This window comes from Lontra canadensis, unplaced genomic scaffold (genome assembly GCF_010015895.1).
Source record: "Lontra canadensis isolate GAN:19392208 unplaced genomic scaffold, GSC_riverotter_1.0 scaffold13, whole genome shotgun sequence".
Classification (NCBI taxonomy): Eukaryota; Metazoa; Chordata; class Mammalia; order Carnivora; family Mustelidae; genus Lontra; species Lontra canadensis.
In genome coordinates this window covers 15,602,652-15,672,538 of record NW_022631007.1, presented here as the reverse complement: position 1 = coordinate 15,672,538, position 69,887 = coordinate 15,602,652, and the positions used below count along the sequence as shown (strand labels likewise).

General features: G+C 54.2%; 3 protein-coding genes across 3 annotated transcripts; all 3 read right to left on the bottom strand.

Moving 5' to 3' along the window:
* Nucleotides 1-1,716: 1,716 nt before the first annotated feature.
* PRLH (prolactin releasing hormone) lies at nt 1,717-2,538 on the bottom strand. The gene is made up of 2 exons (XM_032857979.1): nt 2,439-2,538; nt 1,717-1,880 (listed from the first exon to the last, which is right to left on the bottom strand). The coding sequence occupies exons 1-2, from the start codon at nt 2,536-2,538 to the stop codon at nt 1,717-1,719; spliced, it is 264 nt and encodes an 87-aa protein (XP_032713870.1).
* An 11,578-nt stretch (nt 2,539-14,116) lies between these two features.
* MLPH (melanophilin) lies at nt 14,117-57,259 on the bottom strand. Its single transcript, XM_032857578.1, has 13 exons — nt 57,017-57,259; nt 50,530-50,659; nt 35,760-35,981; nt 35,506-35,618; nt 32,575-32,678; nt 31,255-31,371; nt 22,908-23,093; nt 22,461-22,616; nt 20,930-21,022; nt 20,237-20,308; nt 18,565-18,622; nt 16,415-16,515; nt 14,117-14,613 (listed from the first exon to the last, which is right to left on the bottom strand). Exons 2-13 carry the CDS (start codon nt 50,637-50,639, stop codon nt 14,587-14,589), a joined length of 1,359 nt encoding a protein of 452 aa, XP_032713469.1. The 5' UTR covers nt 50,640-50,659; nt 57,017-57,259; the 3' UTR covers nt 14,117-14,586.
* Nucleotides 44,555-44,954, bottom strand: LOC116867789 (peptidyl-prolyl cis-trans isomerase NIMA-interacting 4-like). The gene is given in 2 exon segments (XM_032857577.1): nt 44,555-44,912; nt 44,915-44,954. Coding segments are annotated over 2 exon segments (393 nt in total). The 3' UTR covers nt 44,555-44,559.
* Nucleotides 57,260-69,887: the final 12,628 nt, after the last annotated feature.

Here is a 69,887-nt window from a genome sequence, read left to right as displayed (position 1 = left end):
TGAAAATTTTCATGATAAGTTGTAGGAAACATACAACCTCCCGCCCCTTCCTCCCTCTGGGACACAGAAGAGGTGCCGGAGTCTGGAGCTGCCCAGCCTCATGCCCTTGTGTTGTCCTGTCTGAGCTTCACCCTGAACTGTGAACTCTTCTCTGAGAAAGTGTGCAATTCAGTGGTATTAGCCCATTGAAACTGTTCTGCAGCCACCACCTGAGTCCGGTTCCAAGGCATTTTCATCCCATTAAGCAGTCACCCTGACAACTGGCGATGACTCTTTTCTGTAAATTTTCATGTAGATCAGATCTTGCAGGATGTGGGTTTTTGTGTCTGGCTTTTTCCACCTAGCATCACGTTTTCAAGGACCCAAACTGGAGCATTCAGTCCAATTCCGTCCCTTTTTATGGCCCAATCATAATCCATGGTGGCTGGACCACGTTTTGTTTATCTGTTCATCCCTGGCTGGGTATTTGGTGTTTCTACCTTTCTGCCTCTTGTGAATTGTGCCGCTGTGAACATTTCTGTATAAACATTTGTTTGAACACCTGTTCTCACTTCTTCTGGGGACATACCTGGAAGCGCTGTGGGCCATATGGTGACTCGATGTGTAACCGTCTGAGGACGTGCCAGACTGTTCTCCTGGCTGCTCGCTCTTCCAGGCCTGGGCCAGCACCTGCCTGCCTTCGGCGCAGTCCTCGCCCCTCCCATCCCTGTGCTCACTGCACCCTGGGGAGGTGCCTACGTAGCAGGGGCTCATCCTCGGGAGAGCTGACCTCTGCCCTCCCTGGGGTCTCCCTGTGGCTGGGGAGGTGGGGCAGCTCTGCCTCCTCTCCATGTCTGGGGAGCCATGGACGCCCCCTTCCTTGAATGGGAGCAGGGACAGCTGGGGTCTGGGGTCCTGCAGGCTTGCCCTGGGGCCTCCTGAGTGAGGCCCGACAGAAGTCCTGTGGTCAGGGTGGGTTCCTGAGACACTGCGAGCAGGGTGAAAGCAGAGGCCCATGTGCTTTGGGTGTGGAAATAACTGGATAAGCCTGTCCCCACTGCTCTCCTTCCCTCATGCTGGGTTGGAGAGGGCCATGGGGAAGGGGTCTACATTGAACGTACACAGGATTGGCCAGCAAACATGTGCTATGCCTGCCTGAGCTGTCGAATGAGACGGGTGTTACTGCCCCAGGGTGTTTAGATGTGGAAACTGAGTCTCAGAGGGAAGGGCTGGCCTCCACTGCCCGGTCGGAGGCAGGACATAGGGACATCTTGGTTGAGTTTGAAACAAGCAGCTCATGCTTCTCTTTCTCCTTGGAGTACTCAGAAAGGAGGTAAAAGGGACTGGGCTCGGAGAGGGACAGGTCAGGCTGAGGGGCTGTGCTGCTCTCTCCCCGGGGCCTCCTGCATGGGGTGGTGCAGTGCACAGCCTAGGCAGTCACTCAGAGCAGCCCAGGTGGAGGGCACACATGCAATAGGTTGCAGGTGACCCCAGAAGACCCCAGCTCCCTTACTCAGTGTGGGGTGCCTTCAGGCAAGTCATGGCACATCTGGGCTGCGGGGCTCTGAGTGTCCTTTCAAGCAAACATGCCATGAGGACAAACAGCTCCCACATGGCTACCACAAAGACACGTCTAAGCAAGGCCAGCTGCTTTTATTAGGACTGGAGGGAAAGTAGCCTGTGGAGCGGGGAATGTGGGGGGATGGCTCCACAATTATTCCTCTGTGGGCTGGGCTGTCACCCATCCTGGGCGGGCTCGGCACCTCCTTGCAGGGGGAAGCAGGCGGGCTGTCGCCAGAGGCTGGGCTTCGCCACGTCCCTCAGGGCCGCTCTCCTCCGGCCGAAGCGTCCCACGGGCCTGATTCTGCGGCCCGTGTACCAGGCGGGGTCGATGTCCGGGGCTGGGAAGGAAAGGGTGAGGGCCGCACGTGGGTGCTGTGTCCACGGCACGCGTACGCCGTGCACTCCCGTGGGTGGCAGGGTCCAGTGCACACATGCAGTGCTCCCCCAGGGTCCCCAGCTCACGGCTGTCCACCTGCCCAGGCCATGCTGGGACCACCTGTGTAGCAGGGACATCCAGAGGGTGTGACGAGGCCAGTGCTGGACAGTGGGAAGCTTTGGGAAATGGGAATTCAAACTCACCAGCACCCCCTACTCCCCCACCCAGGTACTTGGGCCAGGGGTAGGAAAGGCCAACTCTGGCCCAGGCCACCCTCGGGGGCAGGAAGCGACCCCCTCCACCGTGTGCTGTGCAAGGACAGGGGTGCCAGAGAGCCGGTGACAGGGCCTCTCTGTGGAAAAGCCTGGTGAACAGCAGGCCACACCCCTTCCAGAGCTGAGGCACCTAGTGATGCTGGGACCCCTGGTTAGGAGGTGGCCAGGCCCCAGCCACGGTCCCTTGTCCGGGGAGTGGTGGTGGCAGGTGAGGGAGGCTAAATCTGGGTGTCCTAGGCACTCACTGCGGATCTCCATGGAATGCTGGTGGGCTTGGCCGGCAGCCCCTTTCAGAGCCAGGCACAGCAGCAGCAGGCACAGCAGCCAGGTCTGCAAAGCCTTCATCCCCCCTGCTCCTCACTCAGACACCGATGGAGGTGGGATCCCACACAGAAGGGCGCAACCTGGGGCGGAAGACCAGAGTGATGTTAGGCACACGTGCAGGTGGGTGCTCACCAAGGTAGCTGCCCTAGATAATGTGAGCACTGTGTGTGTCTGTGTGCACAAATGTGTGTACACACGTGAGTGCACGGCATCCAACTGTGCGTGAGTGTGCACATGTGAGTGCATGTGTGCACACACGAGGTGTTAGGAGTGCATTTGTGCTGGTGTGCATAGGAGTATGTGCACGAGTGAGTGCACATGGACCGGTGTGCATGGAGTTGTGTGTGCATGTAAGCCAGTGTGCATGGGAGTGTGTGCACATGTGAGTGCACGTGTGTGGGGCAACACTGCATTGCACACTCCGATCTGTGCTGGGGTGGTCCTGGGCACATACCTAGCAGACAAACCCAACTCTTTGTGAAATCTGTCACCCTCCCTGGGACCTCCTTGTCTCCTCTGTCCAGAGAGAGTTACCTGAGGCCATCATGTGTGTGTCAGGCTCTGACAGGCCTAGGTTTGCACCGACCCTCTGTTGTGGGAAGGATCCGGGAGGTGTATAAAAGTGGGTGCAGAGTGATGGGCTGTGTTGGACCTGCTTTGGTCTTTCTGTCCATCTGTGTTAGGGAACTGGAAGGATGGGAGGTCTCTGTACCGCTGTGCATGTCGTGCACCCAGGCAGGGAAGGGCAGAGGTGAGTAGGCTGTGGGGGGTATGGTCCCAAGGAGCTCAGGGTCACTGCAGAGGTGTGGGGGCAACTTGCCTACCTCAGACACGGCCAGGGGTGAGGTGTGTCGTGCCTCTGCCTCTCGTGGACTGGGACCCTGGTGCAGGCTTCTTTCCCTTGCTCAGCCCAGGACCTCCGGACACCCCCCAGAGGGCAGGCAGCAGCCAGGAGATGCAGGGGAGTCTGTCCTCTGTCCTTACCAAGTGCATTCACCCTCATCATAATCCCAGATGCCACCTGCTGTGTCTCCAGCAGGTGGGACCTGCTCTCATGCAGCAGGACCCCTACCACGCATGGGGCATGGCAGCACCAGAGGGCTGTGGGCACCAGAGGCATTCAGAAAGTCCTTGTTCACCCTGCCGGAGTGGAGGCGTTGACCTACCTAAGGGGCATCTGTCAGGCTGACCTGGTGCCCTGCCTGCAGGCACCTACATCCTTGGCACTTGGAAGACGCCTGGGAGCCCCCTTTGCTTGAGGGAGGACCCCCTCTGCTGACCTTGACTTTCCAGCCTATCCGAGCCCCATGGAGAGTGAGCCCCATGGTCTGAGCTATTTAAAATGACCACCTCTCTCCATTTCAGAGGCCCATTGGGGTGTCACACACTGGGCAGTGTTGGGGTCCCCAGTCCGGAGGAACTAGCGGTATCACCAGGAAGCAGAGGAACAAACCAGACCGGCTGGGCTGTTTCTTGTTCCTCTGGGCAGGACCCACGCCAAGTGATTGGCATTAGAGAGGTTGGCAGCACCCAGCTCCCGGTCCCCAAGGACCTGCTTCTCTGCCGGCTAGAGATTTTTGCTGCTGATCCTTTGGGCTTCCCGGTCTGTATTCCCAGAGGAGTTGCACGGGACAATTTGCCTTTTGTCTCCACTGCGGACCATGCTTGAGTGTGGGGGCCTCTGGGCAATCTGGTGGCCCACAGACACACCACCCCCTTACTCAGGGAGCAACCTCCAGCCTGCCAGGGAGGATAGTGAGCGGGAAGGAGCCCAGAGAAACAGCGCGAGAGCTACTCACCACAGGTCCCTATGAGGGTGGCGGCGAGGGTGCTGCGGCTCGGTGGTGACCCAGACAGAGCCAGCTCACCCCCTTTTATAACCCGAGGAGGAGGCAGCCCACCCCCCAGGTGCCCCCTGCACCTCCCCCTCCCTCCCAGGGCGGCATCAGGACAGAGTCTGCGCTTTTCCTTTTCTGTCTTCTATTTTTTTTATAAAAAAACTCATTAGCTACGTAATTTGTCCCTTCCTGTTATATAATTGCATTTGGGTCGAGTGGTTTTAAAACACATTAGCCTTCCTTCTTCACGCTGGCCCCTGGGCTGACGGCAGAGTCCCCGGCGCCCGTAGGGCCCGCTGTGAACGCAGCATGGTGGCTCGAGCCCCCCAGCCTAGCCCGTCCCCGCCCGGCACCTGCCCTCTGTCCCCGCCGGTGACACGCAGACCACCTTTGTCTTGTTTCCGTAATGCCCAAGATGCTTTCTCCTAGGCCTTGCATAGTCTTCACGATTGAGGTGTAGAACTAGCAAGTTTGTTACTGTTCTAAAACAGGTAAGTTAATTTTTATTGTACAATAATAAACAAATTTGTTTTTTTATTATAAAAGCAATTTATATACATTTTGGAAGAATTTAGCATGTGTCCGAAATGAGGGGAAACAAGCACCAGTCCCATGGAGGAAGTGAGTCCTTCAGCACACGATGTGTCTCCTGCCCATTGTCAGGGTACATTCCCTGGATGTCTGCATTTTGAATCTCGCTGCTTCCCTTCAACAGGCTCTCGAGTTGTGAAGAGAATAGCTTTAAAATAGCTGCGTGATACTCTACGATCTAACTGGGACTGAGGAAGCTAACTTCGTATTCGGAATCATTACAGAGGACGTAAAGGTCGTGCGCACTGTGGCAGGAGTGGCCAGGAGCCCCTTCTGGGGAAGAGGCCTTCTGGTGGCTCCCCTTGGGTGAGCGTGGGGGGGACAACCCCCCACTTCATGCCTCTGTCAGACTTCTAGCGAAAGCTTCAGGGTGCACATGACCCTCAGGGTGTCCGTCCCACGCACTTCTCCCTTGCCCCGAAGCTGCTATTCCTGGCAGTGAAGGTTCTCTGGCTCCCTGGAGATCGGGAGTATCGGGACACAGCAGGGGCAGGGCAGCGTAAGGAGCATGGAGGGGGAGGGTGGGCGGGGTCTTCTGCCCTGGGCTGCAGGGTAAGGACACCAAGACTGGATTCTACCAGAATTTCTGCGTCATCCGTGGTCAAAAGCTGCTGGTGCTTGTGGTGAAGAGTAGTGATAGTGACACAGGACACTCTCTCCTGTGGTGTGGTCCTGTCTGGGGGGGTCGTCTGGCCATCCCCACAGATATGTGCGCAGTCCCAGGGCCCCCAGTGCAAGAGAGGAGCCATGGGAGCATGTGTGTTTGCCCGTGTGCACACATGCATGTGCACATGTATGTGTCTAGGCGTGCACACGTGCACGTGTAGGCGCGTGTGTACACGTGTGTTTGTCCATGTGTACGCATGCATGTGTGCACATGCTTGTACTTAAACACACATGGTCAAGCGTACGTGTGTGCATGCACATGCTTGTGAGTGTGTCAGACAGTGAATCCTCCCCTTTCAGCTAAGTGGCTTTGTCCCAGTGTGGCACTGGCGCCTTGCCATTGTGGGGGCCCTCCAGCAGTTGACGGCCAGCAGCAGGGCTGGGAGGCGGCGCAGGCATTGCGGCTCGCTCCCACCTGCCCTCCCGTCCTTGAACTGCCTGGCACACAGAGTTCAAAGCCATCCACGGTCCTGGCCCTCGCCCACCTGGGCACTCTGTGTTCTGTCAGGGGTCAGCAGATCTTATCAGCTCTGTGGGCCGGCATCTCTGCTGCGGCCACAGGTGACCCGGCCATGACTGTGGGTAGCTGGGCTCCGGTAGGGACTCTAACAAAACTGGGCTGTGGGCTGGACTGGGCCCCTGGGCGGCGGTCAGCTGCCCCTGTATTTCCAGCAGGCAGATGACTCACTGCAGGTGTGGCACCTGATGAACTATAGAGAGGGGCCCTCAGACCCTGGTGGAGAGACCGCAGTCTGGTTTCCGTAGTCCAAATGCGGGAGGCTGTGGCGACCCATGTGTGGGATCAGTGTCCCGCTGCTGGTCGAGTGGGGGGCTTCTGCTCTCCATCCGGCAGCCCCACCCAAGGTTGGCCAGCACCTGGGAGGCTCACAGCCCTGTGCATGCTGTCTCTTTGGGTCTGCAACTATGAACTATGACCACTGCAGGGGACAGTCAGGACTGGGACTGCAGAGGCCGCTGGGGGTTCACGGTCACAAGGGACACCTCAGAGAGTCCACAAGGGCAGGGTTGCCCTGGAGCCTCCCCTGGCCCTGCCCTTCCTGAGGCTGGGTCTTGGGTCCCCACTGTCCTGCAGGAAAGTGCCACGAGTCCCACACACACTATCTCTCTCACTTGGGCCGGTTTGAGTGGGTTCTGCTCCTTGCGATGGAAGGAGCCCCACATTGAAGAGATCCTCCTGAGGGACTCACCCCTCCTTGTTCTTCATGTTGGCATGATCAAGGGGACCCCACTTTTTGGAGTGAACTGGCTTCTTTTGAGATCTTTGAATTTTTACCTCTAACAAGGTGGATGTCCAGGCACACGCAGCAGGAAATGTGATGATGGGTGGCTGTTTTGGGGCCTGGATTTGGGACCATAATGGTGCAATGGGTCAAATAGCGTCCCTTCAAAATTCATGTCCACCAGGGACCTCAGGATGCGATCTTATTTGGAAATAAGGTCTTTGCGGATGTAATCAAATTAAGACGATGTCATGCTGGAGTAAGGTGGGCCCTGAATGCAGTCACTGGGGTCCTTCTAAGAAGAGGACAGACACATGGAGACACACTTGGGGAAGGTGCCATGAGGACAGAGTTAGAGATGGGAGTGATGTGGCCACAAGCCCAGGTGGCAGCAGCCACCAGGAGCTGGGGCAGAGGATGACATGGCTTCTCCCTTGGAGCTTCCGGAAGGAACCAGCACTGTGAGCACCTTGAACTTGGACTTCCAGCCTCCCAAGCTGGGAGAGAGTTCATCTCAGCTGTCCTCAGCCACCTGGCTTGTAGTGCTGTGTGAAGCAGCTCCAGGAGACAGAAGCGGTGCTCCATTTTTAAGTGTCAAGAGTGACTGACGAAATACTTCTTCCTGGTGCTTATTTCTAGAAGCAGCTAGTCCTGTGGCTTTGGCCTGTGTGTCTTAAACATGGGGTCCTTCTGGAGGCCCAGAAAGACATGCACAGTCTGACGGGAAAGAGGTGGCCTCGGGGACAGGGAGTCACCGGAGTCTGAGCAGCAGGGTGGCTGTGGTGGTTGGTGGGGGGTGGGTTTTCTGTCAGCGACCAAGCTGCTTCTGATATAGAAGGCTTCTGAAAATCCAAACTCTTTTTTTGAAAAATTTTAAATTTAAAATCAATTTAATTCGCATGTAGTGTATTATTAGTTTCAGAGGTAGACATCAGGGATTCATCAGAAGCATATAACACCCAGTGCTCGTTCCATCACCTGTGCCCCTGCCTGCCCATCCCCCAGTGACCCCCTCCCCCCCCCCCCCCCCCCTTCAGCAACCCCCAGTTTGTTCTCAAGAGCTAAGAGTTTCTTATGGTTTATCTCCCTCTCTTGTTTCATCTTATTTTATTTTTCCTTCTCTTCTCCTATGTTCCTGTGTTTTGTTTCTTAAATTCCACATATGAATGAAACCATATGATAATTGTCTTTCTATGACTGGCTTATTTCACTCAGCATAATACCCTCTAGTTCCATCCACATCATTGCAAATGGTAAGAGTTCATTCTTTTTGATGGCTGAGTAATATTCCATTGTATATATATACCATATCTTCTTTATCTATTCATCCAACGATGGACATCTAGGCTCTTTCCATAGTTTGGTTATTGTGGACATGGCTGCTATAAACATTTGGGTGCATGTGCCCCTTCAGATCACTACATTTGTATCTTTAGGGTAAATAACCAGTAGTGCAATTGCTAGTCTGTAGGGTAGCTCTATTTTCAACTTTTTAAGGAACCTCCATGCTGTTTTCCAGAGTGGCCGCACCACCTTGCATTCCCACCAATATTATAAGAGGGTTCCCCTTTCTCTGCATCCTCACCACCATATATTTTTTCCTGACTTCTTAAATTTAGTCATTCTGACTGGTATGAGGTGCTATCTCATTGCGATTTTGATTTGTATTTCTCTGATGCCAAGTGATGTTAAGCATTTTTTCCTGTGTCTGTCGGCCATGTGTATGTCTTCTTTGGAGAAATGTCTGTTCATATCTTCTGTCCACTGCAAATCCAAATTCTTGAGAACATATTAAAGGACTCATCTTTAAGTCAGAAAGTCGTTTCTCAAGTATGTGTCATATAGGAAGCAAAGTCCCTGAGAATGTGTCATGTGGGAAGCAAAGTCCCCGAGAGCTGAGATCAAGTTTTAGTGAGAGATAAACAGTGGTGGGAGCATCTTCCTGCCCCAAGGGGCAGTGGCTCTGGGAACTTGGCATCATATTGTGATCAACGGAAATGGTGTTCTCCAACATTTATACATGACTCCCACCCAAAGGGTTTCTAAGTTTCCAGTGTGGGAACTATTAGACACAGCTCTTATGTGGGAACTGTGCATGAGTCAGTTTTCTCCAGAGAATTGGCACCAATTGTGTGTGTGTGTGTGTGTGTGTGTCTGTATAGAGATGTAAGAAATTGGTTCATGTGATTGTGGGGCTGGCAAGTCTGAAATCTACAAGGCAGGATGACAGGCTGGGGACCCAGGGAAGAGATAATGTTGCAGCTGGAGTTGAAAGGCAGTCCTCGGGCAGAATTCCCTCTTGGGAGAACTTTCTCCCCGACGGCCTTCACCTGATTAGACGAGGCCCACCTACACTACAGAGGAGAAGCTCCTTTACTGGAAGGCCGCTAATTGTAAATGTTAATCACACCTAAAAAATTTTGTCACAGCAACATCTAGACTGGTGTTTGGTCAAATATCAGGGCACCATGACCTAGCCAAGCTGGTACATAAATTTGACCATCACAGACTGCTGTGTTTGCAGGGATGTAGTCAAATGCTCCTTTCTCCAGTATGACCCTTGCCTTGGGATTCTGAGCGAGTCTCTCTCTGGGTGGACTTCACTGGGGACAACTTCAGGGGAATCTGGATAGCAGGAGGGAGTAAAGCCCTTCTGTCTGGAGCTGGCTCTTTCCTGAGAAGCCACAGCTGTGGGGTAACATCTGGGACAGGCTTCACCTCCTTGCCAGGGAAGTCACCTGTAGTTTTAAATTGAACGTGAACATCCAGATGGATGTCTGGAGGGATGGGCATGCTTGCTGGATGAGAGATGACGCTGACTGTTCTTGTTGCCTTAGCTAGTCTCCATTTTCTGTTTTCTTCCCAACAAAACACATAGACAGCTCATAGATCATAATAATTCTGTGCAAAAACAGCTCTGATGTTATGGGCATTGTGGGCCTGCTTAAAGGTCCCATGGCTGGCCCGCGTGCTGGATGCCAAGAGCCTGGGGATCAGAAAGCAAGCACAAAAGAGTTTTAGCGTGGCTTTGGGGTGGGTTATCCGGCCCCTGTGAAGTAGGTGTTTCCACTCCGTGCTGCAGAGCCCTATAGAATTGTGCCTTGCTCTGTCACTGTGGTGGAAGAACACTGACCCCTGGGCGTGCTGTGGGTACCTGGGCCTGGACCACAATGGGTCAGACACGAGGTGACCTGGGCAGAGTGCCTCTGGCTGCCTGCTCCAAGCTCACTTGAAACTCCGAGGGATCTTCAGGAGGTCTGTGCCTTTAGCTCCTCATGACGTTTTTCCTCTCTCTTTTTTTTTTTTATTCCCAAGGAAGCCCTCCCCTGAGCCAGGGACATAACCTTGGCATGTGAGCAGTAGTGTGAGCCCTGGAAAGGCTGGCACAGAATGGGCGGTTTGGGGGCCCTTTGAAATTATAACCATCACAGCCCTGGGGAGCCTCTCCTCTCTCTGCCTGGGGAACGCTGATCACATGCATGCCCTGGGCTACCCACAGGCCACTGCCTTGGGGAAGATGGTCGCTCATGCCCAACAGCCCCCTGAACACTGGAAGCATGGTGGCTCTGTGTCCATTTCTGGGTGGAACCCCGACGGCTGAGGACCACACAGGTGTGGGATTTTCCTGTGCTCGGGACCCCAAGTTACTGCTTGGCGAGGTCACATGTGCACAGCCATTGTTCCTGAAGCTTTCTGCTATGTCAGCACAGGCTGGGCTCTGGGGTGTCTGGCCAGGGCCACTCCGTGCCTTGGGCCCCCATCTCTCTTATCTAAACTGGTGGAACCGGGGGTTTACTTGCACAAAACGGGTGTTCAGGCCTTGATGGGGGAAGTGAGGGCAAAGTCTGCTACTGGGTGAGGAAGGACAGGCACCGGGTGGTGGGGTGTTCATGGGGCCCCGGGGCCAGGAGGGCAGGGGCAGCGTGGCTGTGCTGCAGGACAGGGCAGAAAGGGAGGCCGGTGCCCGAGCTTGCTGCTACGCTCAGAAGTGAAGTGTGTGCCGGGGCCCGGGGCTCCCTGGGAGGCGGGGGAGGAGGCTGCTCCCCTGCGAGGGTGCAGGGCTCCTTCTGCCGGCTCTGTGCTCTCTTTGAGGGTCTGCATGGGGGGTTTCACTCCATCAGCTGCGGATTAGAATGGGTTTCCCCACTTAGCTGGAGTGGGTGGAACGGGGTCTCCTCAAACTCTCCTCCTAGCTCCTGGAACCTGAGAATGCCACCTTATTTGGGAAAAAGGTCCTTGTAATTAGGAGAAGGATCTCCAGATGAGAAGACCACGCTGGGTAATCGAGTTGGGTCCTACATGCAATGATAAGCATCCCCGTGAGAGGAGGGTGGAGCGAGACCGGAGACAGACACAGAGGGCCCTGTGAGGCAGGGCTGCTGGCTCAGGACGGCGGGAGCCCCCGAGGCTGGAAAGGGCAGAGAAGGGAGTCTGGAGCTTCTGGAGGGAGAGGGGCCCTGTGGACACAGATTCTGGACTTCCGGCCTCCAGCACAGTCAGAGAGTCAACCTCTGGTCTGAAGAAGCCCAGACTATGATGACTGGTTAGAGCAGCCCCGGGGCCCGTCGAGATCCGGGCTGGCTGCCATCACCTACCCAAGCTGTAATGTCTTCAGTGTTTGCCTAGACTGTGCGCTAGTGTGGGGCGACAGGCCTCTCTCCGAACACGCAGGGGGCAGGCAGTGCAGGGGTGGAGGGTGGCCAAGAGTGCAGGCGGCTGGGCGGCGGTGGTGGTGGCCAGACTCGAGAGAGACTGGTGTGCTGCCCTTGGCCTCGCCAGCCCTGCTGCAGAAGTCGGGGACAGAGGCCAGGAGTCGCCATTCCCTCGGAGGGGGTTGGACGGCAAATATTCAGCTCTGTTGTTGTAGCACAAAAACAACACAGACAACAAGGAAGCTTATGGATATGGCCAGACCGGCGGAGCCAGGCCTTCACCACGGGGTGGGTGTCCTCAGGCGGAGCAGGAGCAGGGGGCTTTGGAGAAAAGAGGAGGGGCTGGCCTGCCTTGGATGAGGTCCCTCAAACCGACAGGCCTCTTGAGGTTCCCAGGGGCTTGTTGGAAAGTCCAGAGGATCTGGGCAGTGGGGCGCCTGGTGACCCTCCTGACGCCCTGGGCTGTCCCCACAGGACAGTAGCTGGAGCGGCCAGTGCTCCCCGGGGTTGCAGGTTCCTAAGTCACAGACAAGGTCTCCGCAGAGCAACAAGCCGCGGGTCACCAACATGTGTGCACGCAGACAGTACCGAGCCATGTGACAGTGGGAGACTCAGCAGCTTTATCAAAAGGTGGGCCGACGTGTCTGTGAGCAGCAATATTCGGATGTCATGGGAAAGAACTGCGTGGAACATTCCACAGAGCCAGGTTCTCCTGACAGAGTGTGGGGTGAAGGAGAGGAATACGGGACGAGCCCCGGAGGGCTGGAGTGCACACAAGTGGGCACAGTGAGCAGCCGGGGGGCGAGACCCTGTTCAGCTGGAAGGGCGGCGTGGAGATGCCAGGGGAGGTGATGGCTGGTCTCTGGTGTGGCATCCCATAGGTGCCCGAAGGCAGGGAGCTCAGTTGGCATGGAAAGGCGCTCCAGCATCCAGGGGGCTTGAGGGACCCATGCAGGGGGCGGGGAAAGAGACTTGGTCCCGGGCAACCTTGCTGAGGACACGCCAGATCAGCACCAATCCCGGGGCCTCCCGCACTGTGGGGGTGCTCTGCAGGGCCGCCGAGGGCACGTATGCCTGCTCCGCCTGACGGGCACAGGGACAATTCACAGACCCGAGAAGGCCACTCTGACAGAGAAGACTGGTACGTTTGAGTTTGAAGTTGTCAGCACTCAAATTAGCAGTGGAGGAATGCGGCTAATGGGGGGCTGGGGTACAGGAAAGTAGGATGAGGGACCCACTGTCTTATTCCATCAACACTCAGGGACACACCAGGGCCAGTGGGCTGTCTCTCTGACTCCTGTGAACTCACAGTGACTTTAGCTTACTTTGGGAATAAGGAGAGGTGTGCCAAAAAAGAAACTGATCCCCTTTCATTTGTAGGAACCTTTCCATCATTGAGCAGTGAGTCAGGAGCCATGTATTTCAGCAGCTTCCATCCCGGAAGGGGCATCAGATCCGTCTTTTCTACAGGTCCAGCACCTGTAGCCTGGTTGTTCGGATCGACCCAGAAGCTGATTCCTGAACCCAGTGGGCCAGCCCAGGGACGGCGTCTCCTCTGCACCGGCTGTGTTTTGGGCTCAGTGAACGTGCCAAGCTTGCGGTACAGGGTCTGTGTGGTGGTGGGGTGGGGCTCTGTCCAGTGTCAGGGCAGAAGATGGGCTCGCTAGCTAAGGCTCCGGGCACCACTTCTCCATCTGCTTCCGGTTCCCATTTCATTTGAACACAAACACCAGGCAGTTTAAGAGAGAAACGTCAAAGCTGGCCCAAAGTCACTTTAGAAAGTAACAGAGGATCACATGGTGGCTTCTCGCTGCAGGAGAGGAGCCTCACACTCAGGGCTGTGTCCTCCTCTACAAAATGGGCCTAAATTTAATCCAAGGATTAAACACATGAGTCCCTGTGAAGCATGTACCGCTGCTCAGTTTTGTGGGGGGGTGTTTCCAATTACAGTTACTGCTCCAAGGCAGCCCCAAGGGTCGCAGTGGGCTCCTCTGAAAACTGGAGAAGCCACATAGACACCCAGAAGTGACAGTGAATGCCAGACTGTCCCAGATGGAGAAGGACTTTGAGCTCAGGACAGTATAACGGCAGGTGGCTGGAGGTGGCCGGCAGGCATCCCTGACTGCCCCTGGCCCTCTGTCCCGCTGGATGTCACCACAGCAGTGGCAGCCCCGGGCCAGCCCCCAGCCTCTCGCATATCTGCCCAGGGCTCCAGCATCTGCCTCTCCCACAGGTCCTCTGCATCTGCCCTGGACATAGGTCAGAGGCCCACCTGCTGCCCCGGGCTCGTGCTGCCCTTGACCACAGAGGAATTTCTCCTGGTCTGTGAACCACAGGGGACCCACAGAATAGCTGTTAGGGGCTCAGTGAGGCCAGCTGGCCATGAGTTCAGTCATTCATCTTTTTTTTTTTTTTTAAGATTATTTATTTATTTATTTGACAGAGAGAGAGAGAGATCACAAGTAGACAGAGAGGCAGGCAGAGAGGAGGAAGCAGGCTCCCTGCTGAGCAGAGAGCCCGATGCGGGGCTTGATCCCAGGACCCCGAGATCATGACCTGAGCCGAAGGCAGAGGCTTAACCCACTGAGCCACCCAGGCGCCCCTCAGTCATTCATCTTGATACCCGATTTCCTTGCATGCGCGCACACACACGTGCACACAGAAACACACAGAGCGCCTGCCTGTGCTCTGACACCGTGTGGGGAGCACACAGAGGGTGCGGCACCGAGCCAGCAGGGAAAGGGCTAAAAGATCACACCGAGAACATTTTTCTTGTATCCTTCAAAAAGTTTAACACCGTCCTAAAGAAAAAACATGTCAGTTTAGATGTTTCTCACGGATCAGAGCAGGCCAGCAAGGGTGGGGGCAGAGGTTGTCCGTGAACGTGAGTGAGGAGCAGAGGGTCTGGGAAAGCTGTCCCCTCGCAGATGGAGTTCCCTTGTGGACGGTGTTGTGTCCTGTCTCTCCTGGACCATGTGCACCACGGAGCACGGGGCAGATGGAGGGACGGGATGGTGAGCAGAGGGGAAGTGAGGGCAGGGTCCCTGGGTTGCTCCATCTTGTTCCAACAAACCTCCCCCTTCAGGGCTGGTAGGTCATCACAGGTTTCTGTGGAGCACAAATGCACATGCACATAGTTCTGCACAGACAGGTGTGCACATAGACATATATGTGGGCATGCACACACAGATAAATGAGTGTGCACATGCACAGGCATGTACCCATGCATAGAGACACACGTGGGCATGCACACAGAGACACCCAAGTGTGTGCACACAGAGACACACGTGGGCATGCACACACAGACATGAAAGTGTGCACACACAAGACACGGGCACACACACAGATGTATATGTGTGCACACACAGGAGTGCACACAGCAACAAACATGAGTGTGTGCACATGCACAGACACATGGGCATGCACAGATGTACACATGTTGCACACACACCGGAGTGCACACAGCAACACAGACATGAGCATGTGCACATGCACAGACACATGGGCACGCATGCAGACATACGAGGGTGCACACAGAGGAGTGCACACACACACACACAGACATACATGGACATGCACACACAGACAGGAATGTGTCCACACATGCAGACACAAGTGGGCCCGTACATAGACATATGAGTGTGTATACATACGAGGGTGCACACACGCAGACACAGGGGCACACAAACACAGACGTACACTTGTACACACACATACACATGAATGTACACAGCAACACAGACACATGTACACGTTGGTCAGAAGGTGCTGGTCAGTCCCCATGGGGCTTCTGCACAGTGTCTCTGCCTCTGCTCCCCCAGCTGTGACGCTGGGTCAGCGGCACCTGCCCCTCATCAGAGGGGGTGTATAGATAGAAAGTATCTGAAAACTTAAGGCTCTGAAACCCAGGGAGGTATTTTCGAACTTGAAAGCATTTAGACTTTCAAGTCCCTGTTGGCCAGTTTCTTACTAACGGTCACCAGCCCTCTGTCAGGCCCGCAGGCACCTCTACCCTTCCCCAGCAACCCCTACACATGTCCTCGTCCCCTTGTTGGGGTGACCTAAAGACGGCGAGCCACCCCTCCCCGTCTGCCAGTATAAGCTCACACAGTTAGGAACAGCCTTTCCCCACCTTTGTGCGTCCCTAGTGTGAGATGCTTGGAAACCCTTTTAAAAATGGAGTTTGCGGAGAGAATACAGCGCCTGTGGGAGTGGACAGCCACTGGGGTCATGGGGCGTTCGGGCCTTGACTGCAGCCACTGGCCCCAAGTCATCAAGCCCACCTACAGGACATGGGCATGACCTCGAGGTCCCCAGAGATGACCTCTTCTGAGCTGTCACAGAGCCACAGGTGTGGGGTGCTGTTGGACAGGCAGCGTCCATGCAGGGGAGCGGGAGCCTTCCCGGGTTCTTGTGAGGGGCTGCCAGCCCAGGTGTTCTGCAGAGCGCTCTCTCCCATGGCCCCTGGGGACAGACTTGACCCCAACATCTGCACACGTGGTTTGCTAAATTAGCTTTACTGCACGGGTGAGCTGCTGGGGCTGAGGAGAGTGTCCTCACTGCCTCGTGCGCTGTCCCCTCCCCTGTGTCCTCTCTCTCATGGACGGTCCCCTCCCCTGAGTGTCCTCACTGTCTTGTGGGTGGTCCCCTCCCCTGAGTGTACTCTCTCTGTCACGGATGGTCCCCTTCCCCAAGCCAAGACTCAGCCCAGGGTAAGTGGAGACCCCTATCACTGGTATATTCTGGTATCTTTAAGAAACGTTTTCAATTTTTCTTTAAGTCTTTGGTTGATTTCACTCTTATTAGTTTCTCCCATTTTCTCTGCTCTGGAGTCCTAATGCCAGCACGGAAACTAGAGAAGGGGCCCCGGGGCTTTCAAGACGCCTCAGGAGGGAGGAGACGGGCTTACCGCAAAGCTGTGGTTGGCCACCCCCTTCCTGCTGTTGGGGTTTCTCTGTGTCAGGGACCCGCGGTACGCCGACTGCTGATGAAAGGAGGTCCCGTCTTTACCTTCAGGGACCGCAGGAGAAAACAGTTTAGTGCTATTCTTTCTCCCTTGCCTTGGAGCAAGCGTTAAAACCCTATCTCACGGTGGCGGCAGAAATGCTCCCTCGAGTGAAACACAGAACGCATGGCATTTCCTTCAGTTCTGTGATGTGCCGTGGGCCTGGGGGGACGGGGCTCTGCCCCTCAGAACAGAGGGCGCCCCCCCAGGGCTTCAGTCATGTAGCGGGGCATTTGGTCTCCCATCCTAATCAGCTGTTTGTGAGCCACAGGTGAGCAAACTCTGGGCCCCGGCAGCCAGCGGCCTTCGTCCTCCGGCAGGTGTCGGGGGGGCCACCTGACATGCACCTGCTCCTCGGGGCGGGGGTGCAGGGGGTGCTGGGCTGCGTCTCCTCTGCCCAGCCCCATGTTCTGAGACATCTAGGCAGCCTGACCTCAGCCGCCATGGACAGGTTTACACCATGGAAACCGGCAGAGGCCACAAAGGAGGGCTGACGGTCGCGTTTACACAGGGGGGCTGGCAAACGACCTCAGGGTTCCATTTTGGGTGAAGAACGTGTTGCCGGGATTTGCTACGTGTTCCTGCTCCCGGACCAAACTCTATGGAGGGAACTGCTCACCCAGAGATCCCAGCCATGAATCCTTCCGATGTGGGGATGGATGTCTGGCCCACAGCTGAGAGCCATTCCGCCGAGACAGGCTGTGGTGGTAGGAGCGGCGTGTGGGGACCAGCAGCCACAGATGGGCTGTTCAGCCCCTGGGAAGCCTGCCAGCTCCAGGGGAACTGGGACCAGGTGAGCGGCCTCTGACTGACACCAGGCGCTCACCTGGGCTCCTCCCGCTGGAACTGGGAGCCCTCACTTGGGTGGGAGCCGTGGCACTTGCTGGAAGCTCCCCCCGGCGCTGGTGCATGTGCTCCAGGAGCCTCCTCCCGGCCCCTTGGCAGGTGGCCTCGTGGTCCTGAGTGGGGGCTTCACCTCAGAGGTCTCGGGACCTGCCCTGTCTCCGGCCTGACCTGCCCGGCTACAGGGAGCTCTGGGGTGCAGAGAGGGAGCTGCACGGAGGAGAGCTGGGTACAAACAGGGATGTGCAGAGACCTGCTCTGAGGAGGTGGTGGAGAATATTCTGGAGGTGGTGGAGAAACTCCTGGGGGGGAGACAATACACTTGGCCTCGGAAGGCAGAGGTGGGTAGGAAAGGGAGTGAGGAGGGCTCTGGGCAGAAGGCTCAGCCTAGGCAAAGGTACGGAGGTGTGTGTGTGCACAGAGCGATCAATGCCCACAGGTGCCTGTGAGCGTGTCTTGTTCACCCAGGGCTCTTGTGTGGGCTGGAAGGTGAGAGTCTAGAAGGCTGTGCTAAGAAATCCCGCTCATTCTGCCGGCAGGTGGGGGCCAACGATTGTTCAGGAGCAGAAGAGGAACACAGAGGGAGCTGAGCGCTGGGACCGTGGCTGTGGGCAGAGCTGTAACGACGGGGTTGTGAGGGCACAGCTCAGAGGTAGGGACAAGAGGAGATGCCATGGTGGCTCAGAGGCCTGGCAGAGCAGCGGGGGGACTAAACCCTGATGCGGAAAGGAGGCTGCTTCCCTCTGGCGACCCGTGGTCGGGCTGCAAGGGGAGCAACGCACCAGCACACGATTCCCCGGCAGCCCGGCCGAGCACCACGGGAAAGGCAACGGGGCCTTCCCTCCCGTTCACCCTGAGCGAAGCTGATGTCCTTGTTGCTACTGAGACATCAGGAGAAGCTAAGCCATGTTCTGTGCTTTGCCTGAGAGGGTTGGGAGCTGCTCAAGCCGGAGAGCCATTTACGATGCAAAACATGGAGAACACCAGCATCACCCCCTCTGCGTGCTCAGTGCAGAGAATTCCAGAACACCCAGCCACCGCAATGCTTCCTGCCGGTGGCCGTGGTGGCTCGGGGAGGGCCCCTCAGGCTCCGGGGCAGGAGATGCTGTGTCGTGGGGATGACACAGAAATGCAGAACCCCGACTGGCCACTCCCACACCCTCCAGCTCATCTCCCAGCCTGCGGGGATGAGTGAAGCCGCTAACTCTTACCTTGGCTTTTCGGGGAATTACTGAACTTCCTTCTGAGAAGATAAGGCGCCGTTGTCACCTAGAAGAAAGAAGACGTCTCTGGGCATCATGAATTGCAGTCATTCTTAGCAACACGGGGAGCTAACTTGGGACTTCCCACGATTCTTCCAGATTCTAGTGAATTCCATCTGCTGCCTTCTGTTCTTCGGCAATATTGGAACTTTTAATATTAATATTAATATTATTATTAATTTAATATTAATTAATATTAATATTAAAATACATGGTATCAATAAATGAAACACCAAATATCAGAGCATAAAAGAGACGCCTATGTTTGTCAGCAGAGGGCGGGAGGGCAGGGGGAGCACACATTTCAGCCCCACGGACCTGGGTCCAAGTCCAGGCACCACCCACCCACCCCCATGATGTGGACGACTGTGTGTCCTCTCTGAACTCATCTGGAAAATGAGGCAGTAGCCCCTCCCGGGGTTAGTGGGAGACTACCTGCTCCTCACATGTTCCCAAATCCCATGGCTGCTGGTCCCCATGCCTTCCTTTCACCCTCACTCCTGCTGACTGCCTCTCCATGATGGGATTGTCCTCTCCCTGTTGGGCATGAGCAGGTGGCCTCACTCCCCTGGAAATCTTCCCACGTCTGGCCTGGTATTCTGCCTGGCTGGTGTGGGGGATGCACCTGGAAGCCTGCTGGAGAGGCCTCCAGGGCTGGGCTTCCCTGAGCCCATCAGGAAGCCCCATGGCCTCCAGAAGAGGGTAGGAGGTCAGGGCCAGGGGGCCCGGGCTGAGACCCCTCCATCGTTTATCCTGTCATTTATGTTCTGCATGATCTCAGCCAAGGACGTCAACTTCTCTGAGCTTTGGTCTGCTCACTGGGACAACAGGGTTAGCCGCAATGCTTCCTCACCAGGTTTGTAAACCTCAGATGGAAGGAGCCTTCAGAAAAGCACTGTTTTTAACTATAAAGAGCTACCAGTGTCATTGTCACGACACACAGAAGTGCTGCGTGTTCACTGTGGCTCCGAGGGGACATCAGGCAGCAGGCAGGACTGGGAACAGACGCCACTCTTTCGGGGGCACTGGGGAGGGCACCTCCAACCGCACCCCCAACCACACGGCCTACACCTTGGAGATCCCCTGCATGCTGTGAGCAGAGCCACCGTCCCCCACACCCTGGGCCCCGTAACACCGCATGCTCGCTGGCTCCTGATGCTTCCACAGCTGGCCCCCATGTCCCCCTGGTGGGCCTGTCCCCAGGCCGCTGGAGCCCGCCAGCCCGCATGGGGCCAGGGAGAAGAGCTCAGAACGGACCTCGTCCATGACTGGTGGCATTGGAGGGGGGTTGTCCATGCGGCCTCCTTGCCCCACACAGGACAATGCCCGGGGTGTCACTGGGAGCCACAGATACCTTGCGTGGGGTCTGCCGAGGTGGGAGGCTTGCTGGCCTCCTCCTGTCTGTCCCACCTTCCTGCTCCCCATCTGGGTTTTCCCGGATTTCCCCAACCAATGCTCTGACACCAAGCCTGACCCTGTGTGTGCCTCTGGGGAAGCCACCCTGTGGGGCAGGCCGAGCCGCACGGTGTGTCCAAGTGAGCCCCACTGACACGTGTCAGCCCCCGGCTCGCTGTGCTGCCAGAGAGTGGCCCCGATCTCTTCCTCCTGGAACAACACATACCTCCTCCGTGGGGTCTGCATTCGGATCCTTAGGATTCCGGTCCAGTCTCTCAGCAAGCCGGGGAAGAAATATCTGGGGGCAAGGAAAAGGCCTGTACCTGACGGTGGCTTGTTTGAAGCCCACCCCAGGGGGACCGGCAGGACAGGGGCACGGCCTTTCTCCGTAAACATGGGGCCAGGTGCTCAGGGATGGCCCGTCAGCCCCCAGCTCACCAGCCCAGTGGCCTGGGCTGCCAGGTTCTGCCCAGTAACACATAGGACAGCCCGTTAGCTTTGACATTCAGAAACAACGAATACGGTTTAGAAGCCTGTTCCAAGTATCGCAGGGGATATACTCATACTCGAAAGTGACACGTCATTTATCTGAAGTTCAAATGTCCTGTGTACCTCCTGCAGCCAGACCTGCGGCTCCCCCGGGACCACCCTGTGTTTGCCTTCCAGGTTACCCCACTGGTGTGACCGGCTCCGGGGACCCCAGCTTGACTCTGGGTGGATGAGTGTTGGTCCCAGACCTGCTGCGGAGGGTGGGGGGCAGCCCCCTCCCTGCTGTCCCCAGGGAATCTGTTCCAGTCACACCCAGCCAGGCTGGCGGGGCGGGAAGGGAGGGGGCCACTCAGCCTGTTGGTTTCAGGCCCCGGGGTGGCTCTGGCAGGGGCTCTGGGCCAAAGCCAGGTGCCGGGCTTCCTGCACTCACCGGCAGGTTAGATTTCATCCGGAGCTTTCCCGAAGGCTTCACGGTGAGCCCTGCAGCCTGCAAGGCGGCAATCTTGGACTTGATGTTGGAAACCTGCAGGAAAAGGACGGACACACGGACGTCACTCTGATGTGCCAGCTTGACGTCACAGTCCAGGAAGAGTAGCCTCCCATTCACCAGCTTTCTTATGGTCCCTTTAAGATGGGGTCCCAACAGTTCCTGGGGGCCCATTTTCATGTATCTTCATGGTTGTCGGGGAGGGGGCTGCTGTTCCTCACGGGTCACCCCCATGCAGGAGGAGAGGGGCTCTGTACACTTTCAGGCGCATCGGGAAATCTGGCTCCCCCCAGGGATGGCAGGAGGGGCAGTGACAGCAGACAGCGTCACCATAGCTCTAAGGGACAGGTGTACACTACGGGCAAAGGCTTGGCTGGCGTCTGGCAGAGCCTGCCTTCCTGACATCATTTTAAATGAACCCCCAACCCTGGCTCCCATAGTAGCCAAAGGAAATTTCTGGAAACAGAATCAAGGCCCCATCACCCCTGTTCTGGTCCCTCCAATGGCTCTCTGGACTCTGCCCTCCTCTTGCAGCTGCCTCCCACCCTCTCCCCCTCACTCATTCTGCCCCAGGCTCAGGGTTTCACTGCTCCTTCCTGAACATGCCAAGTTCAAGACCACCCCAGGACCTCCACATATGTGTGCTGCCTTCTCCTTGCAATATTCCTTGCTGAGCAGCCCACCTGGGGGCTCCACCAAGCCACCCTCACATCCTCTCTGCATGGCTGGCTTCAAGAACCGATCCTTGGTCATTGGCTTGGCCTCTATCTCCTTCCACGAAAGCATAAACTCCATGAAGGCAAGGCTCAATCTAAGAGTGCAACAGCTGTGCCTTTGTGCCTTGCCATTTTCAGGAGTTTGAAAATCGTTTGCTGAGCAAGAAGGAATAAACTAATGCAAAGTCCTCGGGGTGGCTTGTCCCCAACACGCACAGCTCTGGAGACACGCTCTTTACTCCTGGTGGATACCTGCTGATGAGCAGAAGTGAGAAAGGGCTGTGGGTGCGGACTCCCCTTGCAGCCCGAGGGGCAGACACTCTTTTCTCTGGGGGACCCCGGGGGAGGGCAGAGCAGAGCTCAGTCATCTTGGCTGTCCCTGAGAGACCCTGGCTCTGTCCTTCGACCTTTGTAGGCTCCCGACGCTTGAGTCCTGGACCCACACCCGGGCTCACAGGATGACCTTTGGGTCAGAGTCTGCTCCAGAGCCCCAGGGTTGTCCTAAAACTGGAGCCTGCTTCTGGAGAAAGCCCCTCCTCCCGGGACAGGGAGGGGTAAGCGTCAGCATCATTTCTGTAGGTCTAAACACCCTGCCTGCCTCTCCCCAAGGTGAATGGGATGAAGACAGGGGTGGTGGTGTGGGCAATCCCCATGAAAACTCCAAGCTCCTGTTCTGGAGCTTTGGTGCGCTGTCCACAGCTGCCAGAATCCCGCCACGATTCTGCCTGGAGACACCCCGCCCCGGGGACTGGTGTTACCTCGCTTTCCACCTGCTGAACCTCCGAGGCCGTGACAGCCACTCTGTCCTCCAGCTCCAGCAGCTCCTTGTCTGTGGTCCTGCTGGGCTGCACGAGGTCCTGAGGGTCCCCGGGGATGGTTTCCTGTCTGTACATCTGGCCCGAAGCCCCGCTCACCTGGGAGAGGGAAGCATGGAGCGTGACGACAGCAGGAGAGACGGCAGGGCGCTCCCCAAGATGGGTCCATCCTACGGCATTCTTTCCTCTGAACTCGGGGCTGGTTGACTAGCTGGCCGGCTGGGGGCTGAGCCTCCCATGCAGCTCTTGTTGGGGCCCAGGGCCCCCCAGAGGTTGGCTGGCTGCCTGGGGTGGGCAAGGGGCTAAGTCACAAGCTCTTGCCTCCTGGCCGGGGAGTCAAGAGCTCTTGCCTCTGCCCAGGTCCTGCTGAGCCCAGTCATGCGGCCTTACCTCCAAGCCTGCCCCTGGGAGGTCCCTGATGGAGGGGCTCCTGTCCAGTTCTGCTTCTTCCTCCTTGTTCCCCTCCTCCTCGGACGAGGCTCCCTGGTCACTTATGTGGCTGGTCAGCTCCTCCAGCTTCCTCCTGAGGGTCTCCTCTTCTCTGTCGGCATCTGTGGGCTCGCAGCCTGTGAGACACTGAGACCACCAAACAGACTGGCATTCAGCTGGTCATCTGTGTGCACTGTGCTCAGAGACAGGGCTCTGGGAGAAGTCTCCATTACTCGCCCCCAGTGCCTGTGCTGGGGCCAGTCCTGGCCCTTGTGAACCGGGGTCTGTAGGGTGGGGCACTCCCGTGATCCTGTCGCCACCCAGGCCAAAGATCCACCATTCGTGACCAAGACACTGAGCTTTCCTTTGGGGACACTTTTACCATGGGAGGACAGTTCTTCCCTCCGACCCTAAATGGGGTCCCCAAGATGAGGGAGTGGCCGGCAGACAGAGCCCACTGTCACCAGCAGGAATCTGGGGCCCAACACTGCAGAAGCACTAAATTCCCAAGAACTGGAAGGAAAGCTAAGGCCACCATCCATAACGGGACCTGGGAAGGGGAGCGTGAGGCCCGTTTTGACATTGAGAGTTCTAGAACACCAAGTAAAATCTGGGAGTGGCACCACAAGAGAGGGCAAAGGGTGAGCACAGAAGAATGACAAATTCAGCAAGCGAGGCAGCAGGATCTGAAAGGTATGACGTGTCACTACCGTAAGGTAGCTGTGGTCACCGCCAATCCTGGTCGGCACAGGAAGGCACTAATTCATTATGCCAGGATGCTCAAACTAGAAGTCATTAGCTGGTAAGAGCCTCCGGTCGCTCTGGGCCAGGAGGCACCAGCTAACAGCCTCAAGTGACTAAAAGTACAACTTCCTTTTCTCCTGAGTCACCAGAGTCTATTAGCGCCCAGACCAGACCTGAGAAAATCAATCCTTCCTTTCTTCCAAGCCCAGCAGGTGCATCCTTCCTGCCATTATCTCCTCGGGAGCTACCCTGTTTTCAAAGGGAAATGCTGAGCGAGAGGATGCGTTTGCTTTGTTTGGTAGGTAATTGGTTTGATCTTCACATCACTGAGGGCTTTGAGTGGGCAAAGCTGCCCAAAGAAGAATACAAAAGCTGAGAAACGTCACCGCTGGGTGAGGACTTGGAGCAACTGCCGGTAACTGAGCCGCCGTCTGGCTGCCAGGGGTGGAGAGGTGGGATCGATACCCGGCTGAGAGCGTGCACAGACTGCTTCTGTCTTCCGGGGACACGTGCACAGGACACGTGGCCGGCACGGAAGACCCCACCCCCTTACTGAGAAGAAGAGGGTGATCCACCGGTGCCTGACACAGTTGCTGTCAAATGTCACTTCCAGAGTGAAAAATAAAAGCATCCCGAGACAAGGAACTGGGGTTCTTGTTCTCATCTGGGGCTGGAGGAGAGACAGAGCTGAGTGGTGACAGGACCCACAGCCCCTTGCAGGGACCCCTGGAATGGTCTGCCCTGGGTTTTCCCCAGGGTATCCGGCCTGCTGCCCACTTGGCCTTTACACAAAGTGTGGGACACGTGCTCTGGGAGAGGCTGGGGGAGGTGGAGTTGGAGACGAGCTCTGAGCATGAAATAGGGAATCATTCAAGGAGGCAGGAAGGATGGCGCGTACCAGGAGGGCTGGCTAGATGTCAGGGAATGTGTTTTACTGAAAGTTCCTACAGTCGTTAAATTAAAACTTACTGAAAACAGACAGTTCCAGTCTTTATCACCTTGTCATCTGACTTGGGGTTCCTCTGTCCACTGTGGCTTTGCCACACAGGGAGGTCCCTGCCTTGGCCTCACCGCCCCTCCATCACCATCCCCCAGCCCTGCTGGGAGCTGACCCATGGTCTGATCAAAGGTTACTTTCCTGTGTAGTGTTTTCCTCACTCTTCCGTTAAAGAGGGTCCAGGCCCCTAGAAGTGTGAGCCACTCTGGGTGGAGAATGCTGGACGGCTTTCACTGCAGACCTTCTCAGGGTCTTTCACACCCTGCTGTGCTCAGGGCAGAGGGAGAGCGCCCTTCTTCCAGAGGCAGAGGGTGGGCACAGAGAACTCTAGCCCATGGCTGTAGAAAGCTTCTGGGTAGCTCTCCAGGAAAGAGAGTCAGCTGTGCCTCAGGGCACGGACTCTGGAGAGGGAAAGACTTCATATTTCTGTTCTGCTGACATCAGCCCAATTTTAAAACAAAAAACATACACCGATTCCTCAAAAGCCACGCGAAGAAGTGCTCCTTCTACAAGCCTGCTGCTTTTTTTTTTGGCAGATCCCATTTCCCAAGGCTTGGACAGAAGATCAAGCTTGGAAGAGCCTCTCACCTTTCCTGCATCAGCTGAGACTGGGGAGGGGCTGGCACCCCACCTGCCCCATGGGGGTCCCGCCCCGTGCTGGCACCTCTGCTGCTGGGGACAGAGGGTTCAGCAAAGTCTGGGTCCCACTGGGTAGCTCCACTAGTCACCGAGGGCCATGGACGGTGCTGGTAGAGTGACAGCCAGGAGTTTTAGGGGGGTGTGTGGACTGGGGCTGTGTCAGATGAAGCTCCTCCTGGGTTGTCAGAGTGTGCACAAGGCTAAGGGGCTGGGGAAGGCCGGAGCTCCCTGCAGAGCGGCCCCTCCCACCTGCATCTAGAAGGGGGCCAAGCACAGCTGCACGGGTCCCAGCTGCTTTCCGCCTTCTCTGAACAGGCTCAACATCAGTCATTCCTTCCACCTAACAGCCTGAGCTCCATCCCTGGGTCCCCTGAAGGGAGAATTCCCAGGGGCACCTCCCACTCCTCAAGTCTCCCTGGGGGAGGGTCCCAGGAGGAGCTCTGAGCCAGGTAATAGAGCCTGGGTCAGTCCCCGATCCTGAACACAAACATGCCTGAGACCAGCCATGGCTGAGCTGCTGCAGGGACTCCATTCAGAGCAGGGCTCTCCTCTTGGTTTCCTGCCTCTGGCTGCTCACTAACAAAAGGCCCTAATCCCAAGATCTCCTCTGTAGGAGTTGGGCCTTGCCAGGGTCTCCATGAGTCTGCATCAGCCTGTGGTCAGGCTGTCCTCGTATAAAGTGGGGTGGCCTTTCCCTCAATAAAACGTACTTGCTCAGATCTGACTCTGCTGTCTGTAAGCGGGACCATGGTTTAAATTCAGGGAAGGGAACCCGGGGTACTCGGAGGGATCTTGTGATTTATGTCATAAATCAGGGTCTACAACGTGAGTGAGTCTCACTCATTTAACAGGTGTTTTGTATGTTAAGTTAAATTTTCTTAAAACCTGCGTAACATCTACTAAAGGCATACCGTGGTGGAGTATTTGCTCCTCTTGTAAATGGCAGAATGCTTGATGGGGTGTAAGCTAAGAATCTGCCTCCAGAGGAACTGATGAGGGAGCAGGAGGCTGGCTGAAGACAAAGCAAAAGCTGGCACCTTGCACCCCCTCTCCATGCGCTCCCCCTCGGTAATATGTGTAGCATTCCTCAGGCACCCCTGACTGTCACAAACGATAAACAAATAGTTAACTTGCAGAGATCACAATCCTGCAAGACAGGAGTCTCCCTTGGTTTACAAATCAATAGCCAGAGGCAAATAACTCCGTTCCTCAAGCCCTAACGTCTCCCTCCCCACCATAAATGAAACTGAAGGAGGCTGAGATAGAAGGGAATGTAAATATAGTTAAATCTCTTCTGAACCTAAATCTCATTAACAAAGACGATTGATAGCAGGATTGTGACATCCCACTAAAAATCTCCCAACTATCTTGATGTTAATGGCTTGCCAAAAGACAAAACTGATCAAGCCGCAAGGCCTCGGATATCCCTGTAGGCCGTCTTTAGCATATGAAAACTCCGTTGAAACCTCCCTTCCCCTCCCCTTCCCCCAACCGCAAGGTACATAACCTGCCATCCCTCACAACCCGGGGCAGCAGCTCTTCCTGCCCACGAGTCCTGTCCCCGTGCTTTAATAAACCACCATTTTACACCAAAGAGGTCTCAAGGATTCTTTCTTGGTCATCGGCTCCGGACCTCAGCCCACCGAACCTCACCTAGGTTCTAGAACTTCATCAGAACCAAGCACTGGCACAGGCCACAGTATGGATCCTGAAACCGTGACTCCGCGTGCAGGAAGCCAGGCACGCACGTCTTGCGGTGAATGCTCCCGTCTGGGTGCAATGCCCACGGCGGGCGAAGCGGGGAGACGGGAAGCAGGCCGGTGGCCGCCGCAGCTGGAGGGAGGGGATGGGGAGTGACGGCTCATGGGATCGGCTTCCCTCTGGGGCAGTGACGTTTTGGGACCGACAGAGGGGACGGCCGCACGAGGCTGTGAATGCACTGAGGGCAGTGAACATGAACTTCTGGACGGTGAATTCTACATTATGTGGATTTCATGCCAACAGGACAGCGGACATTTGGATGACACTGCTCGCACGTCTCTGCTACACAGGCCTGGGCAAACGTGCGGCTGGAAAGCACTGAAAGCTTTGATTTCTCCGAAGCAACTTGGCATGAAGGTTAAAAAGTCTCCATCCAAATCATCGGCAGGAAGGAAAGTTTCGCAGGTGCCTTACCTGGCTCTGGGACGGGGTGTGGCCGCCTCCTCCGCAAGGGTGGGAGGCAGCGCGGGGAGCCCTGGGGCTCTCGCCTTCGTCCTCTGAGGTGTCCATGTTGGCCAGATACTGGGAGGGGAGCTGCTCACTCCCGATGGCGCTCCTCCCTTTGGAGTGAGAGTGGGATTGCATTATCCAGAGCAAAAGGCTGGAAGTCAGCGCACACGCTTTTCCCAGTAAAGAAAAATGAGACATGACAGAAACCCAAGAGTGATTTCAGCCCCCCGAGGCGAGGGAGCAGAGAACCTTAGATTAAGGTCAGAGTGGAGCAGATCGCAAGCCCTCACATGGTACCTTCAGGAAACAGGACCTTGCCCAGAACTCTCAGTGGGGCCAGAGGAGCAGAGACCATGTCAGCCGGGTGACCACAGTACACCAAATTCCACCACGCGAAACTGTGTGCCTGGAGCGTGGCTGATGTGGGGCCCCGGCAGCGTCCGTGAGTGGTGGGGGCTCTGGAAAGTCTGTCCATGCTGGTCCCTGAGGGCTATTTCTCACATCTGTGTGTGGGCACGGGTCACCTCCAGCATGCCCAGAAATGCTCATCCTGTGCTCCAGATTGGGGGGACCTTACTGTCCCCACAGCCTCACCGGAAGGTCCCTCCCCAGGGATCCAGACCCCTCCCTGGGAGATGGAGTTGGAGGGAGAGGCGGTCAGGGCTGGCCGCATGGGAGTCACTGTGCATGGCCGCTACTGTCCTCCACAGGCACCAGGCCCCACTGGCTCAGCGAGTCCTGCCAACAGTCCTGCCAACAGGTGAACGAGCTTGGGAGAGGGCCCCGAGCTCCAGCGAGACTGCAACCCCGGGCCCCTCTGGTTTCAGCTTGGAAGACCACATGCTGGGGACACAGTCCAGCAGTGCCCGGGACTCCCTCCCATACGGACAGGATGGAGATGCGCTGTTTTACGTCAATACGTTTGTGACACTACAATCTTGTTTAGTGGCTACAACGGTGCCACACGCCAGGCATGAGCCCTCTTCACAGGGAGGAGAGACTGAGTCACAATGGCTAAGCTGGTGGAACAAGCGGCTTGCCACGTTCCACCCAGCCTCAGACGATGCCCCTGCATGTCGGGAGGATGTCCCCTGAGATGCTCCCCGTTCCAGGGATGAAGTGAAATTGCTGGCTGGTCAGAAACGTGGTCTCCCTTGGCTCCTCCCTCCCTGCCTCCCACCCCGTCGGTGTCCTCACCACGGGACGGGATCATGGTGGGGGGCAGGGAGTCTGTGACGTCCCCGTCCACCCCCATCCTATGACCTGTTCAATGCAGATACATTTATTCACTGTTCAGGGGGAAGTAAAGCCCCGTGTTCCTCCCCAAATGCCTCCAGCACCCTAATCAGCCTGAGGACCATGAGATTATGTTCCCTATAATATAATGAAAAGGAAAAATGGAAAGGGGACCGATTTCCTGGCAGGAGGTGTCTTAACCACATTTCCTGGCAGCTGGCCCCACGCGGCGGCCACGTGGGGGCTATTAGTGGGAGGACCGGGCTGCCTCTGTGATCTCATCTGCTCCTGCATTAGGGTGTCTGAACTCCTGAACCCACACCCCCACAGGGCACAGGAAAAGACAGCAATTCAGGATTTCATTATGAAGCGCACTGTCTGACAACAAAATTAAACTAAGCAAGTCTAGTTCTCAGCACTTGCAGAGCTTGTGATTCGTAGCTGGGCGCTGGCGGTGGACCAGGGGGAAGCAGTGTCCAAACGGGACCTGCATTGTCCATCCCCAAGTATACCGTCTGTCCCAAGTGCACCGTCTGTCCCCAAGAGTACCGTCCATTCCCAAGTGCACTGTCCAACCCCAAGAGCACCATCCTCCTCCAAGTGTACTATCCATTCCCAAGTGCACTGTCTGTCCCAAGTGCACCATCCGTCCCCAAATGTACCATCCATCCCCAAGTGCACCGTCTGTCCCCAAGTGCGCCATCTGTCCCCAAGTGCGCCATCTGTCCTCAAGTGCACCATCCATTCCAAATGCGCCATCCATCCCCAGGAGTACTGTCCATCCCCAGGTGCAGTGTCAGTCCCCAGGCTTGGACCTGACCTGTCCTTTGGTCAGGATGGATGGTCCACGTGACCAGTGATCCCAATCATTTCAGGGACACCTGCCTGTCTCTACCCCAAGCCAGCTCAGTACCCTCCCTACAGCTGATAACGAGCTATGTGACCAGCTGAGCTGTTGATGCTGGGACTTCTGAGTGTCAGGACGGCAGCGCCCAGCCTGGGGGTTGGGGGGAGTGGGTGGGGAGTGGTGTCTACCAGGACCAGACATGCCAGACAAGGCGGTGAAGGAACGGGTTGCTATCAATCGGCCGGCGTGTCTGCACAAATCAGGGCAGTGGGAGGGTTTTCTGCTGACCCCTTCCCCAATGCAGAGCCCATCAAGGGACCTACCAGCTGTAGCAGCAGTCCCCAGGGCTGTCCTGAGGGACTCTCCAGGGACGCAGAGCTCAATGAGGGTGTCCTGTCCCGCAGGGGAGAGGCTGTCCGTCTGCTCTTCTGGAGGGGGATGGCATCCAGGGGTAACCATGGCCTCTGGGGAGGCATCCTTGGCACGGGGTTCATCCGTGAAGGTTTGAGCACACGGGACCTGAAGGGTGCGTGAGGTTTTACTAGGAAGGGCAGCTCCCTGGCACGTGGGTCTTTCCATCCTAATCTGAGGGTTTCCAGACCTCACGGGAGCAAACGCTAGGCACTCCCTGCTCTGGCCCCTTGCAACTCAGGTCCCTTTATTTGCAGAAATCCTGCAGAGAACCATTTACTGCCTACTCTGTATCATGTGTCCGTGGAAGGCTGGGGGGCTCTCGAGACCCTGGGCCACTCACTGTACAAGGGAACACATCTGACAGCTCAGGGCTCTGACCCACCTAGAGCCTGAGGCCCCAAGGAGGTGGGTGGGGGAGCTATTTTCTGGGGGGGAATGTGTTGTTCTAACTGCATACACCCTAATACTCCCAGAAAGGTAAGCGGGAGCATGGCAGGACCCCTGGGGGCCCCTCGGCTGCAGCCCCAGCCCCTCCTCCTCTACCCTTCCTCTGGCCGGCAGAAGCTTCTTTCTGTTGTGCCCTTGCCCCCAAGGACACAAGGTACTGAGGGTGTCTGGAAGTCACACGCCCCAGCTCCTTTCCAGCTTGAGGGGGCAGGGAGGAAGCGGTCCTCAGGGCCCGGAGACCACAGGAAGCAGAGGCCACAGGGGCTGGTCTTGCAGCTGGAGCAGGACTTGTTGTCCAAAGACCTCTGGGGTGCTGGCTTGCTGCCCTGCTGTCTTCTCCCCTGAAGCAGTCTGTGGATCAGCCCAGGCAGACACAGCCCCGCTCAGCTCAGGCTTGGAGCTGCCGGACGGATGCCCAGGCACCTATCAGGCCCTGAGTCCAGGACAGACAGCATTCCTCTGGCCTGCTCCCCTGACAAGCAGTCCATCCAAATCCCTGGGGCCCCTCATTTGTCCAGCCTTGGTTCCCCTCCTGCACTCCACTTTTCCAAGGGGCCAGCCCCGTCTCTGCAAAGATGGAGGGTGTGAAGCTTCTGGATCCTGCGGGATCCCAGATCCTCAGCACCCCAACTCCCTCCCCCATCCCCCCGGCCCATCAGGCCTGCTATGGCCATCGGACTCCTTCCCAGAGTGCCGTCCCCCACCTGGGGCCCGAGCACCTGTCGCTCAGGTTATCCTGGGAAGGACGGGGGCAGAAACGAGAGCCCACTGACCTGCAGGCTGTCCGTGGCTGCTGGGACTGGGGATGAATCTGGGGGGTGACTGCCAGACCAAGTTGAGTCGTCAGAGTCGGCCTCAAAGTCCAAGTCGTGAATAGAGAGACGCTTTTTCTTAGGTGCAGATGTGGGCAAGAGGAGAAGAGTCGGCGTCAGCTGGATGGCAAGGACCTGGGACCCCTCTGTCCTGGGCAGGGAGGGCACCCCCAGGGGCACCCTCACCTCCCACCCTAGACACAAACCTGAAGGAGCTCAAGGCAGCACTAAGGGGCCCAGATGGCTCCCTGCTCGGAATCCCCTGCGAGGTCTGCCTCTTTAGCCTCTCTTAGAGGAGCAGAAGGAAACACTTGCTGGACCCAAGGGGCCTAACACTGCTCCGATGTCCCGAGGACACAGGCGCCGGAGCGCGGCAGCCTCGGGATGGGGGGCGGGGAGCACAGGCAGGCTCCTCTGGGGCTCACAGATGCTTCTCTCCCTTGAGAAGTGGGGGGACAGATGGTTCAGGCAGGTGAGGGGCACCCCCTGGGAGGTCCCAGAGGTGGGGGAGAGCTCCAAGTTGTCCAGATGAACAGCACCCACCTACTGAAATCCTCCCTCACGCTAATCTTGATCCTTTAACGGCATGATATAGGGAATATTCCAGACACTGGCTAGTATTTAAGCTCCCTGAGTGGCACATCTACAATTTTCTCCCTATAGACTGGCCAGATCTGGCCAGAGCTGAATGTCATGGATCCTGGTTTCTTCCCGATGTCTCCAACTAAACTCCTTGTCTCCCCTGCCCCAAACTGCTCCCCTTCCGTCATTCCCCCCTCCAATCTCCAGAAACCCTGGGGGGGTATTCCGTTTGTCTGTCACCAAAAACATGTTGCGAAATAAGTGAAGATGGAAATGAACCTAAAAGCAAGGCTCGTGGCTGGCTGTAAAAAAAGTAAAATGTTTAGAGGGGAGTCAAAGAGGTTCACTTCCCTGAAGGATACCAAAGCCACCTGGGAAGACAGCAGGGCGCCCTCTGGGACCCCTGCCCTCACAACCTCAGAGCGTGCTCCTGGGACCCAGACTGGACAGGTTGGGTGGGCTTCCTGTGGGCTCTGTCCACCCCATAGTTTGCTTTGGGGTTTCTTATGGTGAGACCACGTGCTGAAGGCATGATCCCGTCTGGTGCTCGGTGTCTCAGACACTCTCCGGGCACAGCCAGGGAGGTAGGGTCTCTGTGCTCATGCTACGGTAAAGTCAAGGAGAACACTGAGGTTTTTAGGACATCAGAACCCCAGGCTCCAGCTGGGGGAGCAGTGGAGGTGACCGGGGAAGACCTACTTTGCTGCCAATGAACTGGGCCTGGGCTGCTGTGTCCAGTTCTCCATCCTCATCTGTCTGCTCACTATCTCCACTTCCCTCGCCAGCGCTTGCCTCAGGCCCACCTGCAACAGATGCACGCATGACTCAACCCAGGGAGAGAGATGGGGCCCAACCATTCATTCCCCGCCCACCTATCCACCTACCCATTTATCCATCCAACCGCCCACCTACCACCCATCTACCCACTCCCATCCACCCACCTACCAGTCTATCCAACCAACCCATCTACAACCCATCCACTCACCCACCTATCTGCCCACCCACTTGCTTACCTACAGCTCATCCAGCCACCCACCCATTCATCCACTCTCCATCCACCCACCCACCTACCCATTCATCCACCTTTTTTTTTTAAGATTTTATTTATTTATTTCACAGAGAGAAATCACAAGTAGACAGAGAGGCAGCAGAGAGAGAGAGAGGGGGGGGAAGCAGGCTCCCTGCTGAGCAGAGAGCCCGATGTGGGGCTGGATCCCAGGACGCTGGGATCATGACCCGAGCCGAAAGCAGAGGCTTTAACCCACTAAGCCACCCAGGTGCCCCCATTCATCCACTTTCCATCCAACTATCCATCCATCCACTTATTCATGCACTCTGCAAAAACGTGTCCACCTATCCATCCACCATGACACATTCAGGCAAAACCATCTGCTGGCCTTCCAAAGACCTATCCAAGCATCAGTGAGACTTGGTCCGAACCCCAGAAGAAAACTACTACTCTGCATCTGTTTTGTCAGGGATCATGCCAGCGGGCATTTGTCCTCCATCCAGGGACTCCTCGGGTAATGCACATCCCTGGCCTTGCGGTGGGTGAAGGAGGCTGAGAGCAAAATCACGTTTTCTCAAACAGTCATTTCATGAGTTTATCTGCAGTCTGCAGACACAGCTTGGAAGGAGGTGAGTCTCAGCCCCAGGGCGCCCGCCCCTCCTCCACCCTCCAGGCCCCCTGCCTCACCTGAGCACCCGGACAGCCCCGTCATAGCCTCTTCCCTCTGCTTCCCCACTCACACTGACCTGGCCCCTGTTCTCCTTTAGGTCTCTAGAGGGGTCCAGGAAACAAGCTCTGGGATTTTAGAGCATGGATCGTCGACTTTCCCTCAAGGGCCGTGAGGACATCCCTGCACTTGGGGCACGTGGGCTGTGGGGCTGGGCCCACACGTGCTGCCCCTGCACACCCCCAGCCCTCATTCCCTGTGCCTTTGTGTCAGGGGAGGTCTCGAGTGTGAACGAGCTGGGCATTTACTGTACTTGAGAGTGCCCCGTGCAGTGGGCCCCCACGCTAGGACCCGTGCAGCAGGCAGACAGGCTGATTATTTTCATTCTCTGGACTGTGAATCTTGAGGAGACTTACCCCAAACCACCAGACAGAAGACACTGAGCTGAGCTCTGCCTGCGTGCGGGGAATGTGGGCATGGATCCCAGAGGCCTGGGGCACACGCGTGTGTCTGTGTGTGTGCATGTGTGTGTGGGTGTGCGTGTGGCCCATCAGCATGGAGCTGCCCCCAGGACTGAACAGGAACAGGAGTTCTGCGCCCCTTTTGGTCGCCGACTCCTTATAGCTCTCTCTCCACTTGGGACGAGGGTTTGAGCAAGCCCGAAGGATGGTCCCTGATCCTGACACGGAAGACAGTTCTCAGCCGCTCTCACAGGGAGGAGGGAAAAATCACGAGCCCAACGAGCTCCGAGGACTTACTGTGGATGTCAGGCGAGCCTTGTGCTCTGTCAGGTAAACCTGGAACCAAAGGAAAGGCGCTGGGAAGAAAGACCTCCCCCGAGACCGCATGTTTGAGCTCCGTTTCCTCTCATTTCCTTCCCGGCCCTGGGACGGCTGTCTCTGGCAGCATCCGCCGGTCCTGCTGTGGGGGCCTCGGGAAACGCCCCGGTTGCTCTGCAGGTTCACCGGGAGAACCCCCTGCACCCCCATCCCCCACCCTAGCCGACCGGTTTGCATTCGGCCCTGGCCGGCCAGGCCTCAGAACAGTAACTTCAATCATTTCTATTTTTTCAGTTTGACTACTGGAAAACACACACACAACTTTTCTTCCCCGAACCTTCTGTGACTCAGTGAACTGTGCTCCCAGGTGCCCCCGGGGCGGGGAGAATCCAGACTGGGCATCATCCCAAGGACGCAGGACCCTGGGGCCAGGTGGGAGCAGCAGGGAGTCAGGGTTCCTATTGTCCCACAGCACCACCTTGTGGTGACAACTCTGACAACTCTGAAATCGGCACGTGCAGGTTGGTGGTGGCTCCAGGAGCTTCGGACCTCGGCTGGGCTTCACAATCCCCACAACCTTTCATACGACACAGATTCCTGAGCCGGCCCAGTCCCTGGAATTGGCACCTCCCAGAGCAATACTAGGTCTTCAGGGGTTCCAATGTGGCCTCTGTGAACAGGGCCGCCTTTGGGATCGAGTTTCTCAAACGCTTTGCAGTGTGGCTTTCTGCCCTGCTCCCTGGGGTTCCCACCCTTGAGCCCTGTGGCGGTGGCCAGACCTCCAGTTGCAGGAAGACCCCTCGGCCCATCAGATGCACAGGGAATGTTTGTGGAAAAGAGAAGATCCAGGCCCCAAATCAGACGCCCAGGGAGGAAGGGCCTGGAGAACATGTTCTATTAACCAGTGCCTGGTTACTTGACTAGTCACTGAGTTTGAGACCTTAGCTACGATTTTTCAACCTGCTAGGAAGCCTTGAAAGGTAGGATTTCAAGCAGTTTGGCTGTTGACAGCATGCAAGACTTCCCAGGGGGCCACAGAAAGCAGCCAACCTCGTACAAAACACCCGAGAGGGCCTGACAGGGGCACACACCCATTCCAAAGGATCTACTTGGTCCTGAAACCTGAAACACGCATGGGAACAAAGAGCAAGCCCAGGGAAGGGTGTGCTCCTCACCTGCCCCCTGCAGCCGTCCGCACAGGGAACGGATCACTTTGGCACTCCCAAAGCGCTTGAATCGGGCTCTCAGGTGCTGGTGGTACCACTCCAGAGAGCCAATCTTCACAACCCTGCAGAGACAGGGGCCTCAGGCCGAGGCACGGTGCCGGGAGGCATGCGTCCATGCCCACCCTTCTTCAGCCAGCACCCCCCAGGGGACCCGTCAGGTCCTGGCACCCACAGGGTCCCTTGGATGCCGGGCCATGCCTCACCTGGCCAGGTGGCAGGGGTCGCAGAGCCAGCCCTGCTCCTCCAGGTGAGCATGGCTGCAGTCCTGGCAGGTGAAGAGGTGGCAGTCCAGGCATTGCCTTCTGGGGGTCGCAAGGAGCCGGTAGGGCTGCAGGCAGCGGGCACAGTGGGTCTCATTCAGGTGCGCTGTGTCAGCAAGCAGCTCCCTCTGGGAGCTCTCCTTCTTAATCCGGCCCTTCAACCCCCTTGGGAAAATATCAGAAACAAGAAATCTATGAGACACCTGCCTTGTTTTTGCAATAGGTTTTAAGTGCTTGCACGCATGGATGTGCAAGAACACACACACACACACACACACACACACAAACACACACAGAACTTTCTCATATACAGAAAACAGATAAGTCACCCCCAGGCAGTCCTCACTGTCTACAGGGCCAGCTCCACGCTCCTGCTCTCTCCCGGGGGGGCAGGCAGTGGGGGGAAGCCCAGCAACTCGGGGTCAGACATGTGCAGTTAGGGTATTAGAATTGAAATAACTCTATTTTTATAGAAATGAAGTTGCCTTTAAACACTTCAGGGCCTCTTCACAATCTGACATTCTTTCAGGCTGCCTGTCCGTGACTTTCAGTGCTAAATAAAGGGCCACAACCCATCAGGGCTCAGAATCACAGGCTGGGACAGTTGCCACCGCTTGTCCTCACCACCTCACATAACCCATAACGGAGAGAGGAGGGACAGAGGTCCGGAACCCCAGCTTGGAGACGGAGCCCGGAACTTTGCTGATGCGCAGCCCAGAGCTCAGAGACTGTGCTCCAGCACCCCGTTTCACGGGATGAGGGTGGGTCTAGCAGTCCCTAGCACGAGGGGGTCCAATGTTCCTCAGAGCGGGGTGAAGTCGGTGGCTCTGCGGAGCCCAGCAGGGCCAGAGCCAGGTGGGAACCTGGGGGTGCACCTGGTCTGGCCACAGGGTTATTTCCAACTCCAATCTGTTGCCCAATCCAGTTGTTTGAGAGGAAGTTAGAGAAGAGAGAAAAGTCCAGGCGGTTCACGGGCTGGTCAGCGCTGCCACAGAGATGGCAGAGATAAAGCTCATCACAAGGGCAAGGCTGTGCTCCTCTCTCTGACGCCCTGCTCTGCCTTGTGGCCTGAGCTAATGGCTCTGTGTGGAGGGAGGACGCCAGGCAAGTGGGGGTTGGGCACTCTCCCCAGGAGGCCACACAGAGTCCTGGGGACAAAGACGGGAGGTATCTCCTTGCAAACAGTTCGGGGTCCCTTCCAATAGGTGAGCAAGCTGAGCTGCCCACCTCCCCCCAGTTTGTTCCCACACAGCAAGCCTGTAGTGGCCTCGTCTGGGAGGTGTCTGGTGCAGGAAACATCCAGCACTGGGTTGTCCTGGGAAAACCACAGCACCCCCCGCCAGACCCTTCTGGTGGGCTCATCAAATTGAACCGACTGGGAAATGTCCCCTCCACGTCATGGACACACTCCGTCTGTTCTGGATTTTAGAGAATGTCTGCCAAATGCAGTATTTTTAGTTTTCAAAGGGACCTACTTAATCCATTCTTAGTGACAAAATCAAACGGACCCAGGGAGCCACTGTCTTGTGGGAACTCGCGGCCTGTGGTTTCCGATGGGGACAGCCCAGAGCTCTTCTAGGAAGCTCTGGGACGGGACTCCCAGTTTTAAGTGGCATTGTCTGCACTTCTCTGATTTCCCACTCCCCGCTTGTTGCTCAAACACTCTGGAAGGTCCCACAAATGAAACTCTAGCCTCAGCTTTGAAAACCAAGCAAACATGGCCTCGTGATGGCCGCAGTCTAGGGGGAGGACTGTCATGCGTGGAGAAAGCTGCACTGACATCTTTGCTTCAAGCCTGGGAGCACAGGTACCTGGAACCCGGTGGGGAGGGTCTCTTGACCTCCTCCATTTCCACTTTGACGGTGTCTGGATCAGCCAGAAAATCTAGAGACCACCCTTCACCTCTCTCCCAGCGGAGTGGCCCTTATTCTGCATCCAGGCAGAACCACACCCCCAGCCCAGCAGGAAGAAGGATGGGGGCCTGTAGGACACACCACAACCCGGGACCGGAAGTCCTCTGAGATAAGAGCCATGCGGGTGGCAGCTGGACACTGACATATTCCAGGGTCAATCACCCTGATCTGGAGTTGCATGGCGAGGAGGTTGTGGGGGTGCCGAATAATGCACACACTCTGCTTGTTGCAAAATGGGGTCGACCAGATGTCTCTCCACGATGGCTGCATCGGCAGGCAAAAGACCAACATGCAGCTCTAAGTTCAAGTCAGCCCCAGGGAGAAAACACCCTGTTCGTGAGCGACCGCCAGAGCCGGAAGAAGACTTGAAACAAGTGTGCTTGTGAGCTACCTGCGATTCAGAGAGAGGAGGAAGTAAAGAAGGAACCAGGCTGAGATGGAAAGACCACAGGCTATGCTCACTGAGGTGGAGGAGAGATGGCCCAAACAAAGATGGGAAGGGATGGAAACTGACAATGGGAGGAAGACGGGCGGAATGACCCCCGCAAATACTGTGTACCACAATTTAGAACAGGGGTTCTCAAGGTGTGGTCCAAGGACCCCTGGAGATTCTGAAGATCTTTTAAGGGGTCCACAAGGTCAAAACTATTTTAACAACAATGCTGAGATGTTACTTCTCTTGTTTGGCCTTGTCACCTGCAGCAGTGGCGGAGAAGCAATGGCAGCTGAACAGCTAGGACTTCGCGTGGGTCAAGGCAGAGGCACAAACCGAACCAGCAACCTGTGGTATTTGTCACAAGGGTAAAGAAGAGCAGGTCTTTGATGAAGTATGTCCTGATTAGAGGCAAGTCCTTGATGCCACAATAAGTTACTCATCTTACTAACCTTGACCCTTGAGCCGTGTCTTTGTAATGCCCCACGTGAAGAAACGAGCAGCTCACACTGAAAGCATTTCTGTTCCATCCTGAAGCACGACCGGGGTCTTGACGTAAGGAGGCAGCCAGTTGCTGGAGTTCTAACATGAACTAGAATTTTTTTTCACGAAGCATCATTTTTACTTAAAAGCACAACAGGAAGCTAAACTCTTCTGTCTTGTGTGTTGGCCAGACATTCTCTTAGAAATGAACACAGTGAGCTCGTCACTGCGAGAAAAACAAGTGGCGATATTTGTGGCCTATGACAAAACTCAAGCTTTCAAGCATGAAGAAGAACCTTGGGAAATTTATGTCTGCCACCATGAGCCTGACAGTGTCTGTCACCTAGAGGCTGCGGATGAGATCAGTGGTGACGGTCATCAATGTGATTTTTTTCGGCATATGATGAAATGTGTCACCATTTGGAAACTGTTTATGGTGTGACAGAACCTCACATGGATACAAAATGGGATCTGAGTGCAGGACAGATCAATGGAGTTTGGTTCAAGGATACGCGTTCAGATCTCACTGTCTACCTACTTTAAGAAACCCCCAGTTGCTGGGTTCCCCGGTAATATGAAAGCACAGCATCTGTAATCATCTGGCAAGAGCCCCCAAACCCACCCCCCTTTCCCAACTACACATCAACACGAGGCTAGATTTTCTTCAAGTACTTCAGCCAAAACAACATATTCCAATGCATTCAAAACAGAAGCCAAAAACGAGAATTCAACCATCTCCTAGTCCACCAGACATGGAAGGGATTTCCAAAAACACAGAACATGCCTGTCTTCTCATTTGTTTTGGAAAAAGTTATGTTTCATAAAAATGTTGTTTACATTTAGTGTATAAGGGGTTTACTGTTATTATTTTTCAATGGATCAATGAATATTTTAAAAATGCCTGGTTTTAATTTCTGATAGGGTATATAATCCATTCAAACATAAGCCCCTTGGGGTTCTCAATGATTTAAGAATGTAAAGGGACTCTGAGGCCAACATGTTTGAGAACAGCTGATTCCGGGGCAAGTTTGCAGTCGCCGATGCAGAGCAGAGGGCTGAAGGGATGGGCATGGGCGGTGGAATCAGGGACAGACGGAGCAGATGCTCCACAGAGGGGTGACCCTGGGATCAGAAACCCACAGCACCGTGCTCTGCCCACGGACTTCCAGCTTGCCCTGGGGTGCCAACATCCAGAGCCCAGAGTAGAGGGGAGATGCCAGCTGTCCTCAAGACGGGCATAGTGGCCTTGCAGGACATGGTGGGTCTGGTGCAAGGAATGCCCTTTCAAGATAGGACAGGGGAAGCGAGGCCCCCTCTTGGCCACAACTGGGTATGGAAGGGGCTAGGGGCAAATGAAGAGGGCAGACCCACGTGTCATTGCTCTCCCTTTCTTAGGTTGGGAGTCCAGTGGAAACGTGTGAGTACTGGGGACGGCCTAGGACCCAGGGTGCGTGGTGCATCTTCTAGGATCAGCTAGGGAGGAGCACACAGTGGCCACACACCCGTGTCCCCCAGCAGCCACTGAAATAGGGATGAGCTCGGACCATAGCTTTTGCTTCTGGCCCTTGGATTAGACTCTGTCCCTGGAGGACAGCATGAGGTGCTGGGAAGCCCAGGGACTGGCAGTCTTGGGCTTGGAAGAAGCCACAGCACGTGAGACTGACACTGGGGACCAGGAATCTCAGTGGGGGGTGCCAGCCCCTCCCAATGCCCGGCCAGGATGATTCACGAGCTGAGGTCCTTATTCTGGAAGCAGACCTGACCCTCCACTCTGTCTCAGGGACCAGGAAGGAGCCCATGGGCAGTGCTTACAGCCAAGACCCCAGCAGCTCTGTCCCCGAGGACCCAAAGCAGGAGGTGTGGGGAGATAAAAAGAAAGATAAGACTAAGCCATAAAGAGTCAGAGGAAGAGAGCAGAGTGTCAGACACCAGAGAGGAAGCTGAAGGTTCCTTTTGCTCAGGCCGTGAGGACCCACGAACAATCTCAGATGGGAAACGAACGAACGGCTCTTTTCCGCACAGCTCAGTTGGCTGTGAGTTTTGACTGTGCCACGAAAGTGGCGATCACTGGAATACAGGAAAACTCTCCAAGCAGGAGAAGAAAAGGAGCTGGGTCCTCAGATCAGGAGTTGGCGGACCGCAGAGCGGGTGGATGACCCGCACAGCTCCGTTAGGATGCGGCCAGCTCGCGCTGGGGGGCCACGAGTTCGGCAGGCAGGCGCTTCTCTGGGAGGTGGAGAGAGGAAGCTGGAGGCCACAGGACAGTTTCCTGTTGCTGCTCTGGCAAATGCCCACACATTTCATGACTTAAAATAACACGGCCTTTTTACCCGACGGCTCTGGAGGTCAGACATCTGACGTGGCTGTCCTGGGGCTGCGATCAAGGTGTTGGCAGGACTGAACTCCTTCCGGGAGGTTCTGAGGGGGTGGGGTGGCATCTGTTCTCTCGCTTTTTCCAGCATCCCAAGGGCGTTATTACTGGCCTGAGGCCCCTTCCTCTACCCTTCAGAGCCAGCCCAGGCGGTGGGGTGCCCTTCCCAGCCCTGTCCTGCCTCCCCCCTTCCTTTGATCACCGTGGTGATCGCCCTGAGCCCAGCCGGGTGGCCCAGGACCGTCTCCCCACGTCCAGGCTGGCTGATTAGCAGCCTTCGTTGCACCTACCAGTGCATCCACATAACCAGCCCCAATCACAGATTCCGGGGGTCGGGAAGTGGGCGTCTCTGGGGGCGCGTTATTCTGCCAGAGTTCTGAAGGGAGAGTGGGCGAGTGGAGACCTTACTCCCAGCAGAGATTCCCGAACGTCAACTCCACAGCCTGTGCCCTTCCTGAGAAAATAACCGGCAGACGTGCTCCCGACGGAGCGACGATTCCCAGGTGTGAGCCCAGGAACGCGGTGCTGGGGCCGATGAGTCCCAGAATCAGGATGCCAACTTATTGAAAGCACAGAGCCCAAACTCAGCAGGACGGTCAGTTGCGATGGAAGGAGGACAGTCGAAGAGCAAGTGTGTGGATCTACAGTCCCAAGTGTGTGAATAATTACCAGGAAGGATAATGACGGGAAACAGAAACTCACTAAAGTTCTGTGAAGTCCTTGGAGGGGACTGACCACAGGATGTGTGCCAACAGGACAAGTCTGACCAGTCTGCTGCTGCGAGAGCCAGAGGCCCCTGGTCGCGTGGGAGTCCGGGCAGTGCTCTCAGGCTAAGCCCGCCCCTCAGGCCCAGGGCGGTCCCCCAGCTAGGGGGACCTCACAACCCTTAGGGGCAGCATTTCTAAGGCCAGCCTTGTCTGTCCACGTCTCACGCCAGGAGAGCTTCTGGAGAGCGCCTCAGGAGCCCGGATCTGTTTGCAGATTGCGAACCCACAGTTCCACCTGTTTGCCTTTCTGGGGAAGGCTCGCATGGCTAATATTTGATTTTTGGGCTGTGCCCTTGAAAAGAGGGTGTGCTATTTCAGTAAGCTCTGTCCTCGCCCAGGGGCATGAGTCACTGCCTGGGCTGAGCGCTCCCCCTCCCCCTGCGCTTTGCGATGACCCAGTCCTTTCCAGCACAGAGGCTGCTGAGAAGCCACCTCCACAGATGGGGGTGCAGCCCAGCAGACTGCAAACTCGGGGTCTCACCGGATCCTGGGGGCAGTCCGCACATTGGCCATTGAGTACAGGCTCTGAAATGCCATGCGGAGTCTCCCCTTTCTCTCTGCTGCGCATGTCGGTCGGGTGAGGCTGCAGGTGTCCTGGGCCCCGGCTCTTCCCCGGATGGAGGGAGTCAAAGAGCTGGGCCCTTCCGTGCATGTTCCCTGCAAGGAGGTTTCCTGAAGTGCTAGTCTGTACTTACGAGACGTTAAAAAATCACGTGTATCTTTTCTGTAGCTAAGACCTCTTAATACCCGAGTCATGGGGATGAATGTCGAACACTTAGAAAACCCTCCCCCACACAGTCTCACAGTCAACCAGTTCTGGACACGCGTCACAGGAGGGCCCACCCTCGGTGTCCGGTCCTGGAATCCCAGCTAATAAGAACCGCAGAGCGGCAAGCCTGTCTAGGGAGTAAATGATGTAACACACTCAAAGCCCCAAGCACACATTCATCATTTGTGCACATTTGAAGACGGCCATGAGTCTTTCTGTGGTCAGGCACTGGGCTGGGCGCTAGGAACCAAACTGAGCCCTCACTGGGCTTAGATATGGGCGGGGAGACAGATTCAGACCTAAGTGCTTCAGAGGGAGATCCAGCGGGCTAAGCAGAAAGAAATGGTATTCAGAGAACAGTGGCTATTTCAGAAAGCAATCTGGGGAGGTTTCTCTGAGGCAGTGATGTCTGAGAAGGGATGGGAGTGATATGAAGGAGGGTGCAATGGGGAGACCTGGAGGAAAGGTGACTACTGGGGGCCATGGGGAGAAAGACAGCAGGGCAGGGAGGTGGAGGGGAGATGTCCAGCAGAAAGATGGACTGGAATGAACTGGGGTGGCTCTGTGTGGCCAGCGAGTCACAGCTGGCTCAATGAGGCTTATCAAGGCATGAAATGTGGGATGAGAAGGAAGGAGTGGAAATGACCATGATGCCTGGGCACTTGACCTCAGCAACCAGGCTGATTCCAAGATGCGGAAGTGGAGACCTTGGAGGAATCAAGACCTGCCTTAGACACGCTGTGTTAGAGATGCTGGTTAGACCCCAGCCGAGGGGCTCAGCAGCCATTTGTCTACATGCCTTGCAGGTTCAGAAGACAGTTCTTGGCTGAGGTCATATATTTGGGATTTGCTGTCTATACCCACAACATCCAATATGGTAGCCACAAAGCACACGGGGTTACTTCAGCCAGTTACAATGAGAAAAACAAACACAAAGTTGGTTCCCCAGTTGTATCAGGCACATCTCAAGGGCTTAACAGGTGCAGGAGGCTACTGATCCCCACTCTGGAGAGAGATGTAGCTCAGTTCCTCAGTCCATGGGGCAGTGTGGGTTCAGGGGGCATCAGAACCATGGTGCTGGTGTGCATCCTCAGGGAATGGGTGCACACAGAGCAGAGCTCAGATGGGGTCCCCGACCCTCTGAACGTGACTACTGTGTGGGGGTGTCTAGGAAGATCAGCAAAGAAACAGAAGGCACTAGACCCCCAGATGTGAGTGTGGGAGAATACAGCAAGAAAAAGGGCAATGAGTTCAGAGCCTCTGGTCTTATTAGACTTTTCTATGCATTTTTTAAAAAAGTGAAATGCCATAAACCCATACATTTTCACCCCCTGCTTTTTCCACTTGGTACCTTGTGAATTGGTCATGAAGATTTATTGCTACAGCTTTATTTCTAATGGGCTCCAGGTGATCCATTGTTGAATTCATGGTTAAAGTTGGTTACTTGGTGAAAACTTGTAATTTTGGACATTGGGGTCTTTCCAGTTCTTCACTCTTAATGATCCTTGCTGTGAGGGATAGCCTCTCTTGCTTCTCTCCTTTGCATGACTTTTAGCCAAGAGCTTGCTGGCTCAAAGGGCTCACCCCCATTGTAGGGCTTTGGCTATGCTATGCCAGACTGATCTCTGCAAAGGTCTAATGTATCCCTCGTTTCAGCCCTGCACTCACCCACACTCCAGCCAGGCTGACTACTGGGATTCTCATTCATCTTTGGAAATATGTGAAAACGATATATTTTGATTAGTTATCATTTCTTTTGTTATTCTTTCAGTTATTTCTTCATTTTTTTCTTGACTATGTGCATTTCTTCTTTGGTGAATTTCCTGTTCATATCCTTTTCCCATTTCATTGGATTTTTGGGTGGTTTTCTAATTTGGAAAACTTACTTATCTTTTTGATTTTAAGAAGCCCCTTATATATCAAGGATAGGAATCCTCGCCATTTCTGTTATATTGTTTCTTCTTCTTCTTTTTTTTTTTTTTTTTTTTTTTAGTCTTTTGTACAATTTTATTTTTTCCCTTCAACCATAATAATATGATATCCAAATTTTGTCTTAACTGGAGGGTCTGTAAACACAGGCTTATCCAGCCCACTTACAGGCAAGGCAAATGCTGCTTCTTGAAATGGTCCTACCATGGAACCTCTGGTCATCCAACCCAAGTCGCCCCCTTGCCTGGCTTTATCTTCACTATACTGTGTGGCCACTTCATTGAATCTCATTCCAGACTTTAACTTTTCCATGGCTTCCATGATTTTCCCATATTTTTCACACAGAATGTGTCTGACCTTTACTGCACTGCCACCACCTTTGGGACCCTGAGCCTTCTTGTCAGAACTGTCACTCCCAGAGGCTGCTCCCCATTCCCCCCTTTCCTGGAACCACTCTTTCCCTTGGGCGGCATCTTCGGAACTTGCGGCAGAACCCTCTGTTTCTTCTTTTTAAAAATTAAATTTTTTTTCAAAATTTCATCTATGTACGCATTTATTGAGTCAATACTTATCGATTGTTTCTGTTCTAATTTCTCCCTGTGTTGCCATATGTTGGTTCTTTCGCTGCAAGATTCTATACGTATTTACCCATATTCTCTCCCAGGAATATTCCTAGTTACATGGCTCATGTTTTTAACATTTCAATTAAAAATCCGAGATTAACTCTCACTCCTGCTGGTGGTCAACTGTCCCCAGACAGTCCCCAACTTTCCTACTGGTATGAAATGTTACCTTTGTTGTAGCAGAAATTGTTATACACACTGCTGTATTTCAGACTTTTCCATATTGTTTCATTGGTGACATCTGTGAAGGAACACTTTAATTACTGTAGCACTGAAATAATTTATCTCCTGGAACAAAGCCCCTCTTACTAATTTTATTTAAACTGTTCTATCTTACATCTTTGTTCTTTCATACTGTTTTCTCACATGTGCCTTGGGAATTTGACCGGGGTTATGGTTCACTGATTCCCCCGAAGTAAGACGCTCCCATTCTCTAGAGCACGTGGTGTCACCTGCTATTTATTTCACATTTTTGAATGTTGCTCCATAATGTTTTGTGTTATTCTTCATACTGTTTTTGCACATGGCTGATATGTATATTTCTGGGTACCTCATCTTTTTATTGTAAATAGAATCTTTTTCTATATACTTCTAATCGATTATTTTCGATGTCTAAGAAGGGGACCCTGATTTTTTTTTTATATTCTTTTGTAATTAGCCAGACTACAAAATTCTCTTTTTTCCTGGTTTTACAGAGAACGACCTTGGGTTTTCACATCTGCAGGTCATAGCTATGGATCTCCATGACCACAGGCTTTATTTTGTTATCTTCTCTAATCGCATTGGCCAGCACATCAGGAACAAGGCTAAATCAGCAGTGATGAATGCTGATGATAGAAATCCTTTGCTTGTTTCTAACATTAATATTTCTTGATGACTCTTGTTTGAGGGACTCTTTCATCATGTTAAGAAATTATTTTTATTTCTATTTTATTAATTTAACAAAATTATCAGAAATAGCATGCTACCAAACACTCTTCTGTGGCACTGAGATAATCCTATGTTTTTTTTTAAAGATTATATTTATTTATTTAAGAGAGCAAGAGCGTGAGAGCAGAGGGGGAGGGGAAGAGGGAGAGATGCAGGCAGATCCCAGGACACACTGGGATCCTGACCTGAGCCGCAGGCAGATGCTCAACCTACTGAGCCACCCAGATATCCCCAAATAATCCTACATTCTGTCTCCCTAGCACCAAGGGTGGCTCACAGCCCAGGCCCTGCACAAGGTAGCAGACTCGGCATAAAGAGGACGGTGCTCTCACACAAGGGTCTGTCCAACTTAAGGCTCGATGTTCATCTACAGCAAGACACATGTCCTCATTATACAGCCCACCAGTCAGGCCTCGATGGTAGGAAACTGGTAGTAAGTTAAATCTACCCTAAACCGCCTTACGGATGCCAATGTTGTTAACATGCTAATTTTTTCTATCTCTGAATTTTGGATTCTTTGGAGGGCAGCATCATGTCCTGATGGGAAGCCAGGAATGATAGGACACTTTGTACAGTGAACACCCCACTCCCAGGTGCCTGGTCCCACACACCAACCACAGGGAGAGATTTCTATGTGCCTGGGGCTACATCAAAGATGGCATGGCTTCCTCCCTTCTTGTCCACTTCCTGAAAGAGCCCGCAAGGAAAGCCACCCATTCAGGTGTGTCTGCCACTCTATGTGTCTGCTTCCTAGGGGAACTAGACCCTAGGAAAACTCCTTCCAGTTGATTTGGAGGAGTGGCATCTGTGTTGTCTAACCGCCCAAGTATCAGTGATCTGGGCCAGCTCATCTGTCACGTGATTTGACAGAGGAGACCCAACGGTGTATTGCTCCTACAGCTTGATCCAGCAGGCACTGGATTCTTTCCCCAGGGCTCTGTCCCAGTGGACTCGTGCTTCCATGTCTGGGGAGAAATACACCTAATACACATTTCTGTTAACTTGTAAATATTAAAAGAAATACTGTTGTTGTCTGTTTTCCAAATGGTCTATGCAGTAGTTGTTTAGCAAATGGCTCTGTGTCAAATTTGCTCCTGGCGAGTCAGGCCCAAACGCTGTGTCCTCCTGATGTGTATTCGGGATAGGAAAGTTCTTCTCATTTAGTGAACACGTTTCTTGGTTTCACAGTTGTTTCCCCATTCACTCGGTTCTATCAGTGGCTGTGGCTGGTTCCTTGAGCCAAGCCTTCCATCTGGCATCCCTTCTGGAGGACAGCAAAGACTTCAGAAACCCAACCGGGCGATTCCCAAGGTGCTCAGTTTGTCACGGCCACCAGCTCGTGGTCACCGGACCATGACTACTCTGTTCAGCTGGTTCAAAGATCAGAGAACTAGAGTGCTCACATGATAGCCAACCGCTCTGTCAAACCAATTCTGGTGTCAGGAACCCAGAGTCTTTATTTTTAGGCCGGTTGAGCAGTGCCCCTTCCCAGCAGAGCTGCCTGTCTGGGTTGAAATTCAATCCACGTGTCCTGACCTCATGATACTCATCGTGTCCATCCCCGTGCCTCAGGACCACATGCCCGGGTCCTGCGGCGGCCTGGGGTCAGCGGGACACTGCAGCAAATGTTCCTCACGGTCAGAGATGGCTTTAGTTTGTGTTGCATATTTAACTAACAGCACAGTGAACGAGAGACGAAACCATCAAAAATGGTAAGAGCTATAAAAGCCCTTCCCTTCCTCCTCCCTCCCAGAATGACTCTTTTCTTCCCAAACGTATCACCTGCTACATCCCTGTTTGTGCCACAGGGACTGGTCACGGTAATGGCCCCGGGCTTCACCACCCTTGGCTCAACATTACTGTGACACAGCCCTTCCCCGACGCAGCCTCTCAGCAGATCACATTTCCAGAGGTGGGACAACATTCCATGGCATTAATGTCCTCCAGGCAGCCTCCTCTGGTCTGGGAGGGGGCATTTGACAAGCCCACCCCAAGCACAGGGCAGGCCCAGTCAACAGAGCAGAGCGGGCTCATCCCCCTACACCCCTGCTTCCCTCTTCCAGAACTATCTTTTTCTGAGCAGACAGCATCAGGTACTGCTGAGTGAAGGGGGCACCCTGACCATATCTGTCCCGGGGGTCTGGCCTGGGCCACAGGCTGCACCCAGGACAGGGGGAATAATGGTTCACATTGCCATAGGAGCCTTCTGTTTCCGACAGCATCGACAGGCCAGCTGGGCCTGGCTCCTCTTGGCAATGTGAACGGCCCCAAGGACTATGACAGTGGGGAATGCTGGATATCAGAAGGGACTCACCTTCATGCAATAAGCACAGGGGTTTCTGCGAGACCCACTTCAGCTGTCTACACCAAGGAGGAGCAGCCCAGCTCACGGGTCTCTGGGACAGAGGCTGCCTCTTGCGACCTGGCCCAGGGGGTCCTCCCTCTGCTCCCTGAGAGCTGGGTTCCCCTCCTTCACATTTATCCGTGTTTCCATTTACACTTAAAATACACATGGACAACAGCTGGGGTACCTGCAGGCAGCATCTGGTCCATCCCTGGGGACGGGGATGCTGTCAAGAGGGAGGGGTAGGCTGGTTTTGCTGGCACGAACAGTGTGGCCCCCGTCAGGGCCCAGTGGTCATGACCAGGGCAGGGGAACTGTTCTGGTAAGAGTGAGAGGATGCTGCAGTGTTCACAGGAAGAAGGGAAAGAGAGGGAGGGACTTCAGCATGTGGCAAAGAGGGGTCATTGGAGGCAGAGGGAGACAGGACAGAGCACAGGGCAGGAAGCTCTCGCCCCTGCATGGGACTTGGAGGTCGGGTCAGGTCCAGACCTACCAAGGGCTCCAGTGTGAGGTCTAGTGTGGGAGCATTAGGACCCCTCCCCGCTGTCACCATGCTTGTTTCCCTTAGTGTCTGGTCCTTTGTCAGGGACTTTGTTCTGCATGGGGACCCAGAGGTCCCCTCAATGCTTGTCCTTCTCTGTCCCCTTGGGGGCTCTGGACTCCTTCCTGTAGGGGAGTCTCCTTCTGCCTGGTGACAACACCCTGGGGTCAGTCGAGTAATGCTCCTCCCGCGTGAAAACTGTGTACATTCCTAGTTCCTGGGACCGTGCATATCGGGATTGTGCAGACGAGATGAAGTCAAGTGTCTTGAGGTGGAAAGCTCCTCTGGATTTTCTGGGTGGGCCCAGTGTCATCACAGGTCCTTACAAGGCGCAGAGGGACAAGGAGGGGGAAAGTGGAGTCAGGGCTGGGTGTGCCAGGCTGACTGCCCGGGAGACAGAGGCTGGGCCAGGGGCCAGGGAGTGCGGGTACCCTGGATGCTGGGGAAGGCAAAGACAAAGATTCCTCCCTGGAGCTTCCTGACATCTTGATACTCAGACTTCTGACCTCCAGAACCAGGAGAAATGAATGCATGATAAGCCACTAAATTTACAGTGATGACAACAACCAGCTATTGGTGAAAAGTCCACAATCCTTTCTGAGCTCCCAGCCAGCACATGCGGCATCCACTTGTCCATCTGATGTCCCACAGACAACCTAACCGCAATGTGTCTGAACCCCTTCCTGGTTCCCCCAAACCTGCTCCTCGTTGCCGTCCCCCGGGGAGGTGGTGACCACCCAGCCTCCCAGCTACTCAGGCCAGGACCTTGGAGTCACCCTTGGCACCCATGCATGCGGGTGTGGGCAGACTTGCTGGCTCCGCCCACAAAGTCCACCTGACCGCTCCTCAGGAGCCCATGGTTCACCAAGTAGAAGCCGGGTCTCAACCCCTGCTTGATGGCGGCTGGGACTCGGAAGGCCCGGGTCCCACAGAGGCCTGCCAGGCCCCACACGCTGGCACCCCACTCCTCTCCTACCTGCTCTCTGCTTCTGCCCAGAGTGCCCTTTCAGGCATCTGCTTTGTTGCCCCCCTCCTCCCTGAATCTTTGCTCCAGTGTCCCCTTGATAGGACTACCAGCCCCCACGGACACCGAGAAAGGATGATAAAGGTGCACAGGGCACAGCTCAGTGTTATGGGGGTGGGGTGGGGTGGGGGGTAAATAATGGCGGAGGGTGTTGGTTCCACCCATGGCTGCCCACTCGAGGATGGGTGCCACCCAGCACTCTGGAAAGACAGACAAAGCCAGCCTTGGTCCTAAAACGGCTCCATTCCGGCCTTCTGGGTATTTTGCTATTCTATCACCTGTAGCTTGCTATGTCACGGCCAAAGCATCACCAGGCTCAGGAGACAAGATGACCCTGAAGCTGGGTCAACAGGAAATAAGACTATTCAGGGAACACCTACTCGCAGGCTAGAAAGTCAGATCCCCTCGTTTTAATTAGGTGGAAGCCAAGCCCAGAAAGGGGGACGGTTCCCAGCGGCCAGCTTCCTGTCCCGTGTCCTACACTGATGCTTCCTGCTGTCTGCCCGTCCCGGGGCACCCTGCGAGGCCCCCCACCCCGCCCACCGCAGAGGACGCCGGAGAGAGGAGCTCGGCCCCACACACTTACTCCAGTCTTTCCTCTTCTTTCCTTCTCAGATCAAAGTCCCTCTGAACCACTTCCCAGACATGCTTGGCCTCTTCGTCTGTGAGCTTGGAAAGATCCAGTTTTCTCCCCATCCTGCTTGTCGGGGTCACACCTGGAAAAGACAGCATCACCGGTGGTCACCCCGGAAGCCTGTGGACAGCAGCTAAGCCACAAAGTAAGAGGCAAAACAGAATACGCTGAGTTCTGGGCAGTTTGTCTGGACCTGGGTGGAACACTTTTCTAAAACAGGCCAATTTCTGTAGTTTAAAGGTGTCATATTTATGTGTGAAATCCCTGCACCCTTGGGACTCACATACTTAGCCACAGGGCCCTCTGTCCTTCCGATGTGACATAACGTTGGTGATGTCAGTATCTAGGGGCACCCCGCTTTCCCCCATTCCCAGGCCATGCTCTGCCACGGGAACCCCAGAAATGCTGGGGAAATGCTGGAGATGCACTCCATCCCTGGGGCTTCTGCCTTAGAACTTCTGGGGGAGCAACACCATGGAAAAGAGGTAATGTCTCCCCAGATTCCTGGTCAAGGTGCGGAGTCGGCCAATGCGTGCCCTGGCCTGCTGAGAGGTGGCCCTGGTGTGATGCCTATGAAGTTACAGTGTCTGTGGGGCGGGGGAGGGGGATGTGCATTCTTCCCATGGTGAGGTCGAAGTGCAGGCCGATGACGGGGTACCAAGCCCGTGGGCAGCAAGGTCAGCGGGAGCTCGGTATACCCGAAGGAGGTTGGCTGTGGGAGCTGCAAACCCAGGCGCACGCTGGCTTCACCGGCAGCTCGGGCTGTCCTGACATCCCTGCCTCACCCTCCAAGATCCTGACTTCATTCAACTGCTTAACAGAATTAAGGGTCCTTAACATTGTGTGATGCCCTGATTCTAGGTCACCTGCTGGCCAGGAAGGAAACTGCAGGTCATTTTATGCCCTATTTGTAGACGATAAGCCAGATCCAAGTCAATGCTAAAAGGGCAAGGAAGGAAAACCCAAACGCCAAAAGCCAAGATAAGTAGAACCTTAGAACCTTGCATGCTGTTGTTCAAAGTGCTTCCTATGGGGTGCCTGGGTGGCTCAGTCAGTTAAGTGTCTGCCTTCGTCATGATCCCAGGGTCCTGGGATGGAGCCGGTGTCCGGATCCCTGCTCAGCAGGCACCCTGCTTCTCCTTCTCCCTCTGCCACTCCTCCTACTTGGGCTCTCACACTCTCTCTCAAATAAATAAATAAAATCTAAAAAAACCCCAAAACACAACAACAGTGTGCCTCATGGACAGATTTTCAGGCCCTGCCCAGACCTCCTGATTCAGAATTTGTGTTTTAATGAGATTCCCGGGGTTGGGGGTCATGTTCAAACAGGAGTGGGCCAATGTTGCTGGTCCTGGGACCCCTCTGAGCCGGAAAGCTCTAGTGAAGCAGGACAGGGACACTGAGGGGTTGGCTGAGCAGAGAACGGGGACGGATGGGCCCTCCTGCTGGCTCTTCCCACAGAGAAATCACACGGGCCTCACAGATGCCAATGCTGCCATCACACGGGGCATGCCACTGAGGCATTACCACACCAGGGAGGACTTTGCCTAGGGATTTGAGCAAGCAGGGTTGGGGGAGCTTCCCAGAGGGGACCACCCTGCTCACCCCATCATGCCCAACCTTTGAACATTTCTTTGCACCTTCTGCTGTGACTGCCGCTGTCCCATCCGTCCCTGTCAAGCTCCAGGAGGCACAGACTTTGTCCTTTGCCTGGCATGCAGCAGGCACTGTTCTGGGCTCCCAGTGCTCTGACCCCCTGCACACTGCCCCTCGGCCCAAGGACGAGGCTGCCACACTCATGTCAGCTCTTCTCTAGGCACCAAGGCTCAGGGGAAGATGTGGGTTGGGTGACAGTTGTGCCGGGGGAAACAGAGTTTGAGAAGCTCTGTGTGACTTCGACAAGTCTTCACTGGGGACTAAAACCCGTTTCTCGAGATCCCATATGTCTGCTCTCCCTGGGGATTCTTTAAGCCAACTGAAAACTTGATTTTGCTTCTGAATTCTGGGGAGCAGCTCTCTTCCAGTGCTGCTGACCATTTGAATGTTCATCATGGAGACATCAACAAACTTGCTCTGGGCCAGGGATGGACTCGGATTTGTTTCACAAGGGGTGAGTTTTGTCAAGTGACCTTTTCAGGGCAGCATCCAGATACCATCTAAAATGAAAATTTCCTCAGAGCTCCCATGGCCCTCAACGAAAATATTCCCTGACTTGTTCCTTAAATTGGTGAGAAATAATTTCTTCATTTTTTTGCACCAAATCCTCAATATTTCCCCCTTTGAGCATCATGCTGTGAATGATGCGTTCTAAAGTCGCCTCAATGTGCCAGACTCATTCAAACTATTTTCATCGACAGCTGAATTTAGATTTTTGGACAAGAAAGCATTAAAACAAAATTCCCTGTTGCCGTTCTAGAATACACGATTTCTGGTTTTTGAAAAACTGGAAGAAAAAGTTCTTTCTTGGTGGATGACTGGGGTTGATTCATTTTTCTCAAACCAGTTTTGAAAAAAAAAAATTGTATCCTAAGAAGCACATTCATGGTGAGAGAGCCGTGACCGTCAGCTGACTACCACTGTCTCCTCTCCAAAGAGACACACAATTCCAAGCTTCCTTTAAGAAGCTTAGATAGTGAGGGGCGGGGGAGAGAGGCAAAACAAAAGGAAGCTAGAATACTCTTCTCGCTGTGCAAGCCTAGTTAGCCTAGAGCAAGCTCAATGGCTGGTAAGTGGATGGATGGGAAGGCCACTAGCTCACCAGAACAGTCCCCTGATGCTGAGGACATGGCCCCCCTCCCCTCCCACATCCTTCCTCTCCCCTCCCCGAGGTCCCCCTCCCCAGACTGTTCTTTCTCTTGGGAGCTTCTTGCTCATAAGGAGGGCTTCTTGGTTTCCAAGCTCAGACAGCAAAGACCATCAAGGCCCCAGGGACCAGATGCACACTGGACCTGGAGGGTCTGGGCACCTCTGGCGGAGGGGTGCCCGCCAAGAGTGGGTGAGCCCCTCAGAAGCAGGCTGACATATGCACAGGGGGGGACCAGAAGGCCGAGAGTGACAAGCGGCCTCACCCGCTTCTACAGAAATGGTGGCACCGTGGCTTAGCTCCCTCTTGGAAGTTATGATTGTGACGCTGAGTTATCATGGGAAGTGACCTATGTTCACTATACTCTGTTTAAAAAGCCAGAATGGACGTGATCTAAATTGTGAAAAACATGGATCTAACCCAGCCAAACCAAGCACCATGCGGTTGGACGTCACCTGAAAAGTTGAGCTTAGTGCTTATGTTGAGCTCTGACCCAACTTCCAGGAGAGCCGGGGGTGCGGGGCGAGGAGGGAAGGAAGAGGGATTCCAAAGCTCAGATCCGCCTGTAGGAGGCTGTGCCATGCTCTGGGGTGAATGGAGGCGGAGGCTCAGGGCGTAGCCAGGGGCTGAGAGCCAAGGGCCTGTGATCCGGGTCTGCATCTACCGGGACTGAGTCTTCCCACTTAGTGAATTAAGGACATGCGGCGGCTTTTAGTGCTTTTTGAACACTATCTTTAGAAAGTAACCCTAAATTGCATGGAGAATACTTTCTACTTGAGCATTTACAATGCACAGACCAAAAGTCGCTGGCACCCCCTGTGGCTTGCCTCGGGCTGATATGCTGCTGTGGACAACCCCCTGAGAGGCACAGCCACACCGTGGGACAAAATGGGCTCACGGAGGGGACAGCCCTTCAGCTAATTATCTGTCTCCCATCACTACACACTGTGCTTGCTCCCTGAGACCCCGATCTGCCCCTGGAACCCCTCCACCCACAACAGTCCCGGGGGAGCACGAGGGCAGAGAGCCTGCGGACCCACCCACCACCCAGGAGAGGGGCTGCTTTTGTCCCTGCCCCCACCCAGGGGAACCTCCCAGGGCGTGTGTGGCCAGGAAGGCCAACTCCGCCGGGCTCCAAGTCATGAGGTTCCTGCATGAAATGCTTTCAATTTCGCCCGTTCCACTGCTCAGATTTAATCACCTTTTTAATCTCTGAGACGGTTAGCCCTCCCTAATGGTTTTGTAGTTGTAATGGAGAAAAGCAAGGGTGTCGTGGTGATAAAAGAGTTGCAAAGACCATGGAATGGGTTTTACACCGTGGATATATCCCAGATGCGGACCACTGAATTTCAATGGTGCGTCATGTTTCTTTCTCTGTTCAAGAATTGCATTCATAGTCTGGCCAAGTTCAAGGGAAGTGTGGGTGGGGGCTCCTCCTACAGGACATTTGATTTGACCAACCTCCTGGGTCAGCTGCCCTTTGAGCCTTGGAACAATGGCACTTATGTGCGGTCACCTGCCCTGAGCAAATAAAGCTGGAAAACAAGTCCAAGTTTGTCAAGAAATGCCCAAATCCCAAAGGAGGCAGGAAGGCTCTCTGACTCAGAATCGAGGCCACGGCGGTGTCCTTGCTGATAAAGGTGAAGACACATTCCCAAGGGAAGGCAAACGTGCCAGCTGTGGGGCCCTCGGTGTTGACCCCGCTGGCTGTTTCCCAAATGCCACCCTCTGCGCTGGCGGGTGTGGCTATTTCTGCGACCAAGCCTTGCTGCTCTTTAGAAGCAACCAAAGCCCCAGCCCTTGTCAGCTGCAAAATGAGCGCATTTCCACCCAGAAGCTTCCCCCAGACCCCCACTCAAGGTGCTGCTTCTCCAGCAGCAACTGCACTGGGGGAGGTCTCTATAGCTTGCCAACCGCCCCCCCCCCCCAACTGTCCCTTCTCTCTGCTCTCTCAGGTCTCTGGGCGGTTGCCGGTGACGCTTGTCATCTATACACAGACATAGCTTCTGCATGTGCAGCTAAAGCTTCAGCCCCAGTGTCTGCAGCAAGAATAGGTGAGGGGTGAGGCTGCAGGGAGAGGACAGGGCCAAGGGTCAGGAGCTGGGGTCCCATCCCGGTGCAGGTACCAGCTGGCCCTGTGACATAGGACAACTTCCCACCTCTCTGGATCTCAGCTTTCCCATCTGGGTCATGGGCAGGTTCGGGCTCCAGGAGCTCTCCAGCCCTGCAAGCTGCCCGAATATTAGAGAAAAGGGAGGCTATAGGATGGCGGGAGGGGCAGAGCTTTTCCTCAGGGGTTGCTTCTCAAGCAAGTAAGATAGTCAGCCCCAGAAGGCTGACCCAACCATGTGGCTCACACACACACAAGCAAGCACCATGTTGTCATCCAAGGGCACTGAAGTCACCTTTCCCGTTAGCCTTCAGGGCTCTGAAACCTCCTTACCACCCCAAGCCCCCCAGCAGACCCAATTAGCTGGTTTTCATGTCTCAGTCTCTAATGTCTTAATCAGTAAGACCCACTGACTTCTTTTCCGTGATCCTGGAACTGTCCTCAGTCAGTCCTCCAGAGCATCTACCACCGTGCCCATTTTTTGGATGTGGGGGAGGCCCTGGGGATTTGGAAGGGGATGGGGCTCTTGCCCAGGAAAGTTGTGGCTTGGCTAGGGTCCTCTGAGTGGCCCAACAATGACGTGGAGGCGGGGACATCCAGGAAAGAGGTGAAGGAGCTGGATCCAACGCTCCCTACAGGCGTCAAGCCCTTGCCCTTTCTGCGGGCCTCCCAGACATGGCCAGTGCCTGCCTTGGCATATAATGGGCTCGTGTGGGCCACACCTACCCCATTACCATCTGGACCTCTCAGAAAAAAATATGTAAATATGATTAAAAAAAAAAACACACCATATTAAAAGAAAAAGTAGACGCCCAACTGAAAATAGAGTTTTCAATACTGGGTTAAGGTTAGTGGGAAACAGGTGTCTAACTAAGCCTGGGAAACTATAGGGGATTTATAAGGGAGGGTTAGCTCAGGCCAGGACCTGGGTCCCGTGTCCACTATGCCATGCCCATCATCCACGGGGTCGTGGGGGGGGGGGGTTGTCCATATCTCTGGAACTAGGCAAATGGGGGGATTGAAGCGGGGAGTGCTCTCTGTAAACAAAGATGACTATAATAAAGCTGGGGCTTTTGGAAAGCAAGAGGAAGGTCAGGACCCCCTCCCGTGGCAAAACATCATCAGGGCTCTTTCCCCCCAAATCAGCCCTGCAGTGGAGGTGGAAGACTTTCATCAGAAGTCCTTGGGCCCCTGGGAATCCAGCCTTGGGTCCCCTCCGTTGACCGAAACCTCAGCCCTGGACGCGCTGGGACTGCTGCAGGCTCTGATTGAAAGCACTGTTTTGTCCAAAATGGGCTCCCTGAAAACCCAGCAGTCTGATCAGGGTATCCTTGAGACCTGGGTTTGGTGGAAAGGGAGCGCCGGCCTCAACAGCCTGGACCAGGGCCTGGGAGCCCCACCCCCGCCCTGGGCATTTTCACCACTCGGAGCTGCACACAGCACCACCGACCCTCCCTACGCCTGGGCCCCCAGTCCTGGGCACCATCCGGACTGGCGTCGTCGTTCCCCCTTCTGACTGCACTCACCAGCTGCTTTCTAGGGACGGGCAGGCCCTGGCCCTGTCCCCGGGGTTGCTCTCTCTGGTCCGGCAAGGGAAGAAAGGCGACCAGGTAGAGCGTCGGGTCCGGGCGCTCTGGGGCAAAGCAGGATGGTCCGGGCCAGGGAGGGCGCGGGGAGCACCGGGCCAGGTAGGGCGCAGGGGGGCGAGGCAGGGCGCGGGGCGCAGAGCACCTGATCTGCGCGGCCCCGCGGGGTGCGGGCTAGGTCCGGGTGCAGCCGGGTCACGTGGGCCGAGCCCCGCCCCCCCCGGTCCCGCCCAGCTCCGGGAGAGCCTCCGGGTGGCAAGCAAAGGCGACCAGCGCGAGTGGTGCGAGTGGCGCGGGTGGCGCGGGTGCCGGGGAACACTCCAGACTCCGCGCCCCAAGCCAACCTCTGGGAGAAGGGTGGCGGCGGGGAGGGGAGGGTTGAGCCCACACCCGGGAGTTGCGACTTCGCCGGGTGCTGCTGCTGACTTGGCCCTGCCCTCAGCGCCAGGGGACCCGTCGCCTGAACGCGCCCTCGGAGCGCGCAGCCCTTCTTTTAATTCCTACCCAGCTCTGCAGGGGAACGCTTTTTACTCTGGCCTTACCGATGGGGAAACTGAGACTCGGGAAAGAGCTTTACCCAAAGCCACCGACTAATAAGTGGGAATGCCAACTGGTGAGTGGGACTTGGGGTCCCGGGCTTCGTCGCGCAGGTCCCGTACCTCTGGCCGCCCTACATCCTGCCCGGCGTCGGAAAGCTCCTGGGCCGGGAAGCCCACAGCGCCAGGATCCCCCGCGCGGGCTCGGCACCGAGGCCTTGCCTAACCGAGGACCGTCCTGCGGGTTGCACTGTCGCGGCTCTCGGCAGAGTCAACAGATGGGGCGCGCAGACCAGACGGGGTGCCATCGGAGGACACGGTCGGGGAGAACATCCCCCGAGCTCCCCGCACCCTCCTTGCCCGGACTAGGAGCTCAGGACCGCTTCAAACCCAGCCGTCCCAAGCGCCGCCGCCAGCCCCAGCCACCTGTGCTTCGGAATTCCCAGGGACAGTTTGGGGACCACCGTCTTCCCTCTCTCTTCCGGAGTTGGTGCTCCCCTCCTCCTTCTCCCTTGTCATTAAAAAACACTGAAATGAAAAGTACACCTCCTCCTCCCGGCTGCAGGAACTACCTTTTAAACTCAGTTTCCATAGCTACAAAATGGTGATAAGATGATTAACAAATACATAATAGATGCTATTAGGTGAAGACACACCACCATCTTCATTTGGCAGACAAGGAAACTAGACCTCATGGGATCATTGCGATGTCACACTGGATAATTTGTAACGAGTTTTCAAAAGCCACAAAACGCGGCTGCAATAAGTGCCTGGCAAAGCCCTGCAAGTGAAATTGGGTGTTTCAGGCCCTTGGGCTGCTTCAGGATAGGAACTCTCACCAAACATCTTCAACTGGTGTGTGTGTGTGTGTGTGTGTGTGTGTGTGGGCACACGAGTGCACAAGCTGTGGAAATAATGCAACTGAAAGCCCAGCTTCCCTAGCCCATGGGAGCCCATTCCTGTTTTTTCATTTCCTTACCATATATTTACCATTGCTTGTAGAATTAATGAATCTCTTAAAAGTTGGCCTCAGGACTGTAAGTTCCTTAAGGGCAGAAGTGGGTTTTAATTTTTTTTTATACTTTAGTGTTTATTTACTTAAATGAGTGGGTTATAAAGAATGTACAGCGGTGATACGTGATGATACACGATAAAGATGTATGGTAAAGAATATAAACAGTATAAAATGAAAAGTCAAATTCCCTCTTGTTCCTGCTCCCCACTCCTGCTCCTGTTCCACTCCCCAGAGTCATTGCTAATGGGGTCTTGTGCATTGTTCCAGAATTATTGTGGGTGGTTAAGTACATGGACTCTGGATCCAGCTGTGAGAGCTGGACTCCCGGCTGGGTGTGTTAGCATCCAGCTGTGTTACCCAGGGCATGTTACTTAACCTCCCCCAGGACTCACTTCTCCCTCTACATCCTGAATTGTTCTGAATCCATATACATAACGCTCTTGGCTGAGACCTGCTATGCAGTGAGGATTTGGTAAAAGTTTACAACTATTACAACTTCTAATAGTTCATTCTTTTTAATGGTTGCAGAGTATCCATTGCCTGCGTTTATCATAATTATTTTACAGTCTTCTATTGAAGGACAGTTAACTGTGGTCTAACCGTCAAAATCGTGATAAGTTGCTGTCTCTAATCATGAGAACCCTTTCAAATTTTGCCAGTCATCTCAGTAATATCCTTTATTGCAAAAGATCCAATTTAGAACGTCTTGATTTCCTATATTAGCTATTTAGGGGAAATGGGGAGGGGACAGGGAAGAGAGGAGAGAGAGGTTAGCTGGGGCACTTGGTGGCTCATGGCCAGGATCTTGGGTGTCCTTGCTTCTCCTCCCCCTGACATTCCTGCCTTGCCCAGTCCTCACCTTTGGGATTCTGCCCACCTCCATCTGCTCCCCAGCTTCTCGGGGCTCCCCTTGGTGGTAACCTGTGGCTCCCTGATAATTTGCCCCTGCCCCTGGGACTATCCTGCCTTGTTCACTTGCTGGTGTTGTCTTCCTCAACACTATGTGGCTAATCCTGTCTGTTGATTGATTGAGTGATTGAAGAGCAGTTAACATATAATGTTATATGCGTTTCAGAGACGTAGCGTGTAGTGATTGGACAATTCTGTACATTATGCTCCACTCATCAGGGTAAGTGCAGTTACCATTTAACAGTTACAATGTAACAACATTGTTACAATACTGTATGTGTGTACATCTAGGCTGTACTCTTCATCCCTATGACTTAGTAGTTTTATAACTGGAAGTTTGTACCTCTTCATCCCCTTCACCTGTTTGCTCATCTCCCTGTCCCCTCCCCTCTGGCATCAATCGGTTTGTTCTCTGTATTTATGAGTTTCTTTCTGTTTTGTTTGCTCATTTGTTTTTTGTTTTTTTTTTTAGAGTCCACATCTAGGTGAAATCACATGGTGTTTGTCTTTATCTGACTTATTTCACTTAGCATAATACGCTCTAGGTCCATCCTTGTTGTCACAAAAGTCAAGTTCTTATTCTTTTTTATGGATGAGTAGTAGTTCACTGTGTGTATATATCTGTATACCACATCTTTTTTATTCATTCATCTATTGATGGACACTATTACTTCCATATCTTGGCTATTGTTAGTAATGCTGCAGTAAACTGAGGGGTGCATATACCTTTTGAATTAGTGTTTTATGTCTCTTACTGATTAGGAAACTGATGCCCAGAGAAGAAGCCTATACACCCAGGGTCCTTTTCCCTCTCTAGCAGAGAGCTTCTCACTAAGCCACCATGACTCTTGGGAAATCTGGTTGATGGTTGGACACCAGAGGGCAGTGGAGGGCTCCTCTCCACTGTCCTGTCTTCATGGCCGCTGTCTGGAGACCCTGTCTTTTGTTGTAGAGATCTAGGGGCAGAGAGTACAAGGAGGGAAGGATCATTGTCTTGGCCATTCCAGAAGGATGCTCAGCATGGAAGATGGCCATCAGAGGAGAAGCCTTGAATGAAGTCTCCTGAGGAATGAAACCCGTGACTCTAACACCATCAGAACCCCATCTCCAGGGCTAGTGTTCGGGCAAGTATCACGGAAGGCTGGGCTTGGACTTAGCCTGAACTCTGCTCATAGCCAGGGACCAGGGGAAAGGAGACCCCTGGCCCACCAGGGAGTGTCCTACAATCTCTACAAGATGACTGAGTCCAGGATTTGTGCTGAAAGGCCTGCTGTCCCTGACCCATGTGCCCCTCCTGGGTTCTCTAGCTCCCTGCAGGAGGCTGTTAAAATCCACCCCTCATTCTCCCCTCTTCTGATGCCTCTGGGCCAGTTTGGCATTGGGCTAACAGGGGCATGTGGATTTTTTCGAGGTGAACATATGGAAAATTGAACATATGCAGAATACTTCCCCAAACCCCAGCCATGTCCAGCAAACTACCTGTGAGTTACAAGATAATGTGTTTTCATCAGATATCGAATGACTTTTTTTTCTTTTATGAATCTGGAAAATTGGGAAAAATCCCATTTTAGGGAGCATTCTTCTGGCTTGTGGGGCTGGGCAGGGAATCACAGGGCCTTTGGGGAGGTGTTGCCTGACGCTGTTTCAGCCAGCTCTTCAGGGCAGGAGGCCTTGGAGCCGTCCCCCACACTTTGGAGGACACACACTGACCTGTGTTTCTTGTGGGGTCAGGACCACTGGGAAGCACTTGTCTGCTGACTCCCATCCATCCCCTCCTTGGATGGCGCCCCTCCCCTCCCCTGCTCTGGTCCTCCTCCCTTCTTGGTTCTTAGTTCTACAATCCTCCCTTAGAAAAGCATTTTCTGGGCCTCTAGCCCTCCCCACCATTGGACTCTGTTATTCCCTGCACGTTCCTGCAGAAACACTCCCATAATTTACCTGCCATGTACGTGGTGACCTGATTCACATCTTTGTTCCCCAACTCTAAGCTCTGGGAGCCCAAGGACCACAATGTTCATGAACTCTGGTGTGCCTGCCTCCTTCCATGGTGCTTGGCACATAGTAGGCCTTTGATAACGACTTGTTGAATAAACATTGTTTGGTAATCATGATTATGTGTTTTCATGTTGCCCTTGATTTTTTATTTATTTTTAAAATTTTTACTTTTAAAAGATTTTATTTATTTATTGAGAGAGAGAGTGAGAGAGAACAAGAGAGAGAAAGCATGAGCAGGTGGCGGTGGGGAGGGGCAGATGGAGAGGAAAAGCAGGCTCCCCGCTAAGCAGAGAGCCCAAATTGGGTCCCAGGACCCTAAGATCATGACCTGAGCTGAAGGCAGACACTTTACCGACTGAGCCACCCAGGCACCCCTGCCCTTGACTTTTTAAAAAAGTTTTAATTTAAATTCCAGTTAGTTAACCTGTAGTATAATACTAGTTAGTTTAGGTGTACAATGTGTGATTCAACACTTCCTTACAATGCCCTGTGCCCCTCACAGCAGGTGCCCCCTTCATCCCCATCACCTGTTTCCTCCATCCCCCACCCCCTCCACTCTAGTCCCTATCAGTGTGTTCTCTAGAGTTAAGAGTCTGTTTCTTGGTTTGTCTCTCCCTCTTTTTTCTCCCTGTGCTCGTTTGTTTTGTTTCTTAAATTCCACATATGAGTGAAATCATATGGTATTTGTCTTTCTTTCATTGACTTATTTTCTCTTTCTCTCTCTTTTTTTGATTGAATTATTTCACTTAGCATTATATTCTCTAGCTCCATCCATGTCGTTGCAAATGATGTTGCCCTTGATTTTAACTTTGACTGATGGGCATTTTCCAAACAGAGCTCTGCCCCTACCGCCCTGTGCTCCTGGCACCCTCCTGGGGAACGGGGTCTGCTGGGGAGAGGCTGACACCAGGCTCACCAGCCTCACTGAAGCCCGAAGCGTCTGGATCCTTCTCCTCTTGCTCCTGCCACTCACCGGCCCTTACTGTGTTGTGAGAGCCCGGCCCCCAATGCAGAGACTCCGCCTCTCTCTTGAGTTGTTCTGAGGTCATCTTGGCTTTCCCTCCCCAGGAAGATTGTGTTCGAGGGCAAGAGAGAGTTTCCTTCTACTCAAAGCCTGACAGAATTTCATTTGCCTGCCTACCCCAGGTTCAAGTTCTCAGAAACATAGAATCTGCAAATTCATTTTGGCAACGTGCTTTTCCTCACCTGAACACACAAAGAATTAGGTTTTGATATTTTTGATATTGCTTAGAGCTTAGAAGAAGCTCTAATTAGCCAGAGAAGCCAAGCCAGAAGAGAATGAAGTCTCCTGAGGAATGAAACCCGTGACTCTAACACCATCAGAACACTCGGGCTTTCAGGGTTCTGGAAGCTTCAGATCACATGAAACTTGGGCCAATGAGTACATGCTCTCCCTTGCTTAGTGTAATTAGGGACTTTCACTCCTGAGGATTTGGGAACTGAGCAGAAATGGTTTGAGCTGAAGGGAAAGGATTCAGGCCATAAGGTTTTATGCTCTACTCTCAAAAGACCCCCTTCTGAAGGGAGGAGAGTGGGACCTCACTGGAGACCTATTGTGTGCCAAGTGGGCACTGTGGGTGCCTGCTGTGTCAACATCTTTTGTGTTAGGCACATGACCCACCCGGTGTCCCTGGGGTTGTGCAGGCGAGGAAGCTGAGACACCTGCCCAAAGGCCACAGGCTTAGAGTGGTGCGGTCAGGGTCAAGCCCAGGTGTGGGTGTCCCTGAGCCCGGTCCCTGCAGCGCCCAGCACAGCAGGAAGAGGACTTCTCCATCAGGCAGCACAGCCAGAGGCAGGAGCCTGTGAGGGGCAGACCCAGGCGTTCCAAGCCAGAGGCCCCCAGGGTGTCACCAGCCACACACAGCTCGGGAGCGCCTGGCCCTAGAGTGTGGACCGCGCTGGGTGTGGCGGTCGTCACCCGTGCTCCCATGTCTCCACGGTCACATCAGGCACTGCGGTAATGACCCTTCCCACCCCTTCCTCAAGTCCATGCCTCATAGAATGACTTCATTTTAGTTTCAATGGCATAAGCTGTGCTTTCATATTTCACATTACACTCCTGTTTGAATGTTCCTGAACATTTGCAGTGTTGCTAAGGAAACCTGTCACACGCTCGCTCCCTTGGGCTGCTGCCACCCGGACCCTCGCAGGATGTCCAGAGGCTGGCAAGGGCTTGAGGTCAGTGACAACTGGGAACCAACCCAAAACCAGGAGTAAGATTCCAGCAGCACCTCGCCCCATCCTCCCTCCGCCCTGCGCCCACTGACCCTCACCCTGCCCTTCCCCTACCCCCATACTCTTCCCAGTCTTCTCGTTAACTAGCCACCTGCACCCCAAACCCAGTTCAAATGCCCAGCCCTCTCCCACAGCTCCTGGCCCCCCAAGCCCAGGTGGGCACTCTTGTTTCGGGGAGCACAGATAGGCCTTTGGTTCAGGGTAGAAACTTGACATCCGCCTGCTTCTGTGCCTTCCCTCCTGTCCTCCGTCCCTCCCAAGTTAACCTTCCAAACTGGCCAGATCAGACTTGCCCAGGAGCCTGGAATAGCTCCCCAGTTTTGAAGTTAGTTTTATAAATGTATTTCAGGGTTCTGGAGACACTTGATTAGAATCTTCAGGTATTTAAAGCCACTTAAAAACTGTAATAAAAACCAAATGTATACCTGGGGACAGAATGGCAGGGGCTGGTGTCTCCCAGGGTGTGCTGTGGGAGCTGGGAGCCCTCCTGGCGATGTTGAAAGACATCCCTATCTCTTGACACCTTAGGGCAGAAAGTGGTGATCAGACCCAGCACCAACATTTAATTGTAAGGTGCCAGTGTAGGCTTTCCAGAGAAGGTAGGAGTTGGCTCCTTAAATGCTCATTGTAGGTTAACTATGAACAGTTTTATTTTTCAAGTGTAAGTATGTCCTAAGTATTTTGTGAGACATACATATTTTTACTAAAATATTCATTGTTTTTTGAAATTCAAGTTTTACTGGTCATCTCGTATTGACATCTGGCAAATGTGTGTCAGAGCGACAAAGAGAACACCCTGGATAGGTTTTCTGTGCTATAGCCAGGGCCTTGATAGGGGAGTGCTGGCATCCCATGACCCAGCATGGGGACATTTGGGTGGATGAGTCTGAGCTTGAACACCCAGATTCTCCAGAACACTTGTGGGCATAAAGAAGCAGCTCTCCCCTTCCCCCACAGTGCTGGTACCTGGACATTGTGTGGACACGTTCCTAGTGCTAGATGTCTGCGATGGGATGCTTGTTCTCAAGACTTGTTCTCACCTGTCCTTCTTTCCTCTAGACCAGTGACCAGCCCAAGTGGGAAAAGAAAATTCCTGCTCTAGGCATAAACAACATCTTCACGGATGTGGGCACTGGTCCTGGCTTGGATGTGTCGTTGAGCAGCCGGGAAATGTGTGGGTGTGGATGCTGAAGATAACGAATTGAGTTTACTGATTTGGGAGAGCTTGGCTATGCCCTAGGATCGGACCTCTCAGCAAGGATGCTTGGGAATTACTCAAACACACAGCCAAAGTGGGCCTGCAAACTTGGGCATGTGTAAGTGAGGTGTGCGTGCTGTGGTTCTCTTGCTAGCGTTGAGAGAGAATGGAGACAGTTTGGGGAAGTAGGTATGTGTGAGTGGATTTATTACGTGAGGCTGAAGGCTCTACCACTTGACTGTGTTCCCTGGGAGGGCCCAGAAGACACTTCCCTCACCAAGGCAGCAAGGGACACACCTATGAGGGGTATCTCTGCATATCAATGCCATTAGTGTAGACAGTAGCTAACGCCACAAGACTTCACCTCCTAGTGTCAAAGGGGAGGCTGAGATCGTCAAATAGAGTTTAGGTGGAGGTGCTCAGTTAACAGAGGCAAGGTGGGTTAAGTTAACATAATGACAGAATATCCAGAAATGTGATCATGAGCCACTGGTCCGTTGGTATCAGTGGGGCTGGCTAAGGAACCATGGCATTCCTTGGGACTCAAAAAACGAGCATCCAACCAGAACATTGCTTGATGGGTATATGCAGAAGAATTCAGGAACTGGTGAACAGAGGGCTAATATCACATGCTGCAGTGAAAAGTCCAGTGAACAGTCCCCATCCCTCCCCTAGTGTCCAGATCTCAGTTAGTTTTCAGACTCAGAGCCCACTGACTAAAGGAGAAGCCAGGCCCCTGGAGAACAGACCTTACAGTGTCACTATGATATATACCATAAATAGTCCACATTCCTTCCCCCCAGGGGGCCTATCGCTGTTGACCTGAGTAACTGTGTACTGGGTGAAGGTGAACACTCCACCTTTGGAGGGCGATAGGATACAGAGCCCGAGCTGATGCTCATCAGGAAAGAGGAAGGAAGCAGCATACCCCCGCTTTGCTGTCTCAGGGCTATCCTAACTCTTTGATCTGTGTCTTAATATAATCCTCTGTAACCTTGAACGTGCCTGTCCAACATACTGATATTTTTCTGATTAGACCTGGCATGTCAGAAGTGGCAAGATGCTGGCTGCCCAGCTAAGACAGTATTAGAAGCTGGAAGCAAATACAAAAGACTCAGATGTATGCAACTTTGGGGGAAGTTTTCAGGGGTCCAATGATCTAGAGTAGGCTGGTATATGCCTTTTAAGGTAAAGGCAAGTTATTTACTTTGTGGCCCCTACGACAGACAGCCACCAGCACCTGACGAACCTCTGGGTTTTGAAGGTAGCGTATGCCTCACTTGGGAATAGGGCTCCAATCCTGTTGGCAAGCGAATTGGAAGGCTGACAGGTTTGAGTCGGGCTCAGAACATGGGGGGACTCTCTTCTGTAGCAGGTCAAGGCAATGATGCAAGCCTCTCTGGTTGGCTAGGGGACTAGAGGGAACCAGAGGAAATAAGATAAGATTGGAGACAAGAGGCATGAGCCTCTCCCAAGATCCAAGATGGCGGCAGTCGCCACGTGTGAATCAGTATCTCAGGTCAATGCCCACTTGAGACCATCTACTGCAGAAGAGCCGCTGAACCAGAAGAGGTACTGGGCATCCTGTGGAGGACGGCCTCTGTCTTGGTTCACCTGGGTGTCTGCAATGTGGTCCAGCAGCATGGGCTTCATCTCACCAAGGCTGATCTATTTTTTTGCTGCCTATCTGACTGATGATGAGCCCTTTATATGGAACCATCCCCTGAGGACACCAACCAGCCTGGTGGAACTGGTGTGTATTTTGGGGCACTTAGTGGGAGCTGGTGAGAGATAGGTTGGAATATGCAATTATAAAGGACTTGGGATTTTGATTCCGGAAAAAGATGTTGGACACCCTTTCCTCTGCTCCTCTATTCTAAAAATAATCTAATACCTTGGAAAATACTCAACTGACAATGATCAAAGGACTCTGAGCATTGGGTGGAAGAAGGTAGAAGGGCTGAGGATCTCAGGGCCAGAAGATTGACACTCCATGGGTTTTCTTTTTATCTGGGTCCCAGAAGACCTGCAGTCAGAACCTTCCACAGGCAAAGCTTAAAAGAAAACCTCAAAAAGCCCAGTTTCTCTGGCTAAGACACTGAGAAAGGGGAACCCAATGGAGACTCAGTGAACAGTCCAGCCTCGCTCAACAACCCAGCACCAGCAAGCAGTACGATCTGTGAGCAGCAACTGTCTCAGTCCCCCACGACAGGATCCCCAGTGGCCCACCTGCGCACAGATGCTGCCTGCAGCAGCGGGGCCCGAGAAGCCATGTACCTCCTTGCCCTCGGCCCAGTGGCATTAGGATACCTGGACCCCGTGGCTTTTGCCCCTTCCTGCAGAAGTTTACTCAGTGACACAGGTGGCTCAGGGCAGTGCCTTCTACTCCCACAGATGATATCAGGAGGGACAGGGCAGCAGCCCCAGCAACACTGGAAAAAAGAAGAACACTTGCAAGATGTGCCTTGAACCCAGAAGACTAGGCTGTCCTTGCCTCCACAGAAGTAGGTGATTATCTGCTAAAAATAGATTTTGTTGGGATCAATAACCCAAATGTCCAGGATATAGCACAAAATCCCTGTGATACCAAGATCCAGGAAAACCACTGGCATGGGGCAGAGACAGGGCATGAATGCTAGTGCTTAGATGAACCTGATGTTGGAATTATCTGATCATTGAGAGCAGTTGTCATGAATAGGCTGCAGACATCAGTGTCCCAAAAGTGCTTCAATGGCCGCTTCCAAATCATTGGCTTATTAACCGCAGATAGTCAGAACCAGGAAGCCCTGCAGGATGTCACCACTGGCTGTGTGATCTCGGAAGGCTTTCCAGGAGCCAACTGTCTACTATTACGTTAGGATGTTGGTGACCATTCCCTCAGCCACGGTGCTGTCCTACAGGACTGACGCACACAGTCTCAGGCCCTCCCCACACCACACACAAGGAGGGTGCCCACGCTGTCCCCGTCTCCCAGAGGACTGAATGGCAGGGAGAACGCTTGTCTGAGATGCACACTAAAAACGAGGTGGACCAGGGATGCGCACACCTTGCCTTCCTGGCATCTGGCCCAATAAACCTAAGTGGCTAATATTTTCTTTGTCTTTATTATGGCTATTTTCTAGGATTTTAAGGCTTTGTGTAAAAACCCTCAGGGCAGTGCTTATCACAATGAGACGTCCTCCGTCCCTTCCTCTACTTTCTGCCCTTCTGCCTGTGTTCTGACCATATGTCCACCTTTGCAGGAGACACAGCAATGAATGGAACTTGGAGGCACCCTCCAGGGCTGATCTCTGACAGTGCCAGGACCTGTGGCTGCTCCCTCCAGCTTCCTTCCCTGGATGGCAGAGTGAGAAGGGACCCAGGGAGCCCTGAGAGGCAAGGCCTTAGGGACAGCAGAGGCGCAGTCCCAAGCCCGCCATTGGGCCATTGCCCCCTGATTTTTCTGCACTGAGAGGGAGTGACGGAGGCCTATGGCCAGTGGACTCCAGGGCACTCAGTGGCTGACATCTTGCCTTAAAGGGGCAGTCAGGGCCAGGGCAGTCATCCTGCTAAGGCCAGCTGGCACCAGAGCCCACACTCCTGCCCCTTAGAGCCTCAGCTTCCCCACCTTTAACACTGGGACACAATTCCGTGCTCTGGCACTCCAAAGTGCTGTGGAGTGTGAAATAGGGCCCCGTGCAGCTCGGATGAGGTCTGGGCTGAGCGAGTGAGATTTCAGTGCAGCGTGGGCAAGAGGGCATCTCATCCTCTCACTAGCAGGGCTCCCTCCCCACGCCTTCCTCCTCCTAAGCCTCGCCTCCCCCCATCCAGGCCTGGCTGGGGCCTTGAAGACTTTCCATTGCTGCCAACAAGCTTGCATCCAGTTTTACTCAAATGCATAATTAAAGGCAGAGATGTGGTTTCTGCTGGGGGTGAGCCCCTCACAAGCATGCAGGCGCCCCACCCTTGCACATCTGCCCCTTTGGTGGGGCTGACTGTGGCCCAGTGGCCTCCACCCCTGGCAGATGTCTGCAGCAGCTGAGAAACTAGAAAATGCTCGCCCTCTGTTCTCCAGTCCTTCCCTATGGAACCCCAGGGGTTTCTGATGCCTTGGAAGGCAGAACCCCCAGCCTCATGCCCTTTTACTGGGAGACCCTCAACACAAACCATACTGTATGGTGGATCAGCGGCAACAGGGACCTCATGGGGACCTGACGGCATTCCATAAACCCAGGACAGTGAATGTGTTAGGTGACCCTGCTCTTACCCCTCCCGGCCGTGTGAGTCAACACAAGACTAGACCAAGGTGTAGATAAGTTACGGACTTTTATTTTAATTTATTTTAAAGATTTTATTTATTTATTTGAGAGAGAGAGAGAGAGAGAGAGAGAGAGTGAGAGCATGAGAGTTAGGGGGAAACAGACTCTCCGCTGAGATGAGCAGGGAGCCCAGTGTGGGGCTGGATCCCAGGACCCTGAGATCATGACCTGAGCTGAAACCCGAGACCCGAGTCTGAAGTTTAACGGGCTGAACCACCCAGGAGCCCTTAAGTTATAGAAATTTAGCACCCTGTGTTTTTATCCATGGTAGTTGCTTGATTGCCTTTTTTTTTGTCTTTTGTTTGTTTGTTTTTAATATCAGATTCTAAAGAATCTCCTCTCCTGCCTCTCCCGGTGCCCCTGTCTGGTTTGCTGGTAGTCCAAACCCTCCTGTGCTGGGCCCCTTGGGGAGTCACCCCCTCAGTGGGCTATCATGGGACCAGCAGCCTTATTGCATCACCAAGCTTTCTGATCTCAGGAGTGCAGTTTAGGGAATCCTTGGGCCTTTAGAGCGTAGGGGCGGGGCGGGGGTAGGGGAATGGGAGTTCTGGGATTTCCCTCCATCCCAACATACAGGGTCAAGATCCCTGGCTCAGTGCCTTCA

Bases quoted from the DNA above. Each gene is read 5' to 3' on its own strand.
- PRLH (XM_032857979.1), bottom strand. From the start codon at position 2,538: ATGAAGGCTTTGCAGACCTGGCTGCTGTGCCTGCTGCTGCTGTGCCTG. The intron at 1,881-2,438 runs GTGAGTGCCTAG...TTTCCTTCCCAG, and splicing joins GCATTCCATGGAGATCCGCA to CCCCGGACATCGACCCCGCC.
- MLPH (XM_032857578.1), bottom strand. From the start codon at position 50,639: ATGGGGAGAAAACTGGATCTTTCCAAGCTCACAGACGAAGAGGCCAAG. The intron at 35,619-35,759 runs GTGAGGCATGGC...CTGTCTCTGCAG, and splicing joins GACCCCTGCCACCTGGCCAG to GGTTGTGAAGATTGGCTCTC. The intron at 32,679-35,505 runs GTGAGGAGCACA...CATCTGTTGCAG, and splicing joins CGGACGGCTGCAGGGGGCAG to GTGGGCCTGAGGCAAGCGCT.